This window comes from Labrus mixtus, chromosome 16 (genome assembly GCF_963584025.1).
Source record: "Labrus mixtus chromosome 16, fLabMix1.1, whole genome shotgun sequence".
NCBI classification, from domain to species: domain Eukaryota; kingdom Metazoa; phylum Chordata; class Actinopteri; order Labriformes; family Labridae; genus Labrus; species Labrus mixtus.
The window spans coordinates 14,807,607-14,878,622 of record NC_083627.1 but is presented as its reverse complement, the minus strand read 5'-3'; the positions used below and the strand labels follow the sequence as shown (position 1 = coordinate 14,878,622).

The window sequence follows — 71,016 nt, the reverse complement described above, 5'->3', positions numbered from 1 at the left end:
CATTGGAAAACTAGAACAAAGCAATTAAACCAGATTAAGAGATATTTCACCAAAGACATGCAGTAAACAAAGGACACACGTTTGTACACAACATCCTGAAAATTTGTCAAAGGATGTTTAAGGAGAAGAAAAACCTCACTATTAACAAAATGATTGAAAATGAATAATTATATAGTGTCATATCAGAAGTTCCTATCAATCTACAGGTGTATTGAAGAGGTGCATCATACTGACTTGTTACTAGATATGAATCAATACTTCATTGTTACCTTACCAATGATTAAATTGTTTGACACTTTCATTAATGATTGTACTACTTAGGTCAGAAATGTCGGCACACCTAAGGCCAATTAAACAGTGTTCATTATGTTGTAATACTTTGACATAAAAGTCTACTTCCTCATTAGTGCAGGTTGACAGGCGTCTTGCACAGAAGGAGTTTTAGATAAACTTTACAACCATTTCCCCTTCACTTACTGTAAGCATTGTTTGATTGGACTCAAAGGCTATAGATTAGATTGTATGTCGGGAAGTGATTTGGGGCTTCTGACCTAAAGTGCAACTTGACCTGAAGCATAAAAGAGCATGAACTGTTTTCAGTTGACAGTAAAAGACAAGTTGTTGTTTTTTTTAAACCTGGTTGTGACATTTAAAAGAAATTCAATTCCTAATATTCACAGTTAAAGGAACTATTAGGGGTTAAAACCGGAGTAAGCGGAGTTACTGCGCTTGGCATCAATCACACTATAGAGATTTATTATCTAATATAAAGCCACCCTAGATTGCACCCTCCTGGCATCCAGCACCACTGTAAGGAATCTGGATGTTATATTAGATCTGGATGTGTTCTTCAGCTCCCACATACAACAAATTTCACGGAGAGCCTTTTTTCTCCCACGTAACCTTGCAAAAATCATCCAGTCTCAAAATGTTTCAGAAAAGCTATTCCATGCATGTGTTGCTTCTTGGTAGTGTTATTGCAATTCTCTGTTATCAGGCTGCTCTGATAAGTCCCTAAAGACGCTTTGGCTGGTCTAAAACAGCACATGTACTAGCAAGAACTGAAAAAGAGATCACATGTCTCCCATATTAGCTCATCTGCACTGGTTCCTTTAAAAAACTAGAATAAAGTTTACATTCCTTTATTAGGCACTGAAAAGCAGGACGCTTTTGAAAGGTCAGTAGTTCAATTCTGAGCTCCTCCAACATGTCAACATGTTGAAGAATCTTTGTGTAACATTCTGAACCCCAAATAGACTACCATGGGGACAGGGTACACAGAGCTTCTTCTCTGTCCCCTCTCTCGCTCTCCATTTGTATTCATATGTGACATTAATGCATGTTTCTAAGTATTTCTCTTTCCAGGAGTTTTAGCGCTCTCTCGTCCTGCAGATTCCTGTCAGTAGTTGTTGCAGATAGCCTGCTGCCCTGGACCGGCTTGTCCAACTTATTCTATTAGCCCGTATTTCTACTTTAAAGTTAGGCAATTCTCAATTATCTCTACATATTTTGGTTGTTTGCACAATGTTGCATCTCTGGAAATATTGTTAGAAAAATCTAAACCTGGCCGACATGCCTAGTGTCATGAAATAACTTTAATGAGACATGTGGTTAAGTAAATAAAAACGGATTAATTGATGGATAACTGAAATTCAAAGCATGAAGAACACCCCTTAAAACATGATAAAAGAGGCTTGTTTAATCAGTTAAGGTGGAAAATCCAGTGGCTCCCACTGATCCCAGGTATAATTTGTGATAAATGAATGGTTTGTAATGAGGTAATCAACCAAGAATTAAAAGTACCTGAATTAAATTATGAATTAAATATATTTTAAGTAAGAAATATTTAGGGATATGGTTTTAAAATCTGTGGTGTGTATTCTGTGTTTTATAAGTCATTAAAAGTCATGTGAATCAGCCACAGAGAAACATTTATTCTAAGTTGTGTAGACAGGCCTGATATTGAGCCCTCATGCTGGGACTGCTGAGGGATGCTTGTTCCAGTCTGACACTGATGGATGGACTCACATGAGGGTGTGCCAATGCTACACCACCAACAACTCATCTTTCAGCAGATCTCACAGAGCAAATCATGTGGCGCTTGTTTTTGAGCTGTTAAACATTGTGTCACATGACCCAGATGACTAAAAACTACTAGCACTTAGTCTGAATGTGAAAATGACAGAGGTGGAAACACTGATGTGTAGCTGGCTGTGCTGTTATCATGTTAGAACTTAGCTCACAGCACCCTCTTGTGACAAAACAGGGGCAGTGATTCACAGAGTTGAGGACAAAACATACAGTAAACAGGGAGAAGGCCTTGTGTGTATGAGAGAGGGAAACAAGGAATGAGAGAGACAGTATGTCAGATGTCCTGTTGATAGTTGTATTCAGGGAGTTATTCTAGCTGATTTCAGAGCACACACCAGAAGAGTGCGTTTGTGGTCATGTAAAAGTGTGTGAGTGTGTGTACATGAGTGCAACATTTGGCATGCATACGATCCAGCAGCAGGAGAATGTGGAGGGTTGAAAGTGAGATAACTAAGAACTACACCATGATGTAATAATGCTACATCTTGTGTGTAGCTGTGTTATGTAACACTCTGCTATGTTTTCCTTCTCTGTCATTATGTTCTTTACGGGACACTTTTGACTATGCAGGGGGCTGGATTCACAAGTTTATATTCCATCTGCAGTCATGGAAAGCCCCTAAGAAGCCTTTCTGTGCAATTGGTGGGATGGACGATTCCTGAAAACACATAACACATGCACGCTTGATGTGACATAATGTGTTATTGACTCTACAGATGCTCTGGCTCCTGGGCCAGCTCCATCTTCACCCCGCCCTTAGCCTCTGTCACTGAGCCGGAGGAGGGATTTCTGGCCTCATGAGACCCCCCCACCCCTCCCATCACATTGTTAGGATATAGATAGTAAACAGTGTCAAAGAAATCTGAATGCTGCAGCAATGAAAACACTGAGTGTGTTCCCTTCAGTTCTGTAGTTTGGGGTTTCAAAACAATTCTAAATTTCCGGAGTTTCTGTTTAACAGATGCAGAACAATCACATTGGATTTAAGACTCTGATGTTGCTAAAAGGTTACAGGACCAAATAACATATTGTGCTGTCTTTATTTGTGTCCAGGGTTTCATTATAACATCTTGGGTTCAGTCCTGGATCAGAGCAGGAAAACTTACACTAGTAACAAAAAATACATGAAAAATGCAACCCGAGTTATTGAGACTACTTATTTCATGTTTGCAGAAACTAAGCCTCTTGCTCCAAATAAATTAGTAGGCCTATATTAACTGTGGACAGAATTATCCAGTTTGGTTTACAGAATGACCTGGATTTGAGTTTTTAGCGATCATTAGAACTTAGAAATAATTAAATGACACTGAACAGAAATCAGATCATTTTCTGCGTATACCCATCCAGCTATCAGCCTTAATTCATTGCGTAGGTTTCAAATGCAACGTGATTAACCGTAGAGCTTTTATTTTGAAAGTAACTGGCCTCTTTTTTTTATTGTAACCTGGTTCTCGTGGTGTTGCGGGTGGTGCTGAGTTCAGAGGGTTATCGCTGTTGATTATGATGGAGAAAAAAAACAGCATCGGCAGAGAGTGGGAGGGTGCTGCGTGTGGATTCAAATTAAAATGACATCATCCTCCATTTTTTGCCCGAAGCCCCCCACCCCTCCTCCCAATGTCCATTAGCTGGAAAAACCGTGACCAAGCGGGACAACCCCACCTCCTGCGCAGCCCCGACGCACCTACGATAACGCACACACACACACACACACACACACACACGCACGCACGCACGCACGCACACACACACACACACACACACACACACACACACACACACACACACACACACACAGACAGACAGACAGACACGAACATACACTCACAGCTTGAGGCCCTGCAGAGGCTCACTTACGAAAGTGTCGGTGCCGCCGGGACACAGTACGTAGAAGGAGACGCCGGGCTCTGCGTAAAAGTCCAGCCGCCTCTCGTCGTCCTCCTCGGCGAAGATGAGGTCGAACGGGTTACCGGAACACCACTTCTCCGCCGCCTCCACCAGATGCTTGAACTCCATCCTGTGTGATCCGGTCTGCGGTGTCCCTGGCTCTGGAGCTTGATCTGGATCTTTCTGGCCGTCACGGCGATGATGCTTAAGACGCAAAAAACAGCTGATCGGACAGCAGCATCAGCAGCCTCCACTACCGCATCTCCTCTAAAGCACTGAGTGCATGGCCCGGGAACACAGATAACACTGCTGGTGCATAGAGTGTACCGGTTCTGGTGCTCATCCGTGCTCAAAGCCCCATTCCTCTCTTCCTCCTCACGTTATGAAATCAAGCCGTCGGTCGCATATGCATACGCAGGAGGACGCTGGGAAAAACGCGATGACGAACAGTGAAACCGGGCAGCCGTCCATAGTGTATGTGAGAGGCTGTATGGGCCCACACCCAAACATACAATTACTTAAAGATTCTGATATCATGATCCAACCGGTATGGAAATAATTAATTTGATGTGAATAATACAACATAGTGAAGTTGATGCAACAAATGCCAATCACTGCAATATGATATTAGCCTATATTTGGCTGAGAAAAACAACAACAAAGTAACCATGAACTAGGAAATGACCTCTACATGCCGACTATTATTAGAAATTATATTCATTTACAAATAAGTCATGGATGTTTGCCCAAAAAACACGTAAACAAATAAATACATATTTAAATTGAAAGAATACACGTAGGCCTATTATATATTTTTTACAAACATTGCAAATTTACCAGATATAATAATAATAACAACAACAATAATAATAATAATAATAATAATAATAGTGATATTACTAATAATAGCCTAATAATAATTCAGAATTCTAAAAAATCCCCTCTCCTGCTGACGCCTTGTGGGGAATCATGGAGACTACATACTTTGTTGTTTACATTTAGCATGCTGTCTGATATTATTGTGCGTTCAGTCTGACCTGTCCCTCACTGCTCCCTGGAGTCCTCACCACAAGAGGGCGAGTGAAACCAGCTTACAACCCCGGGCTACAACTGCGTCAGGTTCACAACACGTAGCCGCAGAAGGACCGGAAAAAGAAAACAAATAAAATATAGGCTATTTTAAATAAAGCATACACTATAAGACAACGAGTGAGCTCCACAGAGAAGCTACATACCATTCTCTAAATGAATATCTCTTTAAAAATAAAAAATAAATATCATACAGTTACTATAATTGTTATTGTAGGCTATTACTTAAACAAATGATAAGGTAGGCATTTTAACATTATTCGAAAAAAAAAAAAATGTAGGCCTATTGGAATTGCATTTTGGGTAGGACGTGTGGTCCTAAATTGTTACACCGTTTATATCAAATGTATGCTTTTAGTCGACACCATCAGATGGAGAGCATACGGTAAATCACAGCTTTCATTTAGTAAGGAAAATGAGAGAGAACTCCCATTCATAAACAATGAGCTGCCTTTAACTATTTGAGTGGCCATTAAAGATCAGGCTTTGTTTTATGGAGCACTTCACAGGAGTTTGTGTGTGTGTGTGTGTGTGTGTGTGTGTGTGTGTGTGTGTGTGTGTGTGTGTGTGTGTGTGTGTGTGTGTGTGTTTGTGTGATCAGTGCAATCCTGCAAAAATAAATATTTCTTAAAATAATTCATAAAATAAGGGTTAAAAATTGAAGAGCAGTTAAAATAATGTAAGCCTATCTTCGATTTAAATTAACCTCTTTCAGTAAGTAAACAAACTACTAAGCAATAGTCTTCCAACAACAGTGCCTATTTACATTGTTGCGACTCTAAAAGACTTTTACTCTGAAAGTCTTACCAGGAAATAGTCACGTGGATAATTTGCGTGGCTTTAACACTTTCTTTTCCACAGTTCGTCCTCGATCCCCGAGGTTATGATCCTCCACAGTGCGCGGTGAATGTCTGAGCGTGAAGACGGGCACCTCCAGACAGCTGGCCTTACTGCTTCTTTTAAAACTCCCTGAGACCTTGAACAGCCTGAAGCATGCGCCGTGCTCCGCGTAAAGGTTAGTGAGGCGGACCACTGCCAGACACCCCTGCTGTCCAGCTCTCCCGGGGTCGCGCTTTATTTGCTGTAGAGACCCTCAATTTCTTTTGCTCGAAATATTCCAGACAAATGGATCCTCTACAAAATGGGAATAACTGCGAGGAGGACTCGCAGTGTGCTGAAGAGGAAGAGGAGGTGGATCCAAGAATCCAGGTAAGGATTTTGTTAACAGATCCAGATGTTGACACAAGTGAAAGTGACATTGACATCAAAATGTGAAAGCCAAGGACAAGGCTGACTGTAAAGTTGTTTGAAAAATACTAAAAACACTCTCAGCTAGTAAAAGCCTGAACATGTGAAATATTAAGCTACTGCTTCATTTGTTACTACTACATTATGCTTTTGCAGTTCCAATAATGAATCTAACTAAATGCATCAACGTCTCAGACATGCAAATTGGCAGGAATAGATTCAAGACTTATCAATCCCTTTAATTGCTTTACACAGAGCGAGAGATGCACAGACACACACACACACACACACAGGGATGCATGCTCAGTAATTTGGTTATCTGAAGTCACAGAGTTCAACCTCAAGAGACGAAATCTGTTTAATAACGCCCTCCCTTTTCTCTCTGCTTGTGCTTCTCCATGCATGCAATGTTTTGTGTAAACAGGGAGAACTGGAGAAGTTAAACCAGTCTACAGACGACATTAACCGCTGGGAGAGTGAGCTGGAGGTAAGACAAAAAACACCAACTACAACTGTTATGGTCATTAGTGCCTCTCCCTGCTGGGGTAAACACATCCAGCCTTAGCTGAGCTGGAAAACACAAATCTTAAAGAGACATTATGTCTTCATCTCTGGTTATGCTCTACAAAAAGTTGTAACCAATTAATCGTATTTACTACACACACAGTTTTGTGGGTTTCAGGAATTCGCCTATAGCAACGAGGCCCTTGCATAGTTACTGTTTACATGGAATGTCTTGAAATGATGTGGGAGCTGCTTCTAAAGGGAATTTGGGAAAAAGTGAGCAAGCAACTGTCACTCCAATTTATCAGGTCTGTACTGTATGTGTGTAAACTTGTTGCTACAAGAGGCATATGTGTGATTTTACAAGTTGAATATGAAATCTTATTTGGAGCAATTTTAATCCCAAGGGCTGTCTTTGTTTACCCTACCTTCCTTTAAGAACACACCCAACAATTTCAAAAAGGAAAAAGGCTGTAAAGTACAGGGAGGATCAGCAGAAACATGTAGGGTAGTTTTTTATTTTTTTTTACCATTGGAGTTACTGTTCAGCAAAAGTAAAAACATTCCAGAGGAGGCCCTGTTTTTTCTTCTCCTCAAAGTAGGCCTCTTCAGTTTCTCTTAAGGACTTGTGTCCAACACCACAAACCAAGGCTGGAATATTTATAACAACATAGAGGAAGAGGGAAAGGAGAGGATTGATGCACTCATGTCTTAATGTTGGAAGGATCAATTGTGTTTATGGGCTTAATGCTCAAATCTTCTACATCCTGGTTATTTCTAATCTCTATTGTTAGGACATCAACTGTGTTTTCTGTGTGTTTGGAAAAGTGTGTTTCACAGTGCTTTGGCAGTTTTTTCTAGCAACCGTTTTATCAAGTAGTGTTCACTGATTAAATATACACTGAAATAATCAAGCAGAAGAAGAAGAAGAAGAAGAAGAAGAAGAAGAAGGTGATGCATATTGAGGCAGTAAGTCGTGAGCTGAAGAATGTGGAAAGTGCCCCTAGCCGGCCACAGGCTGTTTTTTTTTCTTCTTCTGCAGAGCCTGGAGTTAATTAAGGACGATGTGGGGACGATTCAGAGGATTCTGGAAAAGCAGAGGCAATGAGGTTTAATCCATGTGCAGAAATGAGGTTCTGCAGTCTGTCAACGAAAACGCAGCATAAACCTTTCATGTGCCCTTGAAATGTTAGACACAACGAGACCAACAGCCTATTGAAAGGCTGCATCGGCTGCACACAGAAATGTGTAGGTCCCAGCCTGCATGCTGTGTCACTATCTCTGTACAGGAACGGGAAGTCAAGAAACATAATGATGTCATAGGAAGTGTGCTTCCCGTAGCACCCTCTCCATTTTCCTTCTTTTACTGTTTGTTGTATTCCTGTCAGTTTTAGGAAGAGGATGCAGGTGCTGCTGCCTTTCAAACTCTCCTCTGCAAACAAGAGACACAGCTGAAGAGACACACTTATTCACACACACACACACACACACACAGAACACACAATGCACTCGATTCAGACAAATGGCCTGCCCCAGTAACCTCGATATACAGATAATACTTCCCTTATAAATAACAAGTCTTATTCCACACTCTGTCTTATGCAAAAAAAAAAAAAAGATCTTTCCACTTGTGTCATATGGTTGTTCACAGTTTTAAAGAGATTTCCCCACCAAGGAGAAAAATCTCAACACTCTTGGGAGCGATAGTGATGAAAGACCAAAAGTAGATACAGCCGCTGCAAATGCATTTTCTTGCATTCGAGGAATTTGTTGAGTGTTGACTTGAATTAGAATAGCTTCTTTTAAGGCACAAGGCCAAATTAAACCCAGCCAGCAGGACAGCACGGGCCACAAGGCAAGCTAACATGTGACTAATGTTTAGAGTGAACGACTCTTTTAACCTTTTTATTTTAATTGTTTTATCTTTTATCATGTGTTGAGTTTTCTTTTTTTTTTTTTTTTGGTTGATGTCTTCAATTCTGTGAGGCAGTAATCATGGGCAACAGTGCTTTGAGCTATATACCAACATCAACATGCATGCAGCTAACATGCTCAAATGACAACATGCTAAACTTTTACAGACACATTTTTCATACTTTATAGTAAAGTAGCAGGTTTTGATACAAACATGTGCACATTAGCACTAAATGCAAAGTAATGCCTAGGCTATTGATCATGTTAGTCATTAATTTGACATGTTGACCATTAAAGTTTTTCAGAATTTCAGTCTGGATCAAGTCTGACACACAGATCAACATACCATGCTGCTAGCATGGCTCCAGTTTTCACTGTCACACTTCAACTTTACAATGCAGTCTGGCATTTATTCTCAAGTGGAAAAGTCTCTAACTGTATGTGTATGTGTGTGCAGGACTGCCGCCAACGGTTTCGCGCAGTGCTGGTGGAAGCAACAGTGAAGCTGGACGAGCAGGTGAAGAGAATTGGACGAGCTGTTGATGACTCCAAGCCGTACTGGGAAGCCCGCAAAGTAGCAAGACAGGTACAAACATACGTACACACACACACACACACACACACACATTCACAGGAATAAGCTGTAGCGAATCTGAGGTCTGCAGAGTGATTGTGAGGGCATGCTCCATGAGGCTTAGCTGTGAGAAGTTTAAAGAGCTCAGCTTATATCTGCTTAAAGGGAGACGAGTCACACAATGTTTATTTTTGAAGTCAGCCTAACCTCAGTATGCAAAGCTGGCACCTCAAAGAACTGACTCAGCGTGGTGAGTTAACATTGGGGAAAGTTGCACTTATCTTCGCAATACTTTTTTTTTTGCATAATCTGACATGCTTTCTTTCATGCATCCTGCATGACTTAGTGTTTTCATGCTTACTGCAGTGCTGCAGGAGATTCAAAGACGGGGGAGTTCCACACTAAACTTTCCTGTTCCCTCTGCAAGCAGGTCATGTCCTTTACCATCTATTTCCTCCAGCAGGTTGAGGCTTTGATCTGATTGGATAGCAGCAGAATTTAAGTCCAGCACCCCCTTCTTCTCAGCCAATAAACGGAGAAGCTTATGAGTCATTCATCATAAGGCTGACATTTGGCGTGTCAGAGCTGAGCTGTCGGGCTGAAATAGATTGTGTATTTGCGTGTGTCTTTGTGTGTGTCCCTGCTTATCTCAATATGACAAACTAGCGTACCTGCCAGAGGCCTGGCAGTCACACGTGAGAGTCGGGGATTACTGGGAGGTTTGAATTTTGATGGGACCTGCGTGCACGTGAAAGGATCAGGAACTCGTCTTGTTTTTGTGACGGCGTTCAAGTGAGTGTATGTTGGCGTCTCTGTGTATGATTATCCGGAGGTCTTTCTACAGGGGAAAAAAAAAAAAAAAAAAAAAAAAAAAGATGAAGCCTTTGGGTTAAACTGGCTTATTGTCTGGTAATGATTTATGGATGAGTATTTAATATTTAATACATGACCTACTTTAAAGGGATTCAAGTGCTTACCCTGGCTGACCCTACCAGAATTAACACACACACACACACACACACACACACACACACACACACACACACACACACACACACACACACACACACAAACACAAACATACACAGAGTATATCACCTACCCCCACCCGAAAACCCGTCCCAGCCCCCCTATGTTTTCTCCCTACATTCCAACAGTCTGGGTGGGGGTGTATAGGAATTTGCCTCTACTGTCCTATCTTTTGTCCCTTTAACCCAACATTCTCTTCTGCATGGCTGCCTACCTGCCTGCCCGTTTGTCTGGCTGTCTGTCTGTCTCCTTGTGCCCATCTCTCACCCCCACCTCGTCTATCTACCTTGTCACCGCTCCATCGTTCACTCCCAAAAAAATCTTTCAACGGGATGAATATCCAGAGACAAAAGAGTCAGGCGGTATGACCCTGTCTGACACACAACGCAGTGTGTCAGTCAGAAGATATGAGCACACATCATGCTTATGTGAGGTGGCAGCATGTCATTGTATTTCAGAACAGAATCATTTGAAAGTTTAGTCAGATCTCGTGGGCTTCATGACATCATAAGAATTAACTGACAACGATGCTTTCGACATGCAGGCTGTCCTGTGAGCAGCAGGCTTTTGTGACATAATACACACACCCCACCTTAAGAACATGTAAATCACCAAGACGCTCAAGATTTATCATTTGTGCATTCGTTTTTTTTCTTTGCGAAAGCCTTTAATAGTCCCCGTGTTTGGTCATCTTCACACTATCAACACTGTGAATAAACACTAACTCTGCATGAGGAAGGAAGTGTGCTGCCGCTCTTTGCAGGAAGTCCTATGAAGGACCGTTTTTACTGCTGCATTTTTATCTCTAACTTGGCAAAAACCGGTGATTGATAGCATTAAAGTCTCAGTTCTTCGTCGGTTCCTTGCTCATGGTTTGTCCTCATCAAATATCCATCACCCTCCTTCTGCTATTCCCTGCAACCCCTCTCTCCTCCAAGCCTGGGAAATGGGTCATGACGGGCGATGAAGTCAAACAAACAGATTAATCACAAAACTCGTATCTTCCTGCTTCCTTTCTGTGTCTCTACGCCTTCTCAGAGGCCTCCTTACCAACCTGCATATCATGTCCAACCACTGAAACGCTTGGATATCACAACAAGACCAAAGAAACAAGCTTCTGGAGGTTTCTGCAATTAGTGAGAGAAGATGCAGACCCGGGCTTGCTCACGTCACAGTTTGACCCTTTATCATAAACATGGCAGACAGTGGTAGGGGTCATGCTGCAGGGGTTAATGTGACAGAATACCCAGAAAGGTCATGAGAAAATGTGTGTAACAGCTGAGAGAACTACACTGACCTTTTTGGGAGTAAAGCTGTTAATATTGTCGCTGTTGGTGACGAACCCTTCCAGCATATGAAGCTGGGACGCATATGTAGCAAGATGGATGATTTTGCTTTTATGGCTCCTAACTTTACTGTCTTAGTTCCATCTGCTCTTACTGCTGACATTTTTTTTTTTTTATAAAACCATCAACATAAATGGTCAGGCAAACAAAGATAACAACCAGCACCAAAAAGGAGCTTAACTGGGATTAAATATTAGATTTAGGTTTTGAGACACACAACTCAAAGTGTCTGCCGATGTGGATATGTGTCACCTGGATGTGAAAATAGGCATCTGTTTTTCAGCAAATTCACCATAACAACTATATTTCGATCAGGACTTAATTAAGAGTGAACAATATTAATTCAACCCAGTGTTTCCCCTTTTTTTTTTTTTTTTTAACTTTATTTTGGGGCTTTTTGTGCCTTTATTGTAGAGATAGGATAGTGGATAGAGTCGGAAATCAGGGAAAGAAGTCATTTAAGGATACCTTTCCGATAGAAAAGGACAGCTGTCAGCAAGATTCCTTCAAGTGTTTGTGTCGGCGTGTCGGCGTGTCAGCGTGTCGGCGTGTCGGCCCACCACCCCCCCAAAGCTGTAAACCTAGGGGAAACACTGCTACCTATTTAGGAAAGATAAATGTCTCTGACGTTTAGACTCCATCATGATGCCTTCATGCACTTGAAGGGGGGGGGCTGACAGCAGGAAAGGACACCCCCCTGATGGAGTCTAAACACTGACAGGGTTTGAGAAAAGATAAGATAAGATAATACTTACTGTCCTCTAAGGGAATTGTGTCTTGGATTCTGTCCTGCAGAAGCAAGAGAATAAAGCAAGAACAGGACTCCTGTGACACTCCACCGTAAGGGTTTACAGAATGTGATGAGGAGTGGACTTAGGAGGAGCTGGTCATGGACATTGTTGAGATGTAGTGGAGGTGATTGGGATGGCGCAATCAAACTGAAAAAAGGAGAAGAGGATGGATTTTAAAATATGACAGCAGCAGAATGATTGGTCATAAGTCCTGGCAGGATATGGTTGGTTAAGTACTTAAAAAGTAAAAGCCCCAAATCAGGAAATCACCAGAGCAGAGAGACAGAGGGAGAGGGACATGAATGAACTCTGACTAATGAATGAGTGAGTATTAAACAGTCTTCCTGCTTGAACTTGAGATTCATAAGTTGATAATAAGACAATATTTTTTTTATACAGCTTCTTGTGCTACAATTAACTGGACACTTATGAATGCATAGTATATGTGCTAAAGTACTAGCATGTACTACTAAAAAAAAAGAAAGTGATCATTTTGGAGCAATCTCTAAGTTTGTTCATTTTCTAAAAAAAAGGCACCTTTTAGCAAAATGAACAGCCTAAATAAAGCAGGAAATGTGGATTTTAATAGCAGATTAGTGGATTTTCTTTTTTTGGTATGTATTGACATCACAAACCTCTCAAAAAATGGCCCACATTTAAGTTTTAGACAATTCCCATTTAAAACTCTGAAATGGTCTATAGTAGTAACATGAATAGGTTGGCCACATATTGCTGGGAGTGAATGTTTAGCAGCAACAACGTTACAATAATCCATTCAAAATGCTCAAGGATAGAAAAACAAAGTAGACTAGCAAGTTTGTTTTCAGCTGTAGAGTGCAGTCAGTATAGTCCCACAATGCAGGCGTACTGACAGATTTAGTGTTAGCTTATTAAATGTCAAAGGGTCACACAGCACGTACCGTATCTGATTTCCCTTTCGTTTGGAGGGAAATGTGTCCCATTGAACTGTTAGAACAAAATGTACTCTGGCTCCATAAAGATTTGAAAGGACCAGAGGTAAAGTATTAGCAGGGCAGCCAGTTGTTGCATAACTTTGGATGTGTCTCAGTAAAATGTAAAATGATCTGCTGGATAACTTGGAGTGCAATTATTCACAGATGTGTTGAAGTCACTTTTATATGTGTGTAAGGGAAATGGGAAAGCTGTTTTGTCTCTGTTTTGTGTTCATGCTTGAGCTATATGGTATTCATTGGTATGTATTGTTGTTTGTTTCCATTGTGTTTATTTATTGATTCTACTGTAGAGGCAGCTCATTGTGTGCAGCACTGGAGCCCAAGACACATTTCAACAAGTGGTCAAGAGATTGTATCGTATCATTTAGTTTAGTTTTTTTTTTTTGTATCGTTTCTTTTCATATCGTATCATATCGTTTTTTTGGTATCGTGTCGTATCGTTTCGAATCGTAGCATATCGTTTAGTTTAGTTTCTTTTAGTTTAGTCTTGTTTTTTTTCGTATCGTAGCCTATTGAATCATCTATTTTGGTTTTGTATCATGTCGTATGATATCTTCTAGTTTAGTTTAGTTTAGTTTAATGTCCTTTCATAGCACATCATATCGATGTATGTATCACAGACACAGCTCCATTTGTTGTCTTTTCGATTATCCTACCTTATGTCCCCTTTATGCCCGCGACATCAGCCTGATCTGTAAAAGAGAAACTCCCATGGTCACCCCACTGTTACTGAAACTATCCAGGTGTGATTATCTAAGTTGAATCTTCCCAATATGCATGTTTCCATTTGAGTTTGGAATTTTAAATTTACCAGATCTTCTATACTTACTTTAATATAATTCAGTTGTAGAATTGTTTTGTAGCTGCTTAATCTTGGTGTTCAGCTGATGGACTGACCTTTACAGTAAGTTATGTCTGTTGGAGAGGAGAGAGTGGGACCAAATATGTCCAGCACAACAGAAATAATCCTCCAGTTATCTGTGACTGTGGGAAGGGAGAGCCCACTGACAATGTGGCAAATCCTGAGTGACAAAGCTTCTGTTTGTCTATTAGATGAAGGCTCGGCTGTCTTTCTTTCTGTGAGTGTGAGTGTGAGTATGTGGGTTCAAGCAAAAATCGCTTTGTCGCTCTATGGATGTCATTAAGAATCAACCACTGTTCATTCAGAGGAAATATAGATCACAAATACACAGACTCACAAGAACTACACTCATGTGTGGACCTACATGTTACTAAACAACAGTAACCAAAAATGAAACTATAAGTGTTTGAGGTTGTAACAAATCTCTCATAATTTAACGTTCTCACATTTCCTTGAGTAAAACACTGTAATGAGCCCCAATGCAGGGATATTACAAATTGGGAGTTTATTCAAGCTATATATTCATGCATTCATAGCTACCCTGCTTTTATTTTTTTTATTTCATTTTTATTTTGTACTCTCTCTGAACTATAGGCCCAGGTTGAAGCCCAGAAGGCCACCCAGGAGTTCCAGCGGGCGGTGGAGATATTGCGAGCGGCAAAGGAGACCATCGCCCTGGCCGAAGAGAGGCTGCTGGAGGAGGACAGTCGACAGTTTGACTCAGCCTGGCAGGAAATGCTCAATCATGCAACACAGAGGGTACGCACATGAGACAGCTGGAAAATAGCTAGTAATGCACAGGTTACAAGTTTACAAGGGAGAGGTTTAGACTAGGCATTAGAGAGAGTGAACGTTTTTTTTTCCCGAAAAGGTTAAACTGGATTTGAATGATGTTTTATTTGCTTCTGGATTGTTTCAGGTGATGGAGGCTGAACAGGCCAGAACACGCAGTGAAGCGGAGCACAGAAAAACAGCAGCCAATCACAACTCCTGCATCAGTCACATGAGGCAGCTAGAGAAGAAACTAAAGCGCACAATCAACAAATCCAGGTCTGTGCCTTTGTTTCTTTTATCTGACTTTAGCTTTTTACTTTCCCCTACCATTTTTTTCCCCTTCTTCAGCCTCGCTGTATATCAGGATGAAAAAAAAAGGGGGGGGGGGGGGGGGGGTTCATTTATGTCATCTGATGCAATCCAGATGTTTCATGTGAGGATTTTGCAATGTTGGGGTGTGCTCCCTTTGTAAGAGCCAAGGAATGTGGCTGCTCACAGAGGAGTGTTTTTCTCCCAGCAGTTTCTCCAGTGACAGTTGGCAAAGTTTCTTCTTCCCCTTTCTGAGTGTTTCTTCTCTCCCTCTCCCTGCAGGCCGTATTTTGAACTGAAAGCAAAGTATTATCTACAGCTCGAGGTATGTATGTTAGCAAGCTATATCAAAAAAATAAATCAACTGAGAATGTGAAGAGATTTTAAACCTTATCCTTATCTGTCTGAAGCTGGTTTCAGCCAAAAAAAACCCTGCTGCTCTAGCCTTTGCTCTCTGTGCGTTTAAAGCACAGCTGGGCACAGATGCAAAAGGACGTTTTTTTTTTTGTTTGTTTTTTTTTTAGCACCAGCGCTGTCAAGCTTTTTGAGTTTGGATTTCACGTCTCAACCATTCGCTTGCGTTCCAAACAAGAGACATTTTGAATAGCAAAAATGAAACAAAAGGAAATGAAACCAAATGTAGGATACCCAGGTAATGGTGCAAATGATTTATCTGGACGAGAATGCGTTTAACAATGTAATGACTGACTTGTATATTCAGCTGTATTTGTTTGAGCCAGAGCATTAGGCCGAAGGAAATTCGGCGAGTTAAGTCTGAGGCTGAGGCTCTAGCTGCTGGCATGCAACGAGTTCTGGATCATGAAGGTCCTGTCAGCATGGCTTTGGGAGCAGGACATCTCAGACTTATTCCATTAACCATGAACATTGACAATCCATCCTCATGAATTTTAGTGAATTTTTTAAAAGATATTTCGAGCCGAGCAGTCCAAGCACTGCAGTAAACTCACGTTTACTCCCATTGCCCAATTTGTCCAAACAGAACATCTTTATGTTGGTACCGCTTAGGATACATCGTGGTAACACCTGTGAACTCTCATAGTTATAATTCCAGCATTCATTCATTACATCATTTGGTCAAAATTTGTATTTGTTCAAAACTTTGGTTTAAAAATGGAGACCGTTTATTTGTGAAATGCAAATGCAATGTTAACATGTTAAGCTAAATTACTGTACTCATTACCTTATAAACATTAGCATGCTAACATTGTGTTTTGTGAGCCTGATATATTACTTATGTGAGCTTCAAGCTAAAAACAACAAAACACTGAACAGTATGAGTGGTATAGTGAAATGTAGCCATAGTCCAGCTTTAAAGAGCTTCTTTGGCTTTAAAATTGTGTTTGCTTTGGAATGAAAGCACTATCCCTGACTGCGAAATGTACTGTCTTTTGGGCTTAAAAACATATAGAGAGTTCTGCTGAAGAAGTATAATTTCAAAGAAACTTTGTTTGTGTGTTTGTCTATAGCAACTGAAACGCCAGGTGGATGAGCGCCAAGCCAAACTTGTAGTTGCTAAGGCAGAGTACCGCTCAGCACTAAGCAACCTGGAGAGCATCTCTGAAGAGATCCATGCCCAGAGGCGGTCCCTCGCCATGGGAACCAGGGAGCAGGGCGTTGGCGCCGAGGGAGACGGGGGAAATGAGGACATTGCCAATTTTAAGATGGAGTCAGACGGTCTGTCAAGTGAGTAAAAAATGAAGCTCTTGAATTAGTAGTCCCCCTCTTCACCCACGTTGTCAGTGTTTGTTTTGTTGATGCATCTGTGTGTCTGCATGTTTAATGAGTGTATGTGTGTTTCAGTGGTGTCAGTATCAATTGACGAAGAGGGCAGTCACAGTAGCAGCTCAGAAGAGGAGACCGACACTCACTCCACCTCCTCTCCCAGAGCTGTGCCCTCCTCACCCTCCACATCCTCCTCCCATACATCCAACTCAGCCTACGCCCCCCTGGACATGCCCTGTCCTTACCCATCCTCCTCGCTCTACATCCCTGCCTCCTGCCTGTCCTCCCCTCCCTCCTCCTCCCCCGTCCTCTCCGCCTCTTGTCCTGATAGCCTGGAGGTAGTGAACCCCTGTAGCCCTCATGACCCCGACTCACTGTGCGGTTCTGGGCACACCTCACCTCTCCTAGGCCCCCGCAGCCAGTGCAGTGGAGCTTCCTCTCCAGACTGCGACCAGGAGAGAGGTGTGTTTCATACATGTGTCCATGTGTGTTGTTGACTCTTCATCCTATCCGTTTCAGGGTTTTCAACTTCTTCAGGGAAGCACTCAAGAAAGAGTTTGTAATATATTGGATCTGCCTGTGCTCTTTCCTTGTGAGAGTGTGGTTAGAAGCTGAATACTGGAGTCACGTCTATGAACAGAACTGGAGTTGGGACCTGGTTAGCCTAGAATAGGATAAAGACTGGAACCAGGGGGGGACAGCTACCCTTGCTCAAACAGAAGTTGATTACTGTCAGTACCATAACCTAACTTATTAAAATATAAATGAGTGAAAAACTTTTTTACTTCTCTTTGTTTTATGAGGAGATACGTATTAAAAAGTCAGATAAGACTTTATCCATTGACCGAGAACTTTGATGCAGAATCTGCAGCTACAGGACAAACTGGAAACAGACTCCTTTGTTTTGTGTCTGTACATCAACAGTTGTATCAGCCCTCAGGGTACCTCTCACTGATAACAGAGCTCCAGTACGTCACAGTGCCCTGTAAGGAATTTGACCTTAAATCACAAAAAGTCATTTTGACTATTTTGTTTGTGTACAAATAAAATGCACATAATATATTATTAATGAGCTGTAGAACATGAACATGAGGCAGAGCTAACACGATTAACCTGTGCTTAGCTAGACTAACAAGGAAATGACTTAAAGTATTTCATCACACAATGACAACAATGATATTTAAATTCTCACTTCGCAAGGGAAAATATGAGGTTGAGTGTGCAGCCTAAGTTACCGTGGCGATATACCAAGGTAACAAGTGAACGACCTTCGTAGGATTGAAAACCCAGGGTTAACCTTGAAGTTACCTCACTAACAACGAATCCTGCTTTGTAGTACTCAGGCCCCTGGTTGAGAGCAAACACATCAAAACAACTTCCTAAAAACCTAAGAAGCCATTCATCATCAAACATATCTCCAATATAATCTCCAGTTCAGGGGACACATGAGGTTCCACAAAGTACATTATGATCCAAGTACAAAATCTGAAATGTTGCAGTTGATCAAAAGTACTAAATAGGCTAGTAGATTATTATCATCTTTCATCCTTTGTCATGTGTAAGTCTCCACAAAATACAATAGTCCCCAAAATTGACAAACATGTTGAACTGTAATCTAAAAAACCTGAAAAGGAATGAAAGTTGTAATTGTTCATCATTAATAAGATACTTTATGCTTTCAGTAACGGATTCTCCAATTTCTAAATCAGGAGTGTTTGTGAGTCTTAAAATGATGTGTGATGCTCAGGACATTGTGAACCTTGAATCATAAACTGAAACACAGTATATTTACTTTGAGCGGTAGACATTTAATTTGAGGCTGATGTCAGTATTGTACATTTTTATATCGAATGATTTCTGGGTATAATTACTCAAATTTGAAGCTTTGATTCTGTCCCCTTGCGGATATAAAGAAGAAAAAAAACACAGCAAAAAGTACAAGAGGTTATTAAGACCACTATGCTGACATTGTTCACTGAAACTTGGGCTGTTATATATCATATGGATATTTTCTTCCCCTGATCCAACAGAGTACATTTGATTTGATTTGGTGGATAATTTGATGTTCTGTATTAAAAGTTTTTAGTTCAGTTTCATTCAGCAAAGACAATTCTAAGTGAATCCTTGTTTTAGTTTATCATGCAGATTCCTCACCATTCGCTCATTATTGAATGCGACCTGTTTGTTTGTGTGTGTTTGTTGTAGGTGACAGAGCAGAGGGAGCTGAGGCGAAGCTTGAAGCTGGTTTGACAAAGCTAACCTTGACTGCAGCACAACCAGAAGGAGACGCCGGGGAAGAACAAGACCCCTCTTACGTGAACCCAGAAATGTCCTCTTCCAGCCCTGCAACTACCATACTGATACTTAACAGTGTTTAATGCACATCTGTCAAACGTCAGACTCACACCGTGCGCTGCTTCGAGGCTTAAACTGACCTTTAGGCTGAATATCTGAAACGGACTGAAGACATCAAGCTGCACACCGACCTGACATTATGTCTCCATATTGTCTAAACATCACATGATGTCATATTAAGGTGCTACTTGTAATGTACCATCATCGTCATGAAAGACTATGAACCCATTAGTATTGTAAACACATCTGTGCAGAAGTTCTCTTTTTTTTTTGGCTGAAAAAAAAAAGTAAATGTTGTGCCATAAAGATATTTCTTTGTTGTTCAGCAGAATAAGATTTTGTTTAACTTGGCATATCGCATAGTGAGACTGTTAATCCTCTCAAAAATGATGTAGGTAGCCTACTGCTTCTGATTTGTGACAAAGGAAAACAAAAAAGTATTAATTTGCTATTGTTTGCACCATTTAGAGATGTTTGTATTAATGTGACCAGTAAGCCTCATTTTTGGAGATGAATCTGATGTGGATCCAAATTTGACAAAAGAATACTCTGTCAGATGTGGGACTATAACTTGTTTTTTCATCGAGCTCCTCCTTTAACTCCTACTTTTAAGTCTGAAAGAAATGTAGCCGGTGGAGACTGTGGTTGTGGCTGTGGTTCTGGAGGAATGGTTGTCGAGAAGGAAATGGAGTGTAAGCCACGCTCTGAGCACTAAACTAAAGACGATACTGTCTTCGGATGGGGCCGAACATTTCAGACAACAATCGTCTTCCATTTGGATCTGTAAATAAGTGAGTGAATGTATTTTTGCGTGTAGCCTACCATCTGATGTGGAGGTGATTGTAGTGATTGAGTGAATGTTTTTTTTCTGTGTGTCTTTTTCTGTGTTAAAAAACTGAAACCCCCTGTAGTACAGATATTCTATATTTATACTCCTGTATTCTTGTAAATGAACACTTTTTTTGGTTACTGTTGTTGTGTAACACAAAATAAACAATAAACATGTGTCACATGTGTACAAATATATTTCATTGCCTACACATGCACATTCATCCCATTCTTGTAAATGCTATTTCGAATGAAGGCAATTTGGGGATGTGTTGAATTTAATTATAATATATTATAATTTGTTGGTTAAAGGTCAAAATCACAGTGATCTCTGAAAAATATTTTTTTTGGCATTAACCTAAGAATTCATTTACTTAAAATTAGCCAATCTCATACTGTTTTAAAGGATTAAAAAATTTGTGTTGACACATTTTGGCAAGTCAGATTGAAGTCTGGAAAAGTCTTTCTGGAGGCAACATTTCTGTGTTCTACTTGTTTGACATCTCAAAAAGACCTGCTCTTCCAGTTTTGCACAAACATCCACCTAAATTCAAGGATAGATTGATTTAGCTTAGAAGGAAAGGTAACTGAGACCTCGTGGATCAAGTTCCCTTGAATGTGACCTACTTACAAAGTTTAGGGGGCTATCTTTAAATCTGCAACAAATGTCCACTTGGATTTAAGGATAAACTGATGATGAAATGCGTTGGTTAAAAAATAAATTCCATTTCCGTACAATTCATGCATTTTGCAATGCCTAGACATGATTGTAAAACATCTGTTTGTTTCCATCTTATGTCAGAGAGAACATGCCAATGGCAGTGTTGTGCTTCAAAACTATCCTACATACAACAGATCCTACATCTCTGTAGAGGACACATTTACACTGTCATACTCTTTCGACTACATGGGTCAGCTGCTTGATCGAGGAATATAATCGCTTTGGAAACAATCCTTATATTAATAATGAAGAACCATCATTAGCGTTTGGTTATTAATATTGGTCGTCAAATCAATCTTTAATCTTTTGGCAGAAAAAATGTGTTATGAATGGTAAGGTGGTGGGAAAAAAAGAAGAAAAATGACATTAGAACTTAGAAGTGATGTGGGTGTGAGCAGAGGGGGGGGGGGGAGTTTAATGTAGTCTTGCCAAATTTATTTTGACCCCTTTCTTTTGATTTTGTTTACCATTAACTGTTAGCTCTTGAACAGTCTGTGTGTGACTTTCCTGCTGATTCCCATTTCTATTTCAGCTCCTACTGTGCACTAAAAACACACACTGACTGATGTCTGTCCTTTGCCTGCTAAGCTTTTGCATTGTTATGTCATGGCTCCAGTTAAGTGCCTGAGACTTCTACCTGACAGAGTTCAGGGAAGGTTAGGGTTTCCTTTAATGTGTTACTCTTCCTTCCTGTCCTCTCTCTCCCTGCCTGCAGTCTGCACATGTTCCTGACCACAAGCTGCCCTTTAGTCTCGCTGTTTAATGGGATTTTTAACATGAGCCTTACAGAGCAGAGTGACTCATACTGATTTACCATACTCTGTAAGATACTGACATCTAGTGGCAGGTTTGGGTTTTTATGCACTCTATTTTCTTAGAAAGAACTTCAGGTTATTTGTATGCAGAAAGTCCTCACAGATCATGTTTTAACTTGTCATTTTTTGTTGTAGTTAATTAAAACTCTTTGTGTCACTTTTATTTGTAATGAACAATGCACAGAGCTTCATACTGACACATACAGTAAAGTAAAGAAGTGACAGGACATTGAAATTTCACTGAATTCTAATTAAATTTCGATTATTATTTCATAAATGATAATAAATTATCTGGAGCATCCTCAATAAAACAGTGCCAACCAACACAGACTCACAGCTTCAGAGTGGAAACCTCTTTCTCAGGATGCAGCTACTTATGGGAAGTCATACACTCTCTAAGACAGACTGAGTAAATCCATTAACAAGAAGATCCGGTCCAATTTGACCACAACACTGGGCTTCAGATTTCACTATAGTACTGCCTCTATTACCACTGAAAGTCAGTGATCCAATTGGAAGTGATGTGAATTTAAGCTTACTATCCGTCTACTGCCCGTATGACGATTTTTTTTTGTCCCCGGCCTCTATACCAAATAACCTCACTTTTAAAATGGATGTTGTCAGGGATGGCACAATTTATTTATTTATTCAACAAGAACCTTTTCATTCCAGGCCCATTTCCAGTTTTGGTAGAGAACACATCTAAAGTCTTCATGAATGTTATTAATCAGCATTCTTAAAGTAGAGCTAAAGACTTTGGCTTCATTAATATTCATAATATTTCTGGCATGGTATGTGTGGTCTTAATCAAAATCAACTGGGCTCCTGTATCCTTTCAGTGTTCGTCATTTCTTTCACAGTCAAGACATTGACAAGAATGTCAATCACCTGTATATTTTTTCCCCCGGCTCTGAATACCCACTCTTCAATCGTAACCAATGCAGCTTTACAGAGTTACACTTACACTGACAACAGTTTTCAATTTAACGTAACCTACATGTGGTTGTAATTGATGTATCTCAAAGGTAATCTTTTGCCTTAAAAAGTAAGATTAGGTGCAGATAGCCTACACAAATAATTTGACACCAGTAACCTTGTTTCCAAATTGGTGTATTATCTTTATGTTCCAGAAAAAGAGATTAAAGAGACCAAAAGTCATCTACATCACCATACAAGCAAAGGGTGCTTCAACAATTCCTGATGCAATAAATTCATTTTTACTATTGTTTTAAATTTCTGATAAAACATCCAATTTATAATTAGATTAGATTAGATTGATGTTATGATAATGCGTTAGGAGGATTCACTTCAGGGTCTGGCGTGGTTGGTAGGAGGAGAAGCAGGGTCAGTAGGGTCTAGTATATTGGTTTCGAGTTGAAGAGACACCAGGATGACGCAGACACCTGAGAGACTGAATCTGAAGTAACGTTTGTTTTTGTTTCGACATTTCACGGGTGCTTTTCACAGCGTAGGCGCTAGGATAGCATTTAGTTGTGGGGCTGTGTGTAAGCATGCTGCCACCACTCTCCTGTTGTTAAAAAATAGTTTGTTTTCATCTTTTGGGTTAATTTGTTACAGAACATGCATCTTCATTCGATCTGTTTATATTTTTCTTTCCAGAGGACATCAAAGTCCATATATGGCCAAAGAAGCAACGAATAGGTACATTGAAGTCGACAAAAATTTGTACTCGGCTTAAAGATGGTTAAGACCGCAAGTAGGCCTAAATCTATTTTTTTAAATATGCAGAGAGATGTTATTGTGTATTAATTTATGTTTGTATAACCAGGAATCACAAGAAGCCACTTTTTCCTTATTTAACCTTATGGTTGCATAAATATTGTAAGTGAATTTCTGCCCTTATTTTAAATTAACCTTTTGTTGAAGTTTGTGGCAATGTAATGATTTATTTCTATTGAACAGAAAATCATCAATCCATCCACCTTTGCTTGTACTCAATAAATGGTTCAATGTTTTTTTGCATCTGTGTGTTTGAATGTTCAATGACCTAACATTTAAAGACATTCACTTATACTAATTACATTCAGTTTGTTTTTTACAATATGAAGTTGCTGGTAAAGTGCACATTAGCCATTTTGGCATCATTTTAATTGAAGTTCAGCCAAATACTTAGATTAAAACGGGTGCTGCAGTGGCCTACTGGCAAAGGGCACAGTTCATAAACGGACTGTAAAAAAAAATACAGCACTGTGTTCTGCTGCCTCAGGGCATCTTTTTGATGACACAACAATTGCATAAAATTATGACTTTGCACCACAGGTTGAACTACAGGGTAATACTTCTACACATGAGATTAAATATGCCCCTCTTTCGTCTTGGTGAGGGCTTCCCTTAGGCCTGTTGTTACAAGCAATTTTGAGTAAAATGTGGATTATTTTCTTATCCCACTAATAGTAACATTTCATAAATTAATCTTCTTCTTAAAAAATTCCATACAGACTTGAAAACTGCTCATGTTCTTCCTCTTCTTATATATGGCGACAAAAATTATGGTAGCGAAAGTATATCTCCAAGTTCAAGTAATCAGCTCTTGTTCTTTTTGTTTTCTGTTCTTGCGGTCTATTGATGGGCTACTTTAGTGGGTTTTCCTGCTAATTTCTTTGTAGGGGAAAAGGCTTAGCCTACAACAATGGGAGACTGTAGCCGTGCAGTTCATTGAAGAAGTCCAGTAACAAACTAATGGCATTAATAATAAGAAACTACTGCTTGTTTATCAAATATTAACTAAAATAAGCTTGCTATGTTTTTAGTCCATGTACTGACACCTAGCTGCAATGGTAAAACAGTAAAAGTTTGCAGACGACACCTACCACATTGGACTCATCTCTGGTGGGGATGAGTCTGCCTACAGGTGGGAGGCTGACCATCTGGTGACCTGGTGCGGCGAAAACAGTCTAAAGCTTAACGCTCTGAAGACAGTGGAGATGATTGTGGACTTCAGGAAAAATGCAGCCGCCCCCAGCCCCATCACCATTGGTGACTCCACGGTGTCTACTGTGGAGTCTTTCCGCTTCCTGGGGACCATCATCACCCAGGACCTCAAGTGGGAGCTGAACATCACCTCCCTCACCAAGAAAGGACAGCAGAGGATGTACTTCCATGATGGTGCACTTCTACACTGCCATCATCGAGTCCATCCTCTCCTGGTCCATCACAGTCTGGTACGCTGCAGCCACAGCAAAGGACAAATGGCTACAGCGTATCAACCACTCTGCAGAGAAGGTGATTGGCTGCAACCATCTCTCTACGACCTGTACACCTCCAGGACCCTAAGGCGTGCACAGACTCTCATCACCCCCACAGTCAGAAATCATCACAATAATGTGAAGGCTGGAACTGTTTTTATGCGTTACATTAACGCCCACTGGACTCTAAACTTATTTCATTACATGCACTCTGAGTAGATTTATACTGTAAGATTTGTTTCATAGTCAACTGCACAGATCCTTTATTGTACATTTTGTGTTTCTTATATTTTTACATTTTTATATTTTATATTGTAATTGCTTTCATATTTTATTATTTAAGTTCTTGCTATTTTTGCTTTATTTTATTTAACTGTTTTAGCACAAATACACCAAGACAAATTCCTTATACGTGTAAATGTAGCCTACCTGGCAATAAAAAACTATTCTGAAATCCCCCTCAAGCATTACAGCGATATCCCTGACATGAACATCCTTTGACACGATGCAGCATCTTCCCTAAAATCACAGCTTTATTCATAGTAGAGGAACTTGGGCCCCTAAAAGTTGAGATACCCCTACCCGAGGTAGAACAAAACACAACCATATTTTTTCATAACTTGAACAAGTCTAGTTTATGAAACGGATGGTTGTATAAAAATATTTTACAGCAAAATAACTTTTTTGGGATGTTTTATGCATCTTAGCAAAAAACGAAAATAGGTCAAATTAGGGCTTCTCCAAAAGGGACAGCTCTAGCCTTATCACATGTATCTCTGGGAATCAAAATCAGAATTTCACCAAATTTGGAAAGGATGTTCACAGATAGTTATTAGTTTCAATTATGCAAAGTTTTTATCAATACCATTTTCAGTTTTTGTATTTTTCACACTTAAACACACATGTAGTTTAGGCGGAACTTGAAACAAAAATTCGAAATGTATGTATATCAAAGTCTGTCATTTTTTAAGTACATCAAACATTAAAATATGTCATTTGTATCTTCTTTAGACTATTATCTCAACATAAAAGCAAGTTATTTGACTTTTCACTTGACCCTATGCTGTCACCAGCCCCTAACAGGAAACTAGTGCAGCCAGGATTTCAGGGCGAACTGGTACAATAAGTGTCACACTAAGCATCCCCTAGAGACAAAGTTTGACCTCTTATCTCTTTGCTGATCTTATCCTGTGCTTGTGTAAGTTGTGTTTACTGATGAAAAATCTCCTTCTGCCAAGTTTGAACCGTCAAATGTATCCCTAACTCTGAATCTTGGCTGTAGAAAATGACACCAACCCGCTGAAAGCAGTAACGAATAAGAATAATAAATATCTTCTATCTTAAGGTCTTGTTTGCTTTTGTAAACCATTTAATGATATCAGTATAAGTTTAAGTGAGCTCCATAACCAACCAAAACAATCCTCCCAGGAGCTTTAAGAAAACAACTGCTGCAGAAAATAACCATCAACAAAGTCAACCAAACAAAGATAACACAACCAAATCAAGACAACAAATTATTATTGATGATGATGGTAATGACGATGGTTTTGTTTGATAACCATGATTTTAAGATGGTTTCTATACTGATTGAACTCCCAAGAACAGCTGTCTATGTTGTGCTTTGCCTCTGTGCACTGCCTGTCAGCATTTGTGTCCGATCTGACTTAAAGCTGTTCATTTGCACTTACTGACATCGTTTTCCTCCTCTCTAGATCCTCGCTTTTGTTTCACTTACTCTCTAATGTACGTTGCTTTGGATAAAAGTTATTTTTGCTTGATTTAGTTATGGTGTCTTGATTTGGTTGTGGTGTCTTGATTTGATTGTGTTGTCTTGATTTAGTTGTGTTGTCTTGATTAGGTTGTGATGTCTTGATTTGGTTGTGATGCCTTGACATGGTTCTGTTATCTTTGAGTGGTTGGTTGACTTTGTTGATGGTTCTTTTCTGCAGCAATTGTTTTCTTAAAGCTCCTGTGAGATAAGAGGTCAAACTTTGTCTCCAGGGGATGTTTAGTGTGACACAAAGGTTTTTAGTTGCAAGGTGTTAAGCTCTCAGGTTCGCTGTCATTTTGTCTAAAAGTGGAAATCATCCTCTGTAATTAGCATTTAAAATCAAATGTCATTATATATAATGAGGTAAAATAAGTGTATAAAGAAGTTTCTTATAAACATGTTTGCATGATTGTTATCCTAATTCACCTCACACACATTTACGCCATCATAAGAATTGTTTTGTATCCCAGCTCCATTGGTTGCCTGATGAATCATTCAACAAAAATAGCTATTGTAGCTTTTTTTTAACACTTTATCATACTTAGGGTATTATAAAAACTATCCCTTCATCCAGTGTATCCTCTGATGTAACTAGGATTCTTCTTAAAAGCAGGAGATATGGTGACTACACACCATCTTTATATGTCTGAAATACATTTTAAAAAACTACAACAGGCTGTGTAGCCGATATACAAATAGACTATATGATGTATATTTAATTTCTAAGAACTCAAGGTTATATATATCAATACTGTTTTCTTAGTTCATTAATATTTCACAGCTGATGGCAAGACAATGCTTTAATTTTTTAGAATGAAATAGAAACAATGTCGAGGCGACAATATTGTTGAAAGCAGCGGGTTGACTCTGAGTGTCATCATATAAATCATATGTAAGATAGAAAATGTGAGACAAAATGTATGAGGAATAACTATAAAATGTTTAATTATATACATATTACAGAATACAATTATATTGTGTCTTGTTGTTAAGTCTTAATCTATTGTTTGTGGCCACGTCCTCCCACATACACATCCATAGGGCCCCATTGTACCAGGTCGCCCTGAAATCCTGGCTGCACTAGTTTCCTGTTAGGGGCTGGTGACAGCATAGGCTCAAGTTAAAAGTAAAATAACTTGCTTTTATGTTGAGATAAAAGTCTAAAGAAGATACAAATGACATATTTTAATGTTTGGTGTACTTAAAAAATGACAGACTTTGATATACATACATTTCGAATTTTTGTTTCAATTTTCAATTTCCGCCTAAACTACATGTGTGTTTAAGTGTGAAAAATACAAAAAATTAAAATGGTTTTGATAAAAAATGTGCATAATTGAAACTAATAACTATCTGTGAACATCCTTTCCAAATTTGGTGAAATTCTGATTTTGATTCCCAGAGATACATGTGATAAGGCTAGAGCTGTCCCTTTTGGAGAAGCCCTAATTTGACCTATTTTCGTTTTTTGGTAAGATGCATAAAACATCCCAAAAAAGTTATTTTGCTGTAAAATATTTTTATACAACCATCCGTTTCATAAACTAGACTTGTTCAAGTTATGAAAAAAGATGGTTAAGCTTTGTTCTACCTCGGGTAGGGGTATCTCGAAAACTAAAGCCTTTTTGGGGGGGGGGGTTGTTCCTCTACTATCAGTGGTCATGTGAAAACAAGTCACATGACATTCTTTTAAATTAAACGTCCTCGTATCTGATCTAGTGTGATTGGTTTAGACCCAGTACTGTGATTGGTTTAGACCCAGTACTGTGATTGGTTTAGACCCAGTACTGTGATTGGTTTAGACACAGTACGTCTGGTTAGCTATTACATTAATGTGGAGACATAGGTTATAAAGTCATGTGTTTTGGTTGGAGTTCAGTCCTACTGCTTCATTCACTGTATGTCTGAGCTCTCAGGGAAAACGATGCGTTTCTACTTCGCAGCTGTTCTTCTGCTGGCCATCACAGGTAAAAGACAACATGCAACTCGTATCATCGTGTTTACAGTTCGCTAGCTGCGGCTACGCCAGCTGCTAAGGTGGTGTCATAACAGATGTTTTGTAGTGACTATCGCTCAGGTTCTGTTACAGAAATAATCTTAACATTTAAGAACATTACAGCAATGGTTCAACTTCCAATTACAAAGGACGACTTTTTTTTTTTTTTAGATATGCTACGCGTTGAAGAAGAGCAAGACTCTCTCACCAAACCTCAGCTACAATCTGTGAACTTATAGTTGGATGTGTTATCAGGATATGTACATGTAGTCTTAAGTGTTACTAATAACCTCAGACGAAATGAAAGTATCCATTTGATAATTCGGTAGAGATACAATTTAAATTGACCGAATAAACAGGAAGTCTATTTGTCATTAGCACTTCTGCCTTCAGCGACGATACAGCGTCAACAACACTAAATTAAGTTTGGGTTTGTGGGTCTCTTAAGGTCAGCCTGTTATTTCTGTGCTGTCGAATCACCACAATTTGCGTTGAATATATTGCTTAAATCGTACAACATTGTAATGACAACATAGGGACATCCATATCGATATTTCAACACGGCTGTTTTCATTTAGTTTGTGCTTGATGACGTCAATATTTGCTTTTCCTGTAGCTTCAGAGGGCAAAGCAGTCCCCTCTCTACCAAACTTTGGGAACAGCTATCATGTTAAAGGTAAGCAGTGCAACATCAGAATACTTGTGTAATGCCTCTTTTCCCCTATAAAAGTAGCTTCATAGTGTATTTCCATTGCAGGAGTGATTTCTCTCCCCTATGCTGAGATCAAGGAGCCATTCGAGGCCTGGTTCGACCTGGCAGCGAAGTCCAGCCGCATCGACTACTACCATGGTAAGAAATATCACTTAACCGGGCTGTTTCTGTTAAACCTGACTCTGTATTTCCCCTGCATTGTTGATGTGAAACTAAGAACATGTTGTGTCAGACTTGAGTAACCAGAGCAGAACAGATTAAATCGGTGCTTAAAAAAAAAAGAAGTGAAAATGAATGAATAAGCACTTTTGGGAATGTTTTCTGTTGACTCATGTTTCAAACTCATGACTTGAAATCTTTACTGTCTTGTTTAGCTGATTGTGTAAGCTGTATCTTTGGTTTACTAACCATCCTGGTGTTAGGTGTCAACAATCTAGTTTATGTAAAAATTACTTTATTGCAGCATAAAAAAAAAAAACATCTCAGTTATTACTCTTCAGACTGGGACTGTTTACTACAGCAGTGTTTCCCCTACCATTATATTGGGGGGGGGGGGGGGGGGGGCGGCCCTCATATTTCCAGACTAAGGGACAGCAAAAGGTCTCCTAAAAATTAAAATGGTACTGCAAGTCTTAAGCACGTTGATGTGTGGCTACATATTATTGCACACTACATTAGATGAGAGTTTCTAAATTTAACATCTCTTCCATTGATCATCAACAGGCCAGGTTTCCACGTACCAACTGGGGGCCGAGAAGCCGTGGGGAGTTTCAAATAAAATCTCTCCTGAGACTACAGAGGTAGAGCTGAATGTGATGAAGTGTTTCCAGGTCAATGGAACAAAGGATGAAGCAGTCACACCACAGGCATCACTGCCTGACGTGCAGGGCTTCCAGGTCTGTATGTGTAAAGAAAGGCTCTTCATAGTATTAAAAAAAGTGCAGACTGGCCCTGGGGATACAGATTTAAAGATGTTGTTGCTTCTTTACATTTGTGGTCTTATGCTCTGGTTTGTAACACACCCTCATTTCAGACCGTCTGCCAAATTATAAAAAGGCTAACGTTTTTCTAGACAGGAAATTACTAAATTAAGTTAATTATCCTGTTTATCCAAAAAATGTTTACTCCTTAATTACCCATTAATCTAAACTTGAATTATTGCTTTTTTATAAATGTCTGCCTCATGTTCTGTCTGTTCTCACATGTGATGATTTATATCCTCCATAGTTCCTGAGGATGGAGTACTATGGAGGCTCCTTGTGTGAAGTCTGGCAGAATGTGACCACTGTAGGTCACAAAAAGAACACGTACACACTTTGGGTGACTCATTCAGAAAAAGATCAAGACAGTAAGGAGGATCCTGCCACACCGCTCCATTATGAGATGATGGGATACAACACGCTGCTGGGGTCCCATTATGACAAATATTTGGTGGACTACAAAGAGTTCAGCACTCATGTGGACCCCAAGGTGTTTTTGCTACCTGAAGGTTTGTATTCTGTTGTAGCTGCATTAATGCAGATTTGAAAAAAAAAAAAAAAAGCGGGGGGGATTTAAAAAAATGCAAAAAAAAAATGTTTTGGTTGTTGCCCTTTAGGGATGAGCTGCGGGGGGTTTCCTGGTCCAGGAGTGGAGCACCACATGTTGGCCAATCCCATGAAAGATCTAATCCACACATCAGCATCAGGCCATTCACAGCACATGTTCGACCATTTCAAGGAGAAGTTTCAGCGTCAGTACAGTGATGAAAGAGAGCATGAGAAGAGGGAGCATGCTTTTGTTCATAATCTCAGGTGAGAGGAATAAAAACACTCAGTTGTGTTACAGATGCACCACTGATATAGTCTAGAGGCATGCTAACTGCTTCCAAGCACAAATATTGATTGCCCTTTGACTGGTTTCTTGTTCTTTAGGTACGTGCACTCCAAAAACAGAGCAGGGCTTCCCTTCTCTCTGGCTCTGAACTCTCTGTCAGATCGCACAATGTCAGAGCTGGCCACCATGAGGGGGAGGAAACATGGAAAGACTCCAAACAGAGGGCTCCCGTTCCCTGCCATGATTTACCAAGGTGTAAAAGTACCTGACTCTCTTGACTGGAGGCTTTATGGTGAGTCAATGCATTGAAATGTGTTTCATGAGATGCATTATTCTTCGTGGGATAGCTTTGAATTTTTATAAACTCTGCTGTTGCAGGTGCTGTGACCCCAGTAAAGGATCAGGCCATTTGTGGCTCCTGCTGGAGTTTTGCCACCACTGGAGCAGTAGAGGGCGCTCTCTTCATGAAGGTGAAAAGACTGGAAAATATTAGAAAACAGACTGCACCACTCATTCCACTGTTTTCACCTGCCGAGATACTTCCTTATGCTCTTCACAGTTGTTCCACGTGGTGGTTCATCTGCCCATGTTCTGGTTGCATTGCAATCATGTGCGGTGTTTTTCTATTATAGGCATCTGTGTTTATTTTTAAGAAACAATATGATGACTTAAACGACCCTTGAAGCTCTAAAAGCAATGTATTATGGGTCGCTGGTGGCGCAGTGGTTAGTGCGACGGCTGTAGTCTTCCAAGCGGACGCCCCAGGTTCCTATCTCACCTGTGGCTCCTTCCCCGCACGTCATTCCCCACTCTCTCTCCCTGATTTCCGTCTCTATCCACTTTCCTATCTCTCCATTAAAGCCCCAAAATAAATCTTTTAAAAAAAAAAAAAAAGATCCAACCAGATTGAAGGTGAAATTACAATACTTTACAGCTTTTGAAAAAGGTAAATGACACAAAGGAAAAAAAATCATAGCAAAGGAAATGTATAGATGCTATTTGTGTAAGGAAGGAAAAATGTAATATAGAAATGCATTTTTCTATTAAATCTTGATAACACTGACAGGTTGAGCATGTATTTGTATAAGTTTAGTGGGAAACAAATATATATATAATATATTCTGATTATATAATTTGGATTCTGATGTTCTTAGTTTGAGGTTTAGTTTTATTTTCTCTATAGGACATAAGAGAAGCATCCTTGTGAGTAAAAAGAAGCCCCCCCCCCCCCCTTCAGAGTTGGGGCGGGTCCAGTCAACAAGACTGTTCATTGTGCCACTGTCACTCACTTTAGACGGACCTTAGTGGGAATAAAACTAATGAATTACTGTCAGCTTTGGCCTTCCTCCATCCCATGCAAGGCAAAGCTCAAAGGCATTCCTTTCCCCTGTTGCTGAGCAACCTGAACTAGACATTGAATGGTTTGTAATGGGATTTGATGGTACCCCCAGTTTACCAAAATTTTGACTAACACACACTCTATAAACAACTCAAACTCAACAATTTCGACTACCACATTGAATTTGATGGGTATTCCAGCCTAGTGTGTGAGAATTCAGGGTGCTCAGACTGTCAAGTTGACAACTTGAAGTAATTGGTTTGTGGAGCAGATTTTTTTTCTTTTCCATCAGACCAAAAACCTGACAATTTTTCTTTGCTGCTTGCTGATAATTAAAATTTGTTTATAATGTGCTTGTATAGTATATTACTAATCTAGTCACAGCAAGCTATTTTTGTCTTTACCTTTTTATTAACAGAAAATTTTACTGAAATTAAGCATCCAGCCATTCAATATTTCACATGACTGTTTTACAAAGATAAGTGATTGTTTTTTGCCAGTAACAAAACATAATAAGCCCACAGAGGACAATGATGTAAGAACCTTTCTGTGGTTTGGAACTCCTAACTTGAAAAATGTAAGCAATGCACGGTTTCAGTTTTTGCTTGGACAGTTTGATTTGGCAAGTAGAAAAGTACTGTTGTGAAGCAGTTCTTCGTTGGGCCTTTGCCAGCACGAGGCACAACAGCAGGAAGTGACCTGTTATGGGCACCTAGGGTCACCACAGGCAGCTAAATAAATAAAGCCACTACCCAGGGGCCAATTTGAAATGTACTTCTTCCTGATCTCCCAGCATCTCCAGAGCAACAAGTAAATAACTGCTGTGTTAAAACTATTCCTTATACAGTTCGCTTTTCTTTCTCAAATCGTTTTCTTCAGCTCATTTTTATTTTCTACATTTCTAATCAATAATTCCTGGAAACTCTTGTGTTGTCTTGGAAGTGTGTTTTCTTTTTGTTAGTTTTATGCTCTTTGCTATAAACTGTAGCTTGTGAAATTACTATTCTGTTTGTACTTCTGAGAATGTGATTAATGCAGAACAAGGCAGGTTACTAATCTCTTCTTGGGGTTTGACGTTTTTTTTTTCTTGTTTTTCAGACGGGCTCCCTGCAGGTTCTGTCCCAGCAGATGCTTGTGGACTGCTCCTGGGGTTTTGGCAATAACGGCTGTGATGGAGGGGAGGAGTGGAGAGCGTACGAGTGGATTATGAAACATGGAGGCATTGCTACAATGGAATCTTACGGATCCTATATGGGAATGGTGAGATGATACCAACATGTAATGCCTTTCCCTATACTAACAAAAAAATCACACATGCAAAATCTGTGTCGAAAACCAGGTTTGTTTGTTTTTTAACTGAAGGTGTTTGGTTAATAAAGATACTCAGAAATGTGGCCCCATTAAGGAAATGGTGGCTGTTCATTGTCTATTGATCATTAAATATTTTTACTTAAGTTGTCTTGAAATCACATGACAAAATAAAGGATGAGCATCAACCTCTGCTATCTTGGCACAGGAAGTAAGGCTGCAAAGCTCGGCTGGACATTTTTTATAATACAAAATAATAAAAGTGACAAGATCTAGAAAGAAACAAAGTTGATGCTAAAGTTTGCCAGTTGAATTTGAAATGTGTCCAAGAAGACCATCATGTAGTCTGGTACGAAGTATTTGACCTGATGGACACATTCAGTGTCATCAAATAACTCTGCATTATTTAACATTTGTCTGCTTTGAGAATATCATGTTATTTTTCTTTTACGCTGCTCACTTTAGTTTAAGACCAGCCAGAGTTTGTTAGATATAATTAAGATCAGTCTGTTAATCATAAGAGCTTGAGTGGTTGACGGTGAGGACGAGTACAACATTGTATCATATGGATGTAAATACAAGTGGCCCCAGGGTACATCCCTGGGGTACTCCTTTAATGACCATCATGAAGGGGGACTTTACGTTGTCCAAAACTATTACTTGAGTTCTATTGATTTGTGATAAATAACAAGAGATTGCCTTTAATGGCTTAGAAAAGTAGAGATGATGCAGAGAATGTTTGATGGCCAGATGTAGATGACTTTGAAATATATGATAATTGGGTAAAATTAGATTTATTTAAAAGTTGTCACTAAACTTATCCAAAAAGTTTTACTAAAATGTGTTTTTTTAGGAAGCTTTTAAAGGTTAAACTGTTGGAGTTGTATCCGCGGCTAAATTGGGACTTTTGTTCCTAATCACTACTAAGGCCTTTTTAGCCAGATGATCCCAGTTAGTTATTTATCACTACCTCTATGCTCCAAGGGGGCACATACTATATGTTCTTGACCTACAGAATGGTTTCTAGTACTTCACCACTACGGGCTAAAGTTTTTTTTGTCTCTCTCTGAACAGAATGGATTTTGCCATTTGAACACATCCCAGCTTACTGCACATATCCAGAGCTACACCAATGTCACATCGGGAGACGCAGAGGCCCTTAAGCTGGCACTCTTTAAAAATGGGCCAGTGGCAGTCAGTATTGATGCTTCACATCGATCATTTGTTTTCTACAGTCATGGTGTCTACTATGAACCCGCTTGTGGTAAGTTTTTATTCTCGCTGATGCTCACACTGTATATAAAAACAGTCAATCTCTCTAACTCTGCATGTTGTTTTCTAGGTAATAAAACTGATGACTTGGACCATGCTGTGCTTGCAGTGGGATATGGCACCCTGGATGGGGAGCCATACTGGTTGATAAAGAACTCATGGTCTACCTACTGGGGCAATGATGGCTACATCCTAATGTCTATGAAAGATAACAACTGTGGCGTCTCTACTGATGCCACATATGTTACACTGGCATAGATTCTACCATTTTCTATAATTCACTTAGCAGACGCTTTTATCCAACGCAACATACATCAGAGAGTAAGTACAACACAATCAAGGATCTAGATAAAGGAGAGAGCAAACGATCAGCTTTGAGTCCGATTGGACACACGGGTGCTGAGGCAAAGCTCAACATTGACGGCAGTTCTTGAGCTCCAATCAGTATAGAAACCATCTTACCATTTTCTCTTTGTGTTAATGCCACTATGTGAGTGCCTAAGAATGAGTACCACTTGATTTGGATGTGTTGAGTGTATAGTGATGAAGATACTGTAGCTGTTTGGTGAAGAAGTATGTACCAGTAAGTTGTTGACAAGGGTGAATGCTGTACAATTCAAACACACAACAAATCTGCTTATTCAGACATGATTTTGATGTGTTTATTGCAAGTGGCACATAGCTACAGTGCCTTCATTTCAGCTGTAAAGTAAAGCCTGACACATTTCCACTTGTCCTTGTTCTTTTACATTTGTTGAGATTAAATGCACTGGGCTGGAATCATTGCAATAAAAATGACTTGTTTACCACTACCTGACTTCTCTGACATCTGTTTATTTAAAATACTCATTCTGGCCTTCTCTCTGGTATAGGAAGAAAAGATTCTCAACAATCACATAGTCACCTTTTAATTTGTGCTTTATAAAAGCCCTTAGACACTTGTAAATATTACAAGATATTTCCCAGATCCATGTCGAACTAGCTAGTAATATTAAATCTTGATATAAGACAACAAACAACTACACAATGCTGAAATCAATTATCTCTTTACATGCAGATCACATTTGCTTTCCAAATAAAACTACATAAGTCTAACACAAGGCTACATTAGGCATAATAAAGTTAACTTGTGCATGCAATCTCACTGGACTAGTTTTATTCCTCTTGAGTAATGCAACATGGAAAATGAGGCATTTTCTTGTTTCATACAGCAGTAAGATTCAACAAAAATATTCCACAGACATGGTACCCTATAACAATAATTATTGGTGCTTTTGCTCAATGCACTGAAATGTTATCTTCCAGTACTGAAAAATTCTTGTCAAGTCTCATTTTAAATTTCAGCTCTGCTTTAAAAAAAATCTAGCTTGAAATAGAAACTTATTTACATATATGCCATCTGTATTTTTTATTATGGAACAATTTGCATCTTTTCAAGCCGGAGAAAATGCATATGATCCCAAAGGAGTTCTGTTTACTCCTGACTTTTTCCAGGTGTTTACCTAACCTGGTAAAACAAAAGGATATTGATTTGAGCTGGCAGGTTTTATGACTACCTGCTTTGTGCATGTGTCCATGCACACCAACAACCTGGTTTGGTGAGTGCTATATGTTTCACTTTATTGCATTGAGTTCTTGGTCAGATCCTGACATGTAATTGCATAGAGGATGTTTGATGGCGCAATGCATCCAGTAACAAATGTGAGACTGTATGCAATGTGAATTATGGAAAGTGTGTGTCCTCTTTCATGCCGTTAGGCCTGGCATGCTAGATGTCGTATCTCCTGCTCGTCTGTGCTGCCTGCTGATTGGGTGATATCCTCTGACATCTCAGGGTTCTTTTTGTTGGAAGGCGATCTGCAGGAGACACAACACAAAGTACACACTGAGCTGGTTTGGTCTTCAAGTTGGAACAAGCAAGGCTACAATGTCCTATTCAGTGTCACAGAAGCTGAGCATTTACTGAGACTGTGATACCACTTCCAGCTCCTGCAGTTCACATGTATAAGTGTCCTTGACTAAGAAACTGATCCCCAAATTACTCCTGGTGGCATAGACAGCAATGTGAATTAGTATGGATGGGAATACTAATGGAGCCTTTACATAGCGTCTTCTGTCATCAGTTTAGGATGTGTGTAAATAGGTGAATGTGACATCTAGTGTTAAAGTGCTTTGAGTACTCCCAACCTCTGGAAAAACCCTACATGAGCACAGTCTATAACCCAATGATAACAGAGTGTAGTGTAGTCAGTGTAGTACCTCATGTCCCAGTTCTCTACATCCTCTATGGTGTCAGGAAGAGGTCTGCCAGCAGTCTCAGGAAGTGCCAGAGCCAGAACAGCAACCAGTAGCGGGGAGGTACCGAAGATGATCAGAGGTATAGCAGGGTTGCTGTTATGGAGCAAGTTGATAATAGGTGCTAGCATACCACCCATCCGCGCAAACATACTTGATACACCTATTCCTGTTTGCCTGTAGGTACACCCGAGAAAACAAAATGCAAGTATTACCCTCATAAGTTTTTTTTATAATTATTCTGTGAGCATGAGAAAGAAAATACTGAGTGAATACATTTCTCACCGAAGCACAGTGGGAAATATCTCAGCTGTGTAAACGTAGATTATAGAAAAGGAAGCTGTAATACCAAACTTCCCCACCATAGCAAGCCCAGTCAGGACATTGGGGTGATCTGCAGAGGAGAATCAACAGACTTGTGAATTACATTTGTGCACGCTTATTTGAGATTGACATGAAAAGAAGATGTTTCTTAAAATCAGCAGAAGATGACATTCCTGTCAGGACACAGAGCAAATCGAGTTGGACATCATACCTTCAGGGACAGCAAGCATGAGTAGACAGGCGAGACCTCCGACAGCCAAAAACCCACTTTGGGAGAGTCGACGGCTGTATGGCAGGAAAAGCAATACGAGCGAACGAGCTGGGATCTCAACCAACCCAAACACAAACTGGGTCAGGTAGAGGTTTGTGCCTAATCTGGACACGCCCAGTGAGAGGCCATAATACACCAGCACAGTCACAAACCTTGGGTGTACAGTAAAGGACAACCATCAATGTAGACAGAGGAGAAAAAGGATGAAAGGATTACATTTTTGTTTTATAACTGACTTTAAAATGTAATGAAAATGCATTTGTGCATGCACATATACACAGGCACTGTACCAGATGTAGAACAAGATGATGGCCCTCTTCCTCATCTGAGGTGTTCGAACCAGATCCACAGCTGAATGACTTCGTTTGGCTCCGTCTAAAATCTTCTCAACCTGGATACATTTAAACCCAATTCTATAGAAGGTAATCTTGAATTCAAAGTCGAACACATCATATCCCTCCATACCATAAAGCTGTTACCCATAACTTATAAAAACACTTTAATGAGTTAAACCTTTTTAACTGGATTATATTATCCTCACTACAGCACTCTATATTTTCATTTATTCATTGTAAATAAATAATAAATGATTTTAATATGCAAAAAATACTTATTTTTTATTTTTTCAGAGGATAACTTTCAAACTACAGCTTTATGACTACATTATTATGAATAACTGGAATTAAGCTTATTTATTTTTATAATGCAGTATTATTTATTATATCTGCTGTTGCTGGCTGTAGCCTTTTTACCAGGGAGATAAGCATACACTTAAAAAAAAAAAATCCAACTCTACCAGATTAACATCAGGAGTAAGAACATTTGACTTTGGGGGGAAAGGGAAGTTAACAAAAAACTGTTTTGTATTTTTGTCACCACCCATTTGCTTTTACAAAAACGTTACCTGTACAACAGGAGGTAAGACCCGTCCATTAATCAGCGCTGCCTTGCGGAGAAGTGCAATGGCCTCCTCACTTCTGTTGTTGGCCAACAACCACCTGGCAGACTTCGGAAGCACCCTGACAGAAGAAAGAGGGAGGAGGTAGAGAGGAAAGAGCCGGAAATGGTGGGCGGGGGGAGCACAAAGACTACATTCAAGTCTTAATGTATGAATACACAGTGGACCTAATGTTAGGTTGACATTCAAGTTTCCCACCATATATAAAAGATGAGCAGGAAGCCAGGGGCTGATATGGCCAGTTGTAGTTTTCTCCAGTCTCGTATGAAGTATGCTATGCCTGCTAGAAGCATGTAGCCCAGACCAAATGCGTAGTCAGTGATGATACCAGCTAGCATACGCCTCTTGGTGCAAGTCCATTCAGTGCCTTCAGAAAAACAGGGTTTGGAGAGAGGGAAGAAGAATGGGAAGGAGAGGACGGGAGTCACATGGGAAGAGGGTTACACTGTGGTGATGGTTTAGGGATTTGAGGTAGTGGAAAGATGGGAAAGGGTTTTTGTTCTGAGATGGAGCAAATAGATTAAAAAGCACGAGACATTAGATTAAAGCAGGGTTTAACCTCTGGCGGCCACTTAACAAACTTTTATTTCAATCCATAAAATAGATGTCAAGATATTCAGTCTGATGATATAAAAATACTGAGGCCACACACCACAGGGTGCTCCAATTAAATTAAATTTAATGGAAAAATCACTACATGTAACAATTAAAAAGCTTTGTCAAAGCTAAGATGCATTCAAATTCATCCAAAAGTTATGTCCCGCCTTCTTTCTGATTGGTTCTGTCCCATTTCAGTATAAAATATATCACAACACAACAGTAAGATACTCTACAAGTTCCGTTTCAGGCAGACTTTAAATAGGTTTGATACTTGTTTTTTGGTAGCCTAAGAGACAGAATAATTTGAAAATAGATAATAGAAACAATCAATTGTAATTTCAGTGGATTTATCTAACAATTACAATCCATTTATATCTAAAGCTTACTGGAATTTAACAGCCTCTGTAAAAGGAAAAAAAAAAATTTCAGATCAGCTAAAAGGAAACGGAAGAGCATTATGTACTATCTGATGATTAATATTAAAGTGCTCTATGCTATTGCTACTGCAATTATCTCATATTGTTTGAGTGTCTGTGTTTTGTAAGTACCAAGCACAAAAGCATTGATGATAACCCCAGAGATCATGGTGCCAACTGTAAAACGAAGAATCACATAGACAGGAAAGTTGGGTGCAAAGGCCACAGCGACTCCAAACACAGTCTGAAGAGCGATGGACAGCAGCAGGACGAAACGACGGCCATACCTTGCAAAAGACAGAAAGCTTGGACATCAGATTGCTTTCTAAGAACATAAGCAAATGAGTGCATTGGTGAACCGATGCTAAAAATGTGAGACCAGTCTTATACAGATAAATATGGAGGTGTTGGTGTGTGAAAACTGCCACACCTGCAAACACACCTGGGGAAATCTTTGTGTGTCTCTGCCTGTAGCCATGTTTTGATAATGAGGACCTGGCTTGTTTTGTAGCAGTACAAAGTCAGAAGTGAAGGAGCTCAAGGCAAAAGTATCAGCTCACCTGTCAGCCATGGCTCCAAACACAACAGATCCCACTAACAGGCCAGACATGTAGATAGTTGAACCAAGACTGTTCAGTGCAGCTTTGTCACACACCAGATCCCACTGGTATAAAAAAAACACACAAACAGAGGAGATTGCCTGTGTTAGTAGAAGATTGATATGGTGATAAAAACACATTTTTTTCCTCTTTTGGTTCATTTTCTTTTTAAAACTTTTGACTTTTTAAGCAATAATTATTTGTCTTCTTTATATGAGTTTATATTGGAGTTTAACAGTATTTTGTTTAAGGCTGTATATCTGGACAAAGCAGGCAATTAACCCACAGGGTCCACAATGCTTCAAGTGTTGTAGTTTTATGAGCACTGTATATTATTTATAGCTACTGATACTAGGAGTAGCCTTATATGACTTTAAAGACTTAAGACATGATGACATAAGATGGAACTTGCTTTATTGCCTGATGGCCCTGTTTCAAATAGACTATACCTTTTAGAAGTGGTTCGCATTTGTAAGAGAAAGTTAGTACGGCTTAGTTCAGTTCAGTTCAGGTCAGTTCAGTTCAGATCAGTTCAGATCTTTATTGTCCCTGGAAGGGAAATTTGATTTGCAGCAGTAGACACAAAAACACAACAGATAAACAGACATAGGACAGTGCAACACAACCTGATGTAATACAACCAAGAAATATAAACTATAAAACTCACTGATCGTTACGAAGTTTCACTCAAATGGTATAAATAAATTAATATAATATACAGCTTAGCATAAAACATTAAAACAGGGTTGACAGCTCTGAAAACATCTGAGTATCAGTTTTGTTGATATTTTACCTTTTTAAGCTGTAGCCTTTTCAAACTAATGTTTAAAAATAAATACTTTTTCAGTGTGCGGAAATATTTCTTGGCCAAGGGCGATCATTTCCTAAATCTTTCACAGGTTGCCTAGCAACAGCACAAGACTTCAATTAGCCTAATTACTATTAGGTATGTATTATGTATGTATGTATGTGGGCCATTCTACCGAATTGGTTCAAAGTCAGGTTGGAAATATTTTTAAATTTTTAAAAAGTTTTATTCCCAAATTTTTTTCCCTATATATATTGTATATTGTACCATATCTGAAGTACACATATCTAGTAAAAGAATCGTCAAATTTGATATTGTATTTTTAGACTGTTTTAGAATGTATTTCCTCTCCCCAAATTTGTCACTACCGAAACATAGTATTAAACTATGATAAAAACAATATTATGTTAACCTGTTAGTATTATGTTTACTTCCCTTATGTAAAGATTATTTTTATTGAAGGTTTTCACAATAAAATCAAAATAATTTTTTTTTTTAACAAATTTCAATTTTTAAAATTCTTCAAAATCTATGTGCAATCTTTCGTTCTAAAATGCAAAACAATGATCAGATTGATTTCAGAGTTAATGATTTATGAGATGGAACATACAGTTAACCAATCAGTATCATAACATTTTAGTTGATAACTCAATATATATATATATATAAATATATATATATATATATATATATATATATATATATATGTATATACTGTATATATATTTTAAAACAACCAGTGTTTCGGTAGTGACCAGTATTTTCTTTGTAGTGTTTTATCATATTCCCTCAACCTTATTGTTTAATTTTAACTCATAACTTGTCTGATGTTGAGAATATTACAAGCACATATGTTTAGTGGTCAATAAAATAAATTATTTTTGAAGAAAAATGTTCATCCATGACCATATACAAATATTACTTATCAATTGCTTATTTTCTGTAAATAGATGATTGGAATGATGATACTGAATGATAAACTCACTGCTTTTAAGATATTGGAACAAATTTATTTCAAAATGATGAGATTTAACTACTTTACCATTCCATTTTGTCATTACCGAAATGATAATGTCACTACCGAACTTGACCATATGATTCAGTAGTGAAAATTCTACCTAATTTTGAGCATAATTAAAGAATGCTAGCAAGCACATGGCTAGCAAACGCATCTTTGAAGAGGTGTACACCCATAGAAACATAATCATTTGCATAAAACCCCAAAAAGTTTACATAATTGAAGAGAATGTGTGTTCGGTAGTGACAATTTTTTAATTTACACACTGATTTTCATACTTTGGAACACATTTATTTAAAAATTATGAGATTTAGCTGCTTATCATGCAGCCATGGGGGACAGGGATGCAATGTCACTTCCTGGTCAAAAATTCAGGGGTGTGGCTTAAATCTAGGCTCAGCCAACACACTTTAAACTCACAATAAAAAATAAGTCTTTCAACCTTTGTTTGAACTTAATCATAAAGATATTTTAAATTACACAGTTGAAACAAATCAAAAAAATGTTGTAAGTGGTATTTACATAAATTGAAATGTATGGGTCAGGATTGGGGACAGCTACTTCTCAATAGAAAGTACCCTATAAATTATATATATTTTTTATTTATTTAGCTTATCACTATCTCATTTAATGCCCTGGGTTTAAATAGATCATAATATAATCTCAGTAAATATCCATGATGTCTGAATACTTAATTGTTTTGTTAAACCTTTTATTGTAATGGGACTGCACTTTGAACTAATTCTGTAGAATGCCCCATGTATTGTAGTCTATGTATGTAGCCAATGTATGCATTTATTTATGTAGCCTCCTTATTTATTTATTTTACAGTGTAACACGTGTATTTGGAGAGGCGCGTAAATTTGAGATTGATTTCACACTTTGACAGAAGATTAGACTTCACAAATCATATTAAACGTGCACCAGCAATATAGCCTACCGTCCTACCTCTGTGACTGTTGTACTCTGGATAGTCTCGTTGCTGTAGACCCATCCGTGGCCACACGGGACGCGCTCGGTCCGGTTGCCCAGCAGCAGGACCTCAGAAGAGAAGCAGGAGGAATCCGAGACGCTGAAGTTCGAGCTGAGTGTATCGGTTATTGAGCTCGGGCTCTCTCGGCAGTGATGGGGCGGCGTGGCTCCGGTGAAGATGCTCGCCATCATATGGAAGGCGAGAAGAATCTGGGGTAAACAAATCCATATGTACAAAATTTTCTGATATTTTCCGAAACCCCCGATGGCAGAGAGAAGTTGGTCGAAATTCATTTTGAGGAGGACAAAATAAATGGGCCAATTTGGAGATGATTGGCTCTATTCCAGTGGAACAACAAGCTCGTGGGAGGGTGTTGTTGACTGTAAACAACCACGCGACAATGAACCAGATACGAGGCGTCCACGCCGAGCTGTGGTGTGATGTTCAGGGGGGTAAACAAGGTAAATCAAACATGTGGTGCTGTTGTCAGCTCGATTGGACCCATTATCCGTCCTGACTCTGCCGCTGAGGCTATATATGCTGTATATGCCATAAGTGGTACAGTAATGTATGAATGTTAAATAGACCTACTGGCAATGTATTAAAAAAACACTTTCAACGCTACATTACTAAAAGGACCACTTAATAGGCATATGATAATACTTCCCTAATGCATAATGTATAACATCGAGACCAAAGACTGATACAAGAATGATCTGAAAATTGTCTTTAGATCAATTTAAATCATTATAAAAAATACTCAATTGTTAGTTGTTGTCCAAGTCTTATCCGTTCCGTTTTCCACTTCGATAAGAATCTCAGTTTAAAGAATGATCAAAAGCACATTCAGGAATGTGCACGTTGAATCCATTTTACTAGAGAGACAAAAAGTCACGCGACCAAGAAATTGCCATATGTTTGAAGGATTTTGCTGTGCTGTTTTCCCCACGCAGCAAGACCTGTGGAAAGCCATAGACACCGTAGCAGCTTGGAGAGCTTTGTATGATGTAGCCTATAGTTGGTCTGCATATAGGGCAGGGCCATATAGGCTCATTAATAAAACCCATAGAAGACGCTCCATTGTGAGACTCACAATCACTGACGCGCTCTGATCAAGGTTCAAGGTTCAAGGTTTCTTTTCTATTACCCAAAGGTAAATTTGTTACATACTGTATACGATCATGAAGGTAAATTATTTAATTCACAGAGGATCTTAAAAAAACAAAAACAGAAATAGGGTTATAATCAATACACATCCTATCAGTCTGCATATTGAGTTACAGCAGTATCTCCTTTGTTAATTTTGGATGTGTTGCCTACATAACACCCGCTGTAAATGATCACAGGGGCTTATTTAGTCAGAAACCCTCTGCTGCCATCTGCTGTTAGGAGATTGAATCACACACTTGGCCCTCCGACCTCAATCCAGTATTATCTCTGCCAACACTGATTTCTTGACTGTAAAATAAGATGCATTAGGGGTTACTGATATAGGCCTATTTCACCTCTGTTTCCCTTGAACATTAAAATCCCTTCAGCTCAAGCAATTTTATTTCAGTCATCATCTGCAGGTTGATAGTAGCCTATAACTAGTCTAAACCTGTTGAGTTGTCTTGCATAAACTGTCTTGAACCAAATGACGTCATCCTTTTAGGACTATAGCCTAATTCGTATTGAACATTTAATGACAATGTTCGTTTGCGTGGCTAAAGGTAAAATACAATTTATTTGAACTGACTTTTTTACAAAATGATGAACTCACATTAGGCTGTACAGAGGCTTGTCAACAGGCACGGCAGGCAACTGCTTGGGGCCCCTGACCAGTAGGGGGCCCCCCGAGGACTCACAAACTAAAACAAAAGCAGTGGCCTAAAATGTTCAAACTTTGCAATGACAGTAACCTAAGGGGGTCCCAGCTGACAGAACTCACTATTGTTGCCATGCTAAGAAAAACCAATGTTTGTCAGTGAAAGTCAACAAAGAGAAATGAAGAGGAATTGTCCGTGTATAGGAGAGGAAAAAGAAACAGGAAATAAGAGGAAATGGAGTAAGCATCAGGACACTGGCAGACATGAGGGTGATGAACGCTGGTTGGAGGCCCCCCAATTAATTCTGATTTAGGGCAACCAAGAGACTCTAATCACAACTGTCTGTGTGCATGCTCAGCTGGCCGTAACCGAGTTGAGTGCGCACCACGAGTCACTGTTGTGGGGGGGCCCCTGGAAATTTTGGCCTAGGGCCCCAACAGACTCTGGAATCGCCACTGAGGCTATATCTGCTGTATATGCCATAAGTGATACAGTATGTATGAATGTTAAATAGACCTACTGGCAATGCATTAAAAAAACACTTTCATCGCTACATTACTAAAAGGACCGCCTGATAGGCATATGATAATACTTCCTTAATGCATAAATTATGTATAACATCGAGACCAAAGACTGATACAAGAATGATCTGAAAATTGTCTTTAGATCAATTTAAATCATTATCTAAAACCATTGGCACAGTCTCAGATTATTATCCATAATTTAACTTAAAAATAAAAAAAATCAGGTCTAAAGTAGCTTATTATGGGGGTGGAGGAATGGTTGACACAGCCATGTCTTACTCTCCAATAAACAATGACCTCTCTCTTCTGTTAAGAGGGTCAAGTAGGAGACATTGATCGATATGCCTATAAGTCTGATTTCCATTTAGTCAGTGTTCAATTAAACTTAATTTGTGTGATTTAAAAAAAAAAAAAAAAAAAAAAAAAGCATATTTCCCAAACGAGAAAGAAGGTCTGTTATAAAGGTAAAGAATGGAGTAGGCTAAATGTTCAAAAAAGTTTAATTATATTTTTATTTAAAAATCTTATTTATTTTTAGAATATTTCCCATTAATTATAGCCCATTGGACGACTTGGAAGAAGGTTCGCTGCGGTCTCCCTTCCTCTTTTAGGTGCTCGTTACGTCACTGACACTTCGTCCAGAACGGGTTGGGTCCTGGTTTGGGTGTCTGAAAGGCAGTCGGGAGAAAAAACTGTCACATGTGAGAGATTTCAGCAGGATGTGGTGGGTAAAAAGTCGTTGATTCAAAATAAAAATGCAGAATTGTTAGTTAAAAAAAAAAAATATTGTAATAGCAGAAAAAAACACCAAGATATCTGGAAGGTTGCTTAGTAGCCTATCTCATTATGATAAATATAAATCCTTACCATGTAATAGCCTATAGGCTAGTCTGTAGACATTGGTGTTTTAACTTTATAATGTGGCCTAATATGATAGGCTACTGCGACAATCCTTTAATCATTGCAATTTATTTTATTATCCCAATTTAAGTCATCAATGGTAAGCTACAATAAGGACATTTTGTAATAACAGATTGTTTATAGGTTATAGCTGTAGTCTATATTAATTCCCGTTTGGTTAAAATCTATTGACGATTAGGCCTTGTGCATTTTATTTTGAAGGCGATGACCAGAAGTCTTGTTTTGTCCTCCTGACTAACTTCACAGCTGTTAGGGAGGCTCCGGAGAAAGTGAGAGACAGAGGACAGAGGGAGATGGCTAAAGGGAAGGAGGAGAGGACGGGGTCAAAAGCGACTTTGGAAACCCGCCTGAGGTCACCTTGATCGTCCGGACTGTCAACGCCGTTTAGACCAAAGAAACAATTCAGCGATCCCGCCGGCCTGCACACACTCAGTGTCTGACAGAGTCAATTTCTGAACCTGCTCATCCGAGGGACATTCATCAATATCTGGACATTTTCTTCCTGCAGAATAACGGAACTGCACCACAGTCCTTTTTTGGGGGATTTGTCAGAGAGAACACGTTGAATCCGTCTCTGCTGGGTGTGAGTAGGGCTCGGTGCCTGTTATACTTTCCCCGATTTCACGAATGAATGATTTTAATGGCGATGTCATACAACATAAGGTCAGCTGATCATGCTCTGGCACTTATTGTCTGACTGTCAGGACACGGTTTATAAAAAAAAAAAAAAAAAGCCAGATCCGCATCCGTGACGCGACCTACTGATGCTGATGAAGCCACGCCCTCAGACAGCATTCAAATAACATTGTTTATGCCACATGCATAAATGAACTCTGGCCTATTTACCAGGGATGCTGCCAGCAGCAGCAGCAGCAGCAGCTAATAGCATTCACTGAAAGACAATACTAATATTTTTGAATGTAGGACAGCCAGTTAGCTGTTTGGCTCTCTAAGCCATGCAACTGAACTGCCTGACCCCCTTTTCCATAAATAATTTAAAACACCAACAACCCTGATTTTAAGTTTCTCTCTCATCACCGTGACTACTGAGCAACAATTCAGCTATTATTGCAAAATCATTAAAAAGAGAGTTGTTCTTAATCCTTTGGATCTGTTTGACTGCATATCTGAATGGAGGTAGACCATTTTGCTTCATATGAGTAAATCTCATACTTATGGCCCTATAGAGTCCTGAGGAGGAGTTTGTTGACATACAGCATATGAATGACTTATTTTTGGGAAACTGCTTTGGAAGAGTTAGGATGCATGACCTTTAATGCCAAATCTGCAAACATGTTGACAGTTTGCATTGGAAATCTTCTTTGATCCGCAGAGTATTTTATTCTGTAACTTCCCTTTGAAATTTTAAGGACAGGCTTGATACATTTGTTCCTAAGATGAAGCCCATCGGACAGTTAATATCAAACTGCTGCAATAGGAAAGACGTCCTAAGGTTGTAGCGCTGCCACACAGAGAACCGACAAGAGGTGAAGTGCCTGCTCATCGTTGTGTATGCTTGTTTGGTCGTGCATGTGTCTTTCAGCTACAGAAACAGTCAGGTGTACTCATCCATCACCAGGTGTAATCTACAGAAGACAAAAGCACGTATGCACACACACACTTGTTCTTTGTTTCTATTTATATCCCGCTACAAGGCGCTCTTCTAGCTGTTTGATCCGGCACCTAGTTGAAATTCATGATCCAGGTTTGTGATATATTCACTGACTGAGGGTTTTTTTTTTTCTACTCCTTTGGCAAGACACAATCCGCCCTGCAGAATAAAGACAACGCTGCAAGGTCACTTTGCAGGATCACTTCTATTAAGTCAAAATCTGATATTACTAGGCTCCTTCAGCCGTTTCTGCTGTGTCGAAAAGGCTCTCTAGGTGAATGTATTGTCAGGAGATGATGGTTGAAGTGTTGCTTTGTGGTTTAACAGTTTGTTCCCCTCATGTTGCCCATCATACCCATGTTAGCTACAGTCTAGAAGAGGGCTTGAACAATTTGACCCCTAGCAGCATGAGCCACTGATTGTGTTGTCGTTTCATCAGAAATCTCGTTTAAGAGCAAGGAAATAATAAATAATTCCCTTGCAGTACATGGATAAGTTAAGAAGAACACTTTCATTTTATCACGTGAATATTAAGAGCTGCTCTTAACCCCCATCTTCCTTCTTAAAAATTTCCCAGCAGTGGAAACGTGAGTCTGCATAAGCTTTGCTGAGATTTATTCAGCGTGCTGGCAGGCAGCAGAGTGCAGACTCAGCAGCACTTGAAGTTAAAGACTCTGTAGGGAAAATGGAAGCACACCGATTTGTTTAAAGTGGAAGTCTCTTCTTCTCTCCTCCTCTCCAGGTCGCTGTATCTTCTGTCTTTTATCTGACAGGTGGACCTGCAAACCCAGTAGAGCGCCAGCTCCAAAGGCCCATGGCCACCGTTTCTCCTCTCCAGTGAGAGGTGAGCCAAGCTGGCCTCCCCGGCCCCCTCCCTTCCCCCCGCCCCAGACCTGGACCCGGACCCGGACCCAGACCCCGACCAGCACCACACCAAAGAGGAGCAGTATGTGAGCGAGGGGGAGCCTCAGCTTGACGCACAACCGGCACCCGACTGCAGGGACGCCGAGACCATCACAGGTAGATATCAGGGTCAACCTTTTGGCCGTTAAAAAACATAGTCAGGGTTAAGGGCTGAAGTAAGGGTTCCACAAAACCCAGAAAACATCTGTCACCGCATAAAAGGATGGTGTCTTCGATTGAACTCTACTCATAAAAATCTCTAAATATAGGTACAATATTTGCACATGACAACATTAATATATAACTTCCTGTTTCTTTCGTCCTAGCAAGTGACATATGCAGCAGGGAGGTTCTTTATTCTTTTGGATTATCTATTTCCTGAAGTAAAGTTTCTCACCTGTTTTTGTAAAGATAAAAAACATATATTTCTTAAAGCTCCAGGGTAACTTCATACCAGGACCTATTTCCGTAATAGATGAAAAAAATTCACTGATGTGACCTTTTTAACCACAAAATACGCGTGTCTACCTTTCTGGTACCTAAATCAGAAGAAGAATCAGAATCAGCTTTATTGGCCATGGACGCTTACACACACAAGGAATTTTACTTTGGTGAACTGTGCTCTCTATGTACAAAGGTACAACATTACATATAAACAATAAACACAAAAAAGTAAAGGCTGATATGTACAAGACAACAGTGCAGTGGTGAGTAGTGCAAAAGATGCTGAAGTAAACATGATAATAAAACATTTGAATCATATGACAGATGGGTTAATTTACCTGAGGTAGAGTTTTTCAGTATTTACATTAAATGTGTGCATGGATTGATAATTCAAATTTAAATGATAAATATATGCATATGTCCATTCACAGTGACAAGTTCTAAATCCATGTTGTGATAAAGATTTACTTACATGAGTGATCTCGTTGTTCTTTCTTTTTTTTTTACACCAAATCATTTAGAAATGGGTGTTTTAATTCTGCCCCTGTCAAAGACAAGTCTAGGTACTTGAACCTGTTAAATTACACGAAAAACAAAAACTGTCAAAGAACTCCAGAGATGGAAAAGTAGCTCAGCTTATGCTTAAGAACAGGGCCACATTATTACTCTTCTAATGCAAAATAAGGTTTTTACATGATCAGTTAAAGACTTTAATAAAAATGAATGAGATGAAATTCAGTAATGACAGTTAAAAAAAGTAGTTAACAAATAAAGTATATGCCCCTTAGTTAATTGATAATATTTTAAAATACATTTTTCTAAATGGTAACTTTGTGTTTTGTATCAGTTAATTCAGATTTTTCTGTAAAATTACTGGATGAAACAAATCAGTTGATTGGCAGCTCTGGCTTTGATTTGATTTTTCCTTAATCAGCCCGTGTGATACTGAACATAATATCAGGCAACCATGTGACTGCAAGGCAGCAGTATATTCACCTCCCTGTCCTGTCTGCTATGTTCAGATGTGTGCAACAGTACTGACCTGCCGGAGTTCGAGATCATCAGTCTTCTCGAGGAGCAGTTGCCGGTGTATCGGTTGCGGGCTGACACCGTTTACGGCTACGACAACGATGACTGGCTGCACACGCCCCTCGTTGCTCCGGACACAAGGTTTGATCTGACCACCGAGCAGATCGAAGAGACCCTCAAATACTTCTGTAAGTCTCCACAGAGTGCATTCAATAGCAGTTACATAGATCATGCTGATGAGCTACATGATGCCTTTATCTATTGACTTTCTGTGAATGAATGTTTAAATTTGTTCTACTCTTAAACACATAATGCTTACTGTCGCACTATATCAACAGTCATAAGACCTTTTAGAAGTGACTGAAATAGATGATGAGTTCAGTCATCTGAAGGTTGGTTGTTGACTATAGGGGTAAGTGATATACTATGACTGCCTCTACTTATCCATACTGTTGGAGGAAATGACTCGTGGGAGCGATTATTGTCATCATACTGATCATTATTGTTGCTTAGTAAATTGTAATGCATTTTACTTTAAAGAATCTGTGATGCATCATAAACGATGAGAAGTTATGACACTAAAATGAAGACAATTACAAGTAACATTAATCTGTTTAGAAAAAGGAACTTTATAGATTTCAACCTGCAAAGAATTTAAAGTAAGAGCAGGTTAAATACAAGACAAAACTTGATTTGACCTCCGAGATCAGAGCAAAGAGTGAGGGTGTCGAACAGATTATGATGGTGTATTGTTTTTGTGCTAGTCTGTCCTGGAAACTCAATATGTTCTCTGAAAATGAAGGTCATTTTAGCTTCATCCGGCCATTTCACCATTAATGCATTCACTCAGAGGCTGCGTGAATACAGAGAGGACAGGGAAAGAGGACAGCACGGTCTGCAGAGACTTCTTATATAAGAAGGTTGTCACAGAATTAAAGGGTATTCAAATTCACACCTGTCTGAGGCTGAAGCTTCTCTCCAACAGAAGCGAGTTGTTTAGCTTTTGTTTTTTACATTGTATGTGCCACAAAATAGATAATGAAGAAGTCCTGTTTTCGAGTCGCACAGTCAAACAATATATCTTGGTCAGTATCAGTTCGACTTTTCACAAGTCAAGTGATGTCACTCAGTGCAGTTTATCATTTCAATGCCTTTATAGTACAGCAGTTGTAGCCTCCCTCCACAGGGTGGAGCCCTCTTTCAAAATGAAACCGCTTTAGAGTTACTGTTTGTGTGCACTGAATAATGTGAAGTTTTCAGGTGTAAAGATTTATGTGCCTGACCTTTGTGTGGTTTAAATGAACAGTGTCTACAGGGATGTATTGCCGTCTCTGGATAGGTTCATAGAGTTAATGATATTTATAGGTCTATATACCGGTAGTCTCCTGTAGTACATTTGAAGGTTTCATCTTTATTTTCGTTTTGTTCCTACCTCTGATATTGCTATATTGCCTAAAATGCTGAGTGCTCCCCCCCAAAAAAGAAAATTGATCATGGTGACATTTAAAATAACATCAGTGTTAACTGTGGTGTAAATCAGAGTCAGTAAAATGTAATCATAAAATCTCTATCTATTTTAAAGACAGCGTGGTTTTTGGGCGTATTGTTTTTTTCTATGTCTTCATTGTTATTAATGTTTACCGAGTTATTATGAGCACTAATGACTTTCAGCTCAGAGTTAAATAAGGCTTTGTTTGTCTGATTTTTTTAAAAATTCCTTTTCCCCTTTGTCACAGCCAATCAGTCCCTTCACTGTTACATTTGAGCATTACACTGAGGAATCTGTGAGGTTGAGAGGAAGTGTAATTCAAAGAAGTTTCATAATTGGTTTCCAATCTACTGTGTTCCATTATTCAGCCAAACAAAAGTCAATAGTAAAAAGGCGCAACCTGTTCGTAGGAGCGTGTCACAGCCTCACTTTGTAGCCTGATCAATAAAGTTTGTGTTTGTCTCTGTGAGTAGGACGCCATGGCAACAGTTGCTGGAGGCAGGTAGATGTTTATCAGCATTGCATCGAGCCTAAGAGCGATGTAGTGAGAGGATGTGATGAAAGGAGAGATGTGAGAGTCCACACAGAAGCTCAACATCTCTGATTGGCTCCTTCTTTAACCCTGCTTCCTCTTTTTTACTGTACAACACCAACTTCTGTTTCTCCAAACCAAAACACACTCTATCTCTCTCTCCTCCCTCACACTCACTCACAGGGGCTCCGATGTGGGCGGAGGGTAAATTTAGTCTCCTGGGCTGTTATACAGTAGCTGAGCAGTGGGAGGGAGGGAGGGAAAGTGAATGGCTCAGAGTTTCTCTTAGTCGGTTATTGTGGAGCTTGGGGATGAGATGGACAGCAAGAGCGGGACGGAGAGATTACTGATGGATGAGTGTGAGCAGTATTACAAGAAAGGTAAAGAAAAAAGTCTTTGATAAAATGAGAGAAAATCATATTTAACGTGATTTGTTTTCTCACATTTATTTGCACAGTAGACTAAAGCGCATGCAAACTTTCACTGCTTAGGATATCCTTGTAAATGACGGCAACAAAAGCTAAGCTAAAACAGTGTTGTCATCTTTTAACTAGTGCCTCCAAATGCACACACTTGGAACATTTCTTGGGCTTTGTCCTCATTAAGAGGGAACCTGCTGACTTTGAATCAACTCTATTTTGACATATCAGCCAGTAGAGCGCACACACACACACACACACATATCCACACACACAGTTACTATGAGTGGATCTGAGATTAAACGCTGTTGTTTTTAATGTTATTTCTTTGCAAAGGCGGACCTAAAAGGCGCTTCAGTGAAACAGCAGCTACATTGTTTTGTGCACGTTGTTCTGCTAACAGGATTACAAAGGTTTGCACAATGTATTCAATAACTTTGCGCATGATGGTATCGATTAAAGCTCTGAAGTCAATGAGAGCCTCGGGGTATCTGAACCACATTCGGTGGGCCATGGAAAACAATTACAGCTCTATCATACACTAACATTTAATCAATGAGAATGGAAGTGTTACAACCTTTAAATGACCCACCTATCACCTCTGGGAGGATGACTTATTAATCTCTGTGTTACGTAATGTTGCTGTGTGTGCGTGCCATCAGACGTTAATGACAGTCGATGATTGTGTGTGTCATCAGAAGTGAAGAAGAGATGATGGGTCATTTGCAGCCAGAAGAATCCTGCTGCTTCCACACAGTCACTCTTTCCCACAAACTGATGTCGCTCCAACACGTTCTTCTTTCCTTTTCTTACTCAGTGTGTGTTCTTTTATTTATTTCAACAGTGCTATGTGCAGACAGAGTGGGCCAGATGACTAAGACCTACAATGACATCGATGCGGTCACACGTCTGTTGGAGGAGGTGAGTTTGTCCATTTTCCTCTGCTCAATAAGTGTAGTTAAGAGTAGGGAGGGGTTAATGTAAAATGTGGGTAAATCAGAGAGGATGTGGGAATGAAGAACATGCTAAATGTCTGTCAATTAAGCAGCAAAATACAAAAAGGAGGGAATGGAATCTGCATCTAAATGTATCAACAGTTGCTTGTCCTCCACCAGCACTGGGCACCAAATGTATATTATTTTGTTTAAATGCTTAACCCCAGACTTTAACCTTAACCATTAATCTCTTCACTCTTCTTCTTTTCCTGCATATCCAACCAACAGAAAGAGAGAGATTTGGAGTTGGCTGCAAGAATCGGCCAGTCTCTTCTCAAGAAGAACAGAATTCTGACTGAGCAGAACGACTATCTGGAGGAACGAGTGGGACAAATCACAGAGGAGGTTGGAGCACCCACACACCCACACACACATACACACACACTTCCACTATCTCACTGTCTCACAGTCTCCATGTGTGGACAGAGTGTGCAGCTTCATCCATAATATCAACAGTTTGTATTTTTTCAGTTATAGTTGGGAAAATTAACTATGGTAAATGGACTGTGGGGCGTCTGTGGCTCAGTTGGTCGAGGGTTCGATCCCCAGCTCCTGCAGCAACATGTCTGATGTGTCCTTGGGCAAGACACTTAACCCCGAATTGCTCCCGCTGCTTCGTCGGCGGTGTATGAATGAATAAATGGGATTGGTTACTTCTGATGGACTCTTTACATAGCAACCACTGCTATGTGTATGTGTGTGTATGTGTGTGTGTGTCTGTGTGTGTGTGTGTGTGTGTGTGTGTGTGTGTGTGTGTGTGTATATGTGTGTGTATGGGTGTGAATGGGTAGTTGTGACATGCGGTGTAAAAGCACTTTGAGTAGTCAGAAGACTAGAAATGCGCTATACAAGCTCAAGTCCATTTACCATATTCTGATAAAGAGATAAGGTTTAAAAGTTAGAGCTCGGGATCATTGATACAAATATCTACTTGATTATTTTGTCAAGTTTAGCCACTATGGAGAAAGTAATCTCCCAGATGGGCTTGAAGGTCTACCAGATTTTACAATGTAATAAAACATTAAACCGTTATTTTGCAGCACATCCGCACCTCGTACATGCATACATACAATAAACATTTCTAAAGAGTAACGATAGCATTGACCGTTATCGCTGGTCTTCAAGGTGGCCCAGCTGCACCATGAGCTGAACTTGAAGGATGAACTTCTGCAGTTTTACACCAACGCAGCTGAGAGTGAGGATGAGTCCAGCAGCTCCCCAACGTTAGTATGCTGTTTTTTTGTTCGTAAATATTTATCTTTATCTAGAGTATATATCCTTTCGAATGTATATTTTGTCTGGAATGCCAAAACCAAGCATACAGTCAAACAATTACAGTAACATACCAGTTATATATCGATGTGATAAACTAGTATGGAGAAAAAAAGTACAAGTTTGTAGTCTAGCAATGAGTTTAATGCTTGCTTTATTTTTTTCTGTCTTTAGGGGCAAGAAAAGTAAAAATGAAAGTGCTGCAGGAGGCTTTTTCAGTGACACTCTTCACAGAAAACTCAAAGATCTGGAAGAGGAGAACCTGTCGCTCCGCTCAGAGGTATCTCCTCGTTTGAAAACACCAAACACACAAGTGAAGTGGAAGAGCATTGATTTGTTGAGCTGTTGTTTTTAATCATGGATGTGTACACCTAGGCTCACCACCTGAAGTCAGAGACTGAAATATATGAGGAGAAGGAGCAGCAGCTTGTCAACGACTGTGTGAAAGAACTCAGTGAGTCCTTTCTCTTTTTCCATTTTCTTTCAATGTGTGTGATATTGTCTACCTGTTAATGTGCATGTTTAAAATGAATCTCATCTTGTTTCTTCTGCACCTGTTTCACATTGTCTTCGTGGTTTACACTTTGTTTTCATACTGTAAATATCCCTTTCTTAGATTAACAAAACCTCTTCCTCTCCTTTCTGTCCTCATCAGGGTTGTCGAGTCTTCAAATCTCTACCATAGCCGAGGAACTAGCTCGAAAAACTGAGGATGCATCCCGTCAGCAGGAAGAGATCACCCACCTCCTGTCCCAGATAGTAGATCTGCAAAAGAAAGCCAAATCTGTGAGTGCACATGAACCCATTTGAACACAAAAGGGATTGTTCTTATGCCCTGTTCATTTTGCTCATGTAATGTTGTGAAAAACTTGTGTTCTTCTTCTAGTTTGCAGTAGAAAACGAGGAGCTTTCTCAACACCTGCTGGCGGCTAAAGATGCCCAAAGGCAGCTTACAGAAGAGGTAACTTCTTCAGGATTGCTCTTTTTTTTTTGCCAAGCAGAAACCAAGCTGTTTAATTGTAATTATTCTATAAATTGGTTTTGGATTTCACATTGAACAGCTCCAAGAGCTGGAGGAGAAGTATATAGAATGCATAGAGATGCTGCATGAAGCCCAGGAGGAGCTGAAGAACCTGAGGAACAGAAACTATCCTGCAGGAACGCCTCGACGCTTCCATCCTCTGGGGCTTTACCCAATGGTGAGGGAGTGTATGTGTGTTTTTGTGTTATCCGTGGGTGCATGTGCGTACTTGTGTGTGTGTGTGTGTGTGTGTGTGTGTGTGTGTGTGTGTGTGTGTGTGTGTGTGTGTGTGTGTGTGTGTGTACTTGATCCAGTTCTTTAGAAGTGTTTTTGTGTTGCAGGATTCTCTGGCAGCTGAGATTGAGGGAACAATGAGGAAGGAGTTGAGTCTGGATGACCCCGAGTGCGAGGAGCAGAAGTATGTATGAACTAACAATCAAACTAATGGATGTGATTTATGCTAAACAATGTATTTATTCCACACTGTATTTAGCAGGTCCAGACCTTCCCAAAGATGTATCTCAAAAAACTTTTAATTAGAATGCCGTGACATTTACAGTCAGCTTTGCTCCCCAGCATTTATTGAAAGATTGGCATTACTGTAAAATGAATACAGATCATTGACCTTTGTAAGAGGTCAGCACATACAGAACTGATTTAAAAAATAAGCCTTAGTGCCTTAAACCTGCATTCTTTCTAATGGCCTGCAGGAAGTGAGTTAGCTAGTTGAAAAACAACTGTTTCATAAAACAAAAATCCCTTCACTGGCTGATGTAAGAGTGCTTAGCTTAAAATATCATGAATGGTCATAATAATGATCAAATAGAATAAACCAAAGCGAAAGGAAAATGTAATTGATTGCTAGCAGTCTTGATTATGCTAATGTATTTTTTTTTACAGAGATAGCTAAGGGATAGCATGTATAGTCTGCATGTGGAAAGTTGGGCAGACTACCGAGCTGAGCCAGAAAGTGTTGCTAGTAATAATAATGACACTTTTGGTTCTTTAGCTATGTTAATCAATGTTTAATCTGGAAACTAAATCACTCAACTAAAGATTGAACTATTAGCAAATAATACCAGTAATACCACACTAACTTCAACTCTGCCCAGGGACAACAGATGGAAATTAGCTAGCTAGCTAAATCTGGTACAAAGCATCTCTTCTCTTCTGAGACTAATGTTTTTTTTTGTACACTGTCCCTGATTCAAATAAACGGTTAACATACAGTATAGTCTGATACTCTTGTGTCTGGTTGTGTGCAGAAGCCATAGGAAGCGAGTTTTTGAGACCGTAAAGACCGTCAACCAAACAGTCCGTCAACGCTCTCTGACTCCAACCAACTCCAACATCCCTGGCTCCAATCAGTCTCTGTCTACTCGTACATCCCCCTTATCCAGCGGCCTCTCCACCCCTCATTCCAACATCTATGGATGTGACGTCGGCGGGGACAGTGTTGCCCTTGACAACAGAACGCAGAGCATGCTGATGGAGACGGCATCCAACCAGGACAAGTGAGGACAAAATAACTTAAATAAATGAATAAACTTAGTTAATTTATTCAGGCATCTGCATGAATCAAAGGGTGAAAAGTACCTTTTTGGGTTTGGCTGCTTCGCTTGAGCTGAATCTTGTGGATTTGTCAAATATAACTAATGTAAGTTAACAACAACATTAACTCAAACAAACTGATGTCATTTTTTAAAACAATTATCAACTAAAAGAAACCTTTCCTTGATTTCTAAAGCACAGAGAGCCGAGACAAGAAGGTCACTGGACCTGAGGACCTGCGGCTGGCCCTGCGCCGCCTGTCTCTGCGTCGCCAGAACAACTTGAGCGAGAGGCGCTTCTTTGAAGAGGAGAGGGACCGTAGACGGGGAGGACATGGAGGTCTGCATGATGCCATGGGCCATGAGAGTGTCATGACGCCCTCAGAAAGCATCATGTCCCTAGGGAACATCCATGTTTGGGCCTCACGTGGGCCCTACCTCCCTGACAAACTCCAGATCGTCAAACCACTTGAAGGTGAGGAAGAAAGGGAGAGTGGGAAGACCTGCAAGCAGGGGAGGAAGTGGGAAGGTGACAGACACAGAGGGGTGGCGACAAAGAAAGGGAATAAGCGCGGCTTAGGGGCCGAGGGCGAGAGGAGGCTGGAGTTTCGGCTCGGGCGGACTGTCGAGGGGGACAGAGAGCGAGGCTGGGGATGGGGGAGGAAGACAGGTGCAGGGATAGAAAGGGAGAGAGGAAGAAGGTGGGCCAGAGACAGAGCTGGCAGTAGGAAGATGAAAGCAGCAATGGAGAGGAGAGACAGGCCTCTGTCACTAATGCTTTTTAACTCTTTCTGGTCTTTGATGCACCATCACAAGTCGGGCAGTTTTGCATCCCCGCACAGTTATTACAAAGACACACAGCCCAGGGAATGGTTGTAGTTGGATAAATACATGTGATTAAAAAGAGGAGGAAAGATGCATTCAGATTCATTATAATTGACGTAGAACAAGGATGTACATGTTTGCTGTCTAGTTAGCAATCAAGTGAGTGTGATTACACTGTTTATGAAGAGGACCCGATGTGACCAGAAGTGCAACACTCAGAGAGAATGACATCAAAACTTTATTATCCCCCATGTGTTTCAGTGTTGATTAAACTTTGTATGCTGGCCTGTGCTGCCCTCTGCTGGCAGCAACTTGTTTTTGTCCTTTTTTATTTCTAAAAACCCTGCCATTGTTTATGTTTACATACATCTGTTTGAATACTGTCTTCACCTTCTCATTAGTAGTATATCTTTAATCCTGCTTCACATTTCTTTTTCTTTTTCATTCATTACTTCCATTGTTTGTGATCATTTCTTTGTTTATTCTGTCACTTCTTGCTTTCTCTGTTTCAATTTAATGTAGTTACTAATAAAAATCATTCTCTTCGCTCCTCCATTTCATTTGTATCTTTACTTTCTGCTTTTCATCATCTTTAACCGTCCTCGTATATCAGTCTGTATACACAGACTGTATATGCACTCTATAGTTTGTCATTCTGATCACTGAGGCTTCCTCTCTTGTGTTTTCCTTCACTTGCTCTTTCATAGGTATTCTTCTTAGTTGGACTTCTTTTTTATTGATAGTTACATACTTTATATGTTTTCTTGCCCTGGCTTTGTCACAAAATCTGCAGATCATCATATACTCTTGGTGAATTTAACATGTCATGTCACTATAATATGTGACATCAGATCTAATAGCTGCCAATTTGTCCCTGCATCAATATCATGAAAGATACAATGACACATTTATTATAGATGATAAATCAAAACATATTTTACCCAGTACAGCTACAGCATCTATCTTTTTAAGAGTACCTTCATATTGATATTTTTTTCATGTTTGCTGATGATAAAAGAAGCAGTTACATATCAAGGATTGAGACATCAGTAATCCTTTCATTTATATGAGTGTTTGAATACATTGCAGTTTTACTCTTTTCTCTTCAACAGGCTCTGCCACTCTGCATCACTGGCAGCAGTTAGCGCAGCCTCACCTCGGTGTCATTCTGGATGCCCGGCCCGGAGTTGTGCCGAAGGGCTACAGACCCCTCGAACTAGAGTTGGAACAGGTGTGTGGGTGTGAGAGGTTTTTATGAAACATGACTAAAATGAATACCAATGCCCCAGTATGACCTAGAAGAGTAACACGAGCATGTTTTTCTTCATAGTTATTTTAAATGCCTGAAACCCTGCAGGGGGATAGGTGTCAGGTGAGGTGATTTCACATTGAAGAATCACATTCAGTGATATATTTGACTGTTAAAAGAAACAGGAAGAAATGTGTTATCAGAAAACACTTCTTAAACATGTACAGGACAAGATCAGCAAAGACTACTTGTAGACCACAAGTCTACACAAATCAAATATTTCTCGCAGTATGTTTCAGTGTTTTTAGGCTTTATTTGTGGATGTTTCATGCCTTTATGAGAGAGAGTGGGGAAAGGACATGCAGGAAAGGAGCCCAAACCCGGGTCGCCCACCTAGAGGACCACAGTCTCTGTACATAGGGCTGACCACAAGGCTACTGATGCCACACAGTGTGGGGGTTTGGGACCCTATTTAGAACTTCTTTATATTCATGCAATTACATTTTGTGTTTCCTAGTTTACAACTTTTATTACTGCAGGCATTGCTTTTAGTACTTCATAACATAGTGTAGTCTGGTCTATCTTCTTTTGATGACTACTGGTTGCAGATAAGTAAAGAAAGATGGTTTAGCTTTAGCAAAATTATGTCAAACTAACCATCCATCGCTCTTTAACTTTACTGCTTTTTCTTCTCTGAATTGATGCGTTGGAAATGGACCAATGAACACAATGTAGACTCACCGAAATAACTTTATCTGTTTGCTTTTTTCCACTTAAAAGGAAATGATGAGTACTAAAACCTTGTTTTCTATGGTATGTCTTGACTTATTGCTTGCAAAGTCCTCCTTCTCAGTCCCCTTTGTTAATATGACCACACGTAACAGTAGCTTTATTCTAAAAATACTGTAAATCCACATGCATGCATCTGGAGAGAACTGAACTCTTCCCTCTGTGTTGGGTTGTTTAAAGGTTTATCCATGGGGGGGCTTAGAGGAGGATGAACCAGGGGAGCAATACTTCCAGAATCTACCCACCTCCTCTGCGATAGCCTCACCAGCCGTGGTGCCCACATCCAGCACCAGTGGCCCTAACCTCGGGCAGCCTCTGCCCAGCCTCGCTCCACCTTCTCCACCCTCTCCATCACCATCACCACATCTCAGCAACACTGACGTCGTTGGTAAGGACATAACCTTACATACTTGCATACTGTACTTACTATTGAACCTTTATTGGAGCTCCTGCTGAGTACTATACTTTGTTTATAACTGCCTGTGTGTGTGTGTGCCGCTTGCAGCTGCATACTACCCAGGAAAATCCATGGCCCACACCAGCTCTACCTACACCTTCACAACCTGTCGGATCCTCCATCCAACTGACGAGCTGACGCGGGTCACACCAAGGTTAGCAGCATAAGTAGCTAGGTGTTTCTCAATATAATTTATATTTAAACATAGATCCAGTTTAAACGTTTTTTTTCAGGTAAATATGTTACATGTCTGTTGCTTTTGGAATCCTACAGCCTGCTTCATGTCAATTTACTGTGTATTGGACTTTATCCCAGTGGACATATATGATCCAAACAGCAGTGATTAAAGTGTGATTATGTCCAAGCAGCAATATTCAGTCCAGTTTCTACTAGATTTAAAACATTGTAAGTAAGAAAAATCACCCAAATTTACAACAGATATCATGCAAGTAAAACCTAAGTATCTGAAATCAGAAAGTGGAATCATCTCTCCCATTATTTAAATCTCTCTTTTTTTTCTTCTACTTTTCAGTCTTAACCCAGTTGCATCGTCGTCCTCCTGTGTGATGACCAGCACTCTGTTGGGCACTCCAGCTGCTACACCCTGCACACCCCGCAGGCTCAGTCTCAGGCCCTCTGAATCCTCAACCAACCTCAGGTATGGTTCCTCCTTCTTTGAGAAGACTCTCATAAAGCTTATAACTCTACAGCATACTGATTTTGTTGTAGTTTTTCAAAAGAACCATTCAAAGCTGACTTGCTTCAAGTAGGTTTCACTTCTTTCTGAAGGAGTTTGCTACCAAAGGCAAGGATAGACATAGGAATGTATTTTGTTACCATGTTGTTATTACTATGATGGGAATTGGAATGTTTCCCCTTGTTTTTTTGCAGAGATGCAACACGCACCACCAGCACTTCCCTGGGGTTAGTGCGCCTTCTCCAGGAGAGAGGGATTTCAGCAGCAATGTATCACCAGAGCCTGAGTCTGGAGTATGGCCAAGGCAATGGAGGGGTCTTACTTAGCACCTCCATTGCCCCCAACAGACCACCAAACCCTGACCCTCTGCGCCCCTCTACACCTCCCAACTCCCCGACAGGAGAGGGAGCTTCAGCTGCACCAACCCAGGCAGGATTTGACTTCAAGAGCCCATCCTATGACAACTTCCTGGCCTCCAAACCCGCCCGTTCGATTCTCAAGGAAGTGACAGGCAGGATGAGGGGCAGGCAGAGAGGAAGGGACTGTGAAAGCCAGACGGACGTAAGCGTGACCATCCACAACCTCAACTTGCTGGACAAGGTGAAGCGGTTGGGTGTAGCTGGAGGTCCAGGAGGGAGAGCGGTGAGTCCCAGCCCCATCCTGGGGCCCTTGGGCGGGCTTCGTAGATCCGGCTCCCCTTTTGGGCCTGATGGAATGAGGAGGAACCGGAGTTATCCAGCCATGGTTGGTGCCAGCATGGCAATGAAAGCCCCAGCACCCCAGGAGTAGTCAGGACTACTGCTGGCCATTTAGCCAAGTAGAATCCAGGCAGGGCCAAGAGAGATCAGACTGACACTGTTCATACTGTACATCTGACAACAACACGTCACACTACTGACCAGCTTTTAATGTGGTTCCAAACAGACACCATCCACTATTTAGTGCTTTAACGTGGTGAATCATTCTTGAATTACAAGCAAAATAGTGAGTTCAACTAAAATACTAAACCTTTCTTGGTATGTAGCATTGAGATAGTTTGGTTTTATGTGCCCATATTTTGAGATATGAAATTGATTAACTAAACTTAGTAAAATTACATTTAAAAAAAAAAAAAGGTAAACCCTAGCCTTTCTCTGTCCAAGCAAATAAAATAAAAGTTATACAATTTATCAATCAAACATTATTGATATAGCACCTTTCAGAGAAATTCAAATGTGTAAAACTTGCAGCCCAGTAAGAGTAACAGCAAATCCACATGAAACTACAAATGCATCTTGTTATTATAAGTATATATAATATACTTATATCTAATATATAGAACATTGTAGTGAGCTTAAGCGGTGGTCTTTGGTAGATTTAGAGTTGCTGTTTGGTAGATTTTTTTTAAGGGTGGGTCAGAGCAAGGCTAGCTGTAAACCATGTCTAACTTAATGCTTAGGTAAGTTAATTTCAGTTATCGTGCTCCTCCCCCCCGATAAAACCAAAAACTTAAAAAGTATTTGATTTCCAGGGCAATAGGCAAATCATGGCCATCTATGATAACAACTAAGAAGACTAAGAAGCTAAGAAGTTGTACATGTTGAAAATGTATCAACAAAACCATCACTTTTTGGTAAATAGTCGTTGTGAACCTTTCAGCAAGCTAATGTTAGGATTTAGCTTCACCACTTGTAGAGCTGTCATCGACGTTTTTGTCAGTTTCAGCACAGATATCATGAAATGTGGGCACATAAAACCAGTTAAATGTATTTTCATTTTATTTTGGGGGGGGGGCTTGAATTACCCATTGCGTATTGAAAAATCAGTCTGGTAAAAGATCCAGAAAAAATGATCCCACTGCTGTACACTCACATCCCTGCTTTGGAGACTGACTCTGCTGGCTAGATGTAGTACTCCCACTGTTGTCTTTTTGGAAACACATCCATAAAATCCCCCACACACACACCCGGAAATACACTGACATACTCTGTTTAATCTGCCACTGCTCTAGTTGGCTATTTGTAATCACTGTAGCACTTAATAATGCCTTTATTGTGCTCTATTATTGAATAAACAAAGAACCTCTTTTATGAAAAAAAAGAAAGAAAAAAAAACACCAAGTATATTAAAACATGCCATCCTTATCCTCACTCTCTTCCCTCAGTACAATCCCTGACTAAATAACCCTTCTGAAGTGATAAGCTGTGAGTTGACAAGTCACTTTCAACCAATCATTGAAAGATTTTATGTCAATATTAAGTTACTTCGGTTCAGTTTAGAATTGGCCATTAGATAAGGAAGTTGATGAGGCTTCCGGTGAACTGGACGGATCAATACACTGAAGCCACAGCTCACAGAGAGGGAGGAGAGACGGATGAGTCATGAGATTGTTGCTAATCAGTTGTCATGGTCAGAAGCTTTCAGAGAAATGAAGCAATATAGTGCCTCGACCATCTGTGTTTGAAGATTTACTTCCTTCATGTTAATGGTTTAGGGCGTGAAGAGCTGTCGGAGCCTTTTTTTTGCACTGTCATTTATTTATTTATAAAAATCCTATGAATTTAACGCATAAAACGATGTCATACATGTGTTCACTGTATACACAGGTCATTTTCACAAAAATCGTCAGTAATGACATGCTTCAAAAGGAATCGTTATGTGTAGTGCATAACCAAGAACAGCATTACTGTAAGTGTTGGGAAAAGCATCTGTTGAAGGCTTTTTCAAATAAACAATACATTAAACTGTTGTTTTTTTTGTCTCCGTGTTTATCCCTCTAAATTAAATCATGACCCACTGAAGTCTCGAGCTCTCCTGAAACGAAGAGTCCAAGACAGAAAATCATTATTAACCCTCCTCCAGCAGATGGTGCTCATGAATAACTCAGCCCACAGACAATAATCAGTATGTGAAGTACTTTGCTGTTTAATTTGTCCGTCCACATCGGCAGAATCCATTACACATTCACCATCTGTATCTCATGCGCTATGATGAGGGCAGCTTATTAAACCTCTATTAGCCACAAGTTGAACTCGATGTGAACCATAACCCAAAAATGCCCCTCTGGCAGCTGGGCAGTCTACTTAGAAGGAATGAAATCTACCTCTGATTGAAATTTCAGTGACGTCTTTTAATATGGATATCTGTTCTCTGAGGATCACTTTCTGTTGATAACCTTACTTAGCATTTGCTTATTGAGATGAAAGAGCAGATCCAACATTAAGGGCAGGTATGGACTAAGGAGTTTCATTGCAATTACATAAAATATGGGGATGTTGCGCATCTGTTTTGAGTGATTTACCAACATCCTCTATTAAAACATTTTTCAGAAGGCTTGTGAGTTTGTAAAGAAATCCATATATATAATAAATATAATAAACTGTACAGACTTTAAAGATGTCTCGTTTTTTCCCCCAGGTCAGATCTTAACCACTGTTTGATGACTTGCCTTAAGCTGCATTAGTGATCCTCTCACATTTTCTTGTGAAATCACTTCAAGAATTACATTTTAATTTTACTTGTGTTGATTGACAAGTAAAGCAAAAGACATCCCCATCATCAACCTCTGCTCTATATGTTTTTTGTTGAGTCCAAAATAAGCAGGTTGAAGCAAGCTCACATAAAAAAGGTTCAATAACAGAAGACATATGAGCATGACTAGCTATGTTGCTGCTGTGATATGGCCATGGTCCCTTTTATATTCTGAAAACAGTCAAATTACTATGGAACTGTTATACTGTATGTTACAGCAAAGAAACATAAATTAGTTTTATGTTTAAATGTTTACATCTTGGTTTCATACGTAGGTCCTTTGATCTTTCTTTATGTGTTTTCAAATTAATGTTGGCAACACCGAAGAATATGGAATAAAGGGAAGAGATCTGACTTGGGAAATAAATTGCAAAATCAAGTTTTTTTTACATTTGAGTGAAAAGACTTAGAGCCTGATCTAGTCTCCAAAAGTATGAAACCTATTGACAAATATAAATGAAATTGATCTTTAAGTGTGCTTTTTACAAACTAAGATGGTGAACATTATAAATACGAAGTGATCAATATCAATAAGTTAGACTTATAGTAACATTGTAGGCATGTTTGCACACTGTCGACACTAGAATTTAGCTCCGTTCATTCATTTCCGTGGATATATTCACTTTGTCGATGTGTCTCCATCACCATCATGTTGGGGCAAAGTTTCTGGAGGTTGTTACCACCTCAAAAAGTTTACAATACCAGACATCAGTACAAATGATAAAACGAAGCCACCAGCAATACCATTTCAGGGTCGTTAGCTATTTTAAAAAAAATTAATTTAATTTATCTACATAAAACACACATTTAAGATAACCTGTAAAGACTTACAAAATTAATTATTTAATCTGAGCATATTCTAATAATCAATCAGCCATTTCACCTTTTTTCTTATTTAACTTCTAAGTTTTTTTGAAATCCACTCTGATCCTTAATTTGATCATGCCTTTAAAGCCCTCTAGTTCAGCCTTTCTCAGAACAGGATGTTTCTGTGTCGATAGCTTTTAATGCAAATGAGTCGTTTCCGCCACGCTCCTCTGGAAGGGGATGTGCCTTCGGCTTTCTTGCACCATTCCCAATTGCTTATGGTGAGAAAAGTGGGCAGAACAAACATCTAGCTGTGGCAGTGTCACCAACCATGGAAAGGGGTTACTGACCTTTGTGATGTCACAAAGGGAAAATCTCACAAACAGCCTGTTTGAGCACACATTTTCCACAAAGTGGAGCAGGCTGAAGATGGAGAGGATGGACTTTTATCATAATCAGGCGGTTTGTAGACAGACTAGGAACACATATTCGTCTTATGTGACCTTTAACAACTGATTCCTGGCTGTAACGTCACATAATGTTACTGTTACTTATTGCATTAGTAACTGTCAGTACTTTTTCCAATCAATCAATATTTATTCTTACTGTGCCAAATTACTACAAAAGTTATCTTATCTCTAACAGTGAAAATAAAAAGACTTCCTTTTAGAAGGCAGAAAATCATAGCTGAAACCGGCATACTGCTGGAAACAGAGAGAGAGAGATAGAGATAGAGATGAGGAGGAGGAGAGATGAGCTCTGTCTCTCAGCAGTCTATATATAATTGAGTGTTAATTGCAAAACAACAGAAATTGAAGGAGTAATTCCTCATGATATTACTAGGTGGAAGAAATAATGAGGTGAGCGGAAGTGATCCAAGTATTGGACCTTGGGGCACTCCATGACTAACCAAGCAGATCATTTATTGTTAACATGTAAAAACTCAGATTGACTTGATAAATAGGATTAAATGCTATTCTTTTAATGTCCATTACACGTTCCAGTCTCAGTTACAGAATTTAAAGGTCAGTTGTGTCAAATGCTGAACCAAGAAATAACAGGGCAAGTACAAAGAGAAGTCCTCTGTCAAAACCAATTAGGAGATTATATGACTTTCACCAGACCTGTCTCAGGGCTGTGGTGGACTCTGACGGCAAAACTTTAAACAAATTCTTGCCGTGAAGATTATGAAAAATTATACATGCCATGTGTATAATAATAAAAATGTTTTCTTTGTATAGCACATTTCAGTGGGTAACCTTGGTAAATGTAACCCATTCACAACAATGCATTTTGTACATAGGCACTGAGAAGAAGAAGAAGAAGAAGAGTACCTGAACAAAGGATGGCACGGTTTCCACTGCAAAGCATTGCTGCATTGACCCTAACGACAGCTTATTTAGTTTTCTTCAATATTCATTTTGATATGCTCTGCCTTACTACAGCCTTTAGGAACTGCTAGCATGGCTGCAGAATCTTGTAGAACTGGTCAGATTTGTTCTGTTTTGCTGTGTATTTTAACTTCTCTGAGTTAGCTTATCGAGTTTTCATTCAAGTTTTACATTTGTCTTACATTATTAGGAGCAATATCATGTCCAGTCCTCAAAATGGATGTGGTATTTAAGGTATCTGTTTGTTTTATTTCTCCCAAAATATATAGAGGATCAGCTTCTTTTCTGTTTATGTGTTTATGTACTTCCTGTCAAAGACTATTCCTTTAAGGCTTCATGGAACTTCCTTGAGCTCTCCTGTTAGGTAAGCAAGCAATATTTGAGGACTATAAGTTTTGCTAACTATCTTTGAAACAGGTGCTGCTGTGTTACGTGGCAAAGTATTGATCGATGTTAGCTTGGAATTATATTGTTTACAGGGAGCACAGTCCAGAGCGTCAAAGACAGCAGAATCTCTTTTATAGCACACTCTGATTTCGATGCCAGTCTAAAGCCTTTGAATTGACTAAAGTCGCTTGACGTTACAGAATAGAAATTTGGAGATGGACAGGACAGGGAATAAAAGGAAGTAGGTAGGTATAAAGCCATAATTATAGATGGTCCAGAAAGAGCTAGGACCATCTGCTCGTCATCTTTATTACAGCCACACTCTTTAGAGCTTATATGACTGTACTTTCATGAGCGTGTGGCTTTCCCATCAGCACTGAAAACCAGAGCACTTATGCATGTATCAGTGTTCAAATCATTCCACACTACTTGCTGTAGGCTGTTCATGCCGCTGTCCTTTGACCTTTTTTGCATCATTTGCAAAGTAGACATCCATTCACGTACATCTTCTGACACACCGACAAGCACGGAGGGGACATTAACCCGCAGTCCCACAGAAGCCTTTAAACCTTTCCAGAGCCTTTGACGCCAACGGCTCAGCCCCAGCCCTTTAAACAGAAAGTTTGAGTCGATTCCCCTGGTCCTCTCAGAATCTCAAGTCCCTGTACAATTCTGATTCAAGTGTGACCCCAGTTTAAGCCAGTGGCTTCAATGCCTTACACAAACACACACACACACACACACACACACACACACACACACACACACAAACTTATAAACACACGGCAAACACTCTTTTTCCCCCAAGGCATCTAAAACCACTTCTCTGAATTATTCACCAAGCCTGCTTTGTTCATCGATCCCTCTCTCCACCTCTCACTCACACAGACACATCTTTCACTTAACACACGGAGCCAGCAGCAGCATAATGGGCTCCTTCATCACAATTCAACACCGCTGTGGATTCCACCTCTTTCCTTTACTAATACGTCCTACAGGTTGAAGCAAGCTGCATGCTGAAGTGATCTCCCGAGTGGAGCCAAAAGCAATTAAAAATATTTATTTTGAGCCTGCTTTAATAATTCAGTCAATATCAGTATCTCCAAACGTTTTTGAGTTGTTTCAATATTTAGCACAGACGTTGAAGCTCATAACGTCCTCGCTGTTCTTTTGAAGATATTCTCGAACATCTCCGGGACCGCTTCCTGACTGAAGCATTCACAGACTTTCATCTGCTTCGTGAGGCTGTAAAGATGTCCCTTTTTTCCCCAGCATCAGACATCTCTCCCTTCAGGTTCTTCATACTGCAAAGTCATGGACGTCCACAATATTACACATTTTAACCTTTTGTTCTATCTCACGGTATGGCAACCTTTCAGTGCACAACAAAAAATGTCTTTCCAGTTTTGCACAATGCAGCTTGCCTTGTCAGATATCTGGAATAGACAAGTTGTGAAGAAAGTCGATCTTGGCCCGCTCTGACCATCCTCTCTTGGAGGAATTTGTTATTCTCACCTCTGATCGGAGGTACAGGCTATCCAGGGCTAAGACCAACAGATAAACATTTTCGTATGTTCCTCTTGCAATCAATGCACTTAATCTTCTTTAAACCATGATTGCACTTTCCAGCATCACTATCGCACTTTAGTTATATTGCTACCATTCCAGTGTCCTTTTTGACAAACAGTTACATTTTTCTTGTCTTGGTTGTATTTCATCAAGTTGTGTTGCACTGTCCTATGTCTTTTTATTTGTTGTGTTTTTGTCCACTGCTGAAAAAAAGCTTTATGCATCATGTAGCATCAGGCAAAAACACTTTATGAAGTAAAGGCCTTTTTTTCTGATTAGTATCAATGCATAACTGCCTTGGATATTTAATGTATAACATTATTCTATTAATATCTATTGTAATAGTGCTAAGACAAAATAACTTTTGACATTTAAAGAAGAATGTGAGACACCTAAATACAACGGAAAATGAAGTATATCCTATGTTAATGTGTGTTTTTAGAGCACGGTCATTCCATGTCAATTTATGTGCAATTTGAAGCTACAAGCTAACTAAAGTGTGCAAACTAGAGACAAACATTATGCGGCTAACACAACAATACAGGCCACAGGCAATTCCATCTAGAGCAGAGGACATTTTTTGTCCGTCGCTTAGGCTAAACTCTTTCGTGCGATTGTGAGGAGAGAGGAGGCGTCAGAATGGTAGAGGTGCCAAAAAGCAGTTTGTTTTGATTACATGCTGGTGCACCTACTGGATCAATAAGTTGCACATTCTTCCTTTAAGTACAAAAGAAACTCAACCAGGCAGAGGATGAGAAGTAGGTGAAAGGCCCCATGGGAGACTCTTCACTCTTGATGTAAGCAGACTGAGGTTTTATCTTCAAACATATTAAAAATCAAACAATTTGGTCCGTTTCAATGTAGGCAAAACAACACAATCTTAAATCACAACAGAAAGAGCAATTCACAAAACAGTACTCCAAACAAGAATAAAAAAAATGCATTTAAAGGGGACATACAGTATTATGAAAAATCCCCACCTGAGTGTTTACTGACCCACAAAATGTGAAATAAATCCATCAAGTCCTTTGTTTGTGGTCTGTATAAGTCTTACAACACAGAGAAAAGTGCTCCGTTTCAAATTTGCTCAACTTGTGATGTCATAAGTTGGATTCTGGTATAAAAAAAAAAACCTCCACCCATGGACTCCACCCCCAGCCTAAAACAAAACTTTTGCGCAGGGCCGCGATTTTTATTCTCGCTGGTGAAGAAGTGATGTCTACCGGGAAAACTCAGGAGGGCTCATTGCATTTAAAGAGACACACACACCAAAATGCAGCGTTC

At 39.6% G+C, this 71,016-nt stretch overlaps 5 protein-coding genes across 7 annotated transcripts in view; 3 read left to right on the top strand and 2 right to left on the bottom strand.

Moving 5' to 3' along the window:
• The window catches only part of mturn (maturin, neural progenitor differentiation regulator homolog (Xenopus)), an 8,244-nt gene extending 3,798 nt beyond the window's left edge, over window positions 1-4,446 (bottom strand). Inside the window, exon 1 of the mRNA XM_061058954.1 lies at window positions 3,946-4,446. Coding sequence (XP_060914937.1) covers window positions 3,946-4,104 — 159 coding nt within the window. The 5' untranslated portion in view covers window positions 4,105-4,446. The remainder of the gene's footprint in view (window positions 1-3,945) is intronic.
• A 1,469-nt stretch (window positions 4,447-5,915) lies between these two features.
• Window positions 5,916-20,497, top strand: LOC132990614 (SH3 domain-binding protein 5-like). 2 transcript variants are annotated; one of them, XM_061058952.1, is made up of 9 exons: window positions 5,916-6,273; window positions 6,737-6,799; window positions 9,188-9,316; window positions 14,901-15,065; window positions 15,226-15,356; window positions 15,672-15,714; window positions 16,877-17,093; window positions 17,211-17,594; window positions 19,338-20,497. In XM_061058952.1, the coding sequence occupies exons 1-9, from the start codon at window positions 6,190-6,192 to the stop codon at window positions 19,508-19,510; spliced, it is 1,389 nt and encodes a 462-aa protein (XP_060914935.1). In that variant the 5' UTR covers window positions 5,916-6,189; the 3' UTR covers window positions 19,511-20,497. The 2 variants fall into 2 exon arrangements, with proteins under 2 accessions (XP_060914935.1, XP_060914936.1); XM_061058953.1 differs by lacking the exons at window positions 5,916-6,273; window positions 6,737-6,799 and adding an exon at window positions 6,828-7,785.
• An 8,139-nt stretch (window positions 20,498-28,636) lies between these two features.
• zgc:110239 (uncharacterized protein LOC550326 homolog) lies at window positions 28,637-36,082 on the top strand. Its single transcript, XM_061059311.1, has 11 exons — window positions 28,637-28,795; window positions 29,441-29,500; window positions 29,582-29,674; window positions 30,260-30,432; window positions 30,764-31,025; window positions 31,134-31,329; window positions 31,450-31,643; window positions 31,730-31,821; window positions 33,789-33,950; window positions 35,073-35,262; window positions 35,341-36,082. Exons 1-11 carry the CDS (start codon window positions 28,729-28,731, stop codon window positions 35,526-35,528), a joined length of 1,677 nt encoding a protein of 558 aa, XP_060915294.1. The 5' UTR covers window positions 28,637-28,728; the 3' UTR covers window positions 35,529-36,082.
• A 135-nt stretch (window positions 36,083-36,217) lies between these two features.
• si:dkey-166k12.1 (solute carrier family 22 member 13) lies at window positions 36,218-44,090 on the bottom strand. The gene is made up of 10 exons (XM_061059312.1): window positions 43,508-44,090; window positions 40,695-40,798; window positions 40,267-40,421; window positions 39,317-39,485; window positions 39,065-39,179; window positions 38,451-38,551; window positions 38,101-38,312; window positions 37,851-37,959; window positions 37,530-37,742; window positions 36,218-37,127 (listed from the first exon to the last, which is right to left on the bottom strand). Exons 1-10 carry the CDS (start codon window positions 43,823-43,825, stop codon window positions 37,025-37,027), a joined length of 1,599 nt encoding a protein of 532 aa, XP_060915295.1. The 5' UTR covers window positions 43,826-44,090; the 3' UTR covers window positions 36,218-37,024.
• Window positions 44,091-49,246: 5,156 nt separating this feature from the next.
• Window positions 49,247-63,182, top strand: LOC132991041 (trafficking kinesin-binding protein 1-like). Of its 2 annotated transcripts, XM_061059610.1 has the most exons (18): window positions 49,247-49,417; window positions 50,767-50,961; window positions 54,058-54,134; window positions 54,437-54,553; window positions 55,334-55,431; window positions 55,655-55,760; window positions 55,856-55,934; window positions 56,136-56,266; window positions 56,367-56,441; window positions 56,542-56,679; window positions 56,843-56,919; window positions 57,767-58,015; window positions 58,249-58,526; window positions 59,989-60,107; window positions 61,095-61,302; window positions 61,420-61,525; window positions 61,904-62,029; window positions 62,263-63,182. In XM_061059610.1, the coding sequence occupies exons 3-18, from the start codon at window positions 54,084-54,086 to the stop codon at window positions 62,855-62,857; spliced, it is 2,553 nt and encodes an 850-aa protein (XP_060915593.1). In that variant the 5' UTR covers window positions 49,247-49,417; window positions 50,767-50,961; window positions 54,058-54,083; the 3' UTR covers window positions 62,858-63,182. The 2 variants fall into 2 exon arrangements, with proteins under 2 accessions (XP_060915593.1, XP_060915591.1); XM_061059608.1 differs by lacking the exons at window positions 49,247-49,417; window positions 50,767-50,961 and adding an exon at window positions 53,065-53,174.
• Window positions 63,183-71,016: the final 7,834 nt, after the last annotated feature.

Coding starts and splice junctions, on each gene's coding strand:
- LOC132990614 (XM_061058952.1), top strand. CDS start 6,190: ATGGATCCTCTACAAAATGGGAATAACTGCGAGGAGGACTCGCAGTGT. Junction 17,094..17,210: donor GGAGTCAGACGGTCTGTCAA/GTGAGTAAAAAA, acceptor TGTGTGTTTCAG/TGGTGTCAGTATCAATTGAC. Junction 17,595..19,337: donor AGACTGCGACCAGGAGAGAG/GTGTGTTTCATA, acceptor TGTTTGTTGTAG/GTGACAGAGCAGAGGGAGCT.
- si:dkey-166k12.1 (XM_061059312.1), bottom strand. CDS start 43,825: ATGAATTTCGACCAACTTCTCTCTGCCATCGGGGGTTTCGGAAAATAT. Junction 38,552..39,064: donor TCTTACCTCCTGTTGTACAG/GTAACGTTTTTG, acceptor AAATGTATCCAG/GTTGAGAAGATTTTAGACGG. Junction 38,313..38,450: donor ATCATCTTGTTCTACATCTG/GTACAGTGCCTG, acceptor TGTACACCCAAG/GTTTGTGACTGTGCTGGTGT.
- zgc:110239 (XM_061059311.1), top strand. CDS start 28,729: ATGTCTGAGCTCTCAGGGAAAACGATGCGTTTCTACTTCGCAGCTGTT. Junction 30,433..30,763: donor CTGACGTGCAGGGCTTCCAG/GTCTGTATGTGT, acceptor TATCCTCCATAG/TTCCTGAGGATGGAGTACTA. Junction 31,026..31,133: donor GGTGTTTTTGCTACCTGAAG/GTTTGTATTCTG, acceptor GTTGCCCTTTAG/GGATGAGCTGCGGGGGGTTT.
- LOC132991041 (XM_061059608.1), top strand. CDS start 53,111: ATGGACAGCAAGAGCGGGACGGAGAGATTACTGATGGATGAGTGTGAG. Junction 55,761..55,855: donor ACCTGTCGCTCCGCTCAGAG/GTATCTCCTCGT, acceptor GTGTACACCTAG/GCTCACCACCTGAAGTCAGA. Junction 61,526..61,903: donor CTGACGCGGGTCACACCAAG/GTTAGCAGCATA, acceptor TCTACTTTTCAG/TCTTAACCCAGTTGCATCGT.